Source organism: Lactuca sativa, chromosome 8 (assembly GCF_002870075.4).
Source record: "Lactuca sativa cultivar Salinas chromosome 8, Lsat_Salinas_v11, whole genome shotgun sequence".
In the NCBI taxonomy this organism is placed as follows: Eukaryota; Viridiplantae; Streptophyta; class Magnoliopsida; order Asterales; family Asteraceae; genus Lactuca; species Lactuca sativa.
This window is the reverse complement of record NC_056630.2, coordinates 217793157-217863345: the sequence shown is the minus strand read 5'-3', so window position 1 is coordinate 217863345 and position 70189 is coordinate 217793157. Positions and strand designations below refer to the sequence as shown.

The following is a 70189-nucleotide window of genomic DNA, read 5'->3' as shown; positions in this document are numbered from 1 at the left end:
TTAGGTCAAATATAGATAATTATGAAATTAATCGTTTAATTTGAACTATTTGTTGTTTGATCCCTAATGTTTTGAAATGTTTCAAAACTTGCCCTCAAGTTTTGAAATTTAAAAGTTGATTAAAAGTTTAATTTTGAAATGTTAAATTCTAAAACCCTAGTAATTTGAAAAGTTCAAATCACACCCTTATGGTTTTATTAATTAATTAAAGTGTATAATTAAAAGTGATTTAATAAACCCATAAAGTTTTGGTTTACATTTAATTAAATTAAAAGTATAATTTACTAAGTTAAACCAACTAGTATTTTAAAAGTATAAAATACACCCTATACTATATATATATATATATATATATATATATAACATTAAAAGTCTAATATTATATATGTATGAGTAAACAGTCAATCTTACCGTTAGTAGGCCTCATTCACGAAGATGGTCTATAAGGGGTGTTTAAGGAAATTGCCTATAAAATGGCGATTGAATGGGTATCCACTCTTACCCACCGCACGCTTGACTAGTGGAGGGTCGTTAGCCGAACGGGTAGGATAGGACAGAAACCTTCCATTATAAGTATAATGAAGTACAAAGTAACTAAATGCTTTTTCAAATTCCCAAATCATAGTTACTTTAGGAAAAATGTGAAATTGTATGCTAATCCATAGAATTACACTTCGTACCCCTGTCAAACGTTAGTGGAGCGTGTGTGGTTAACCGGCACACTATTTTGGGGATGACATTGGTAGCGAAGGGTGACTTGATGTTTGTCATAGATCAACGGAGCGTGTGTGGCTAACCGGCACATTGATTAGGTGATAGTAGCATTGGGTGCACCACGTGATTCGTATGGTTATTCACACCTTGTTTGTGATCCTCGGCATCCCTGTCACAAATAGTAGGGCATAATCGAGATTAAACATGCCATTGAAAAGTTCAATGAATCTCAAAAGATCTAGGAGTTTCAATTCATTTAAAACTTAATCTTCCTTTTCGTTTTTCATGGTGGAATTTGGTAAATCGTCATTTACCTACCTTCAAATATTTTGCAACTAGATTACGACATCCCTCTTCTAGGTTGTAGAGTATTGTGTTGGATCCTAGCTTGATGTTTCATTTGGGTGTTGCATCAAGAGTTCTAATCAACTTAACTTGAATTTTCTCCCGTTTTGTAGATGTCTACATCTTACAATGGTCTTCCCAAATCCTTTGGAACAAGCTTTCCAAATGAAGATGACGTTCCGAGATACGATCAAGGAAATGAGAGTCATGCTTCACTTCCTCCACCTCCTCCAATTATTCTCCCTGACCCACAAGTTCAAAGTCTTGAAAACTTCAAGCTCACTCAAGCCCTTTTGGCAAATAAACACGAAGATGGGAAACCTATGTGTGCGCACGTCTTAGAGATGAAGTCACACATTGATAGGTTAAACATGTTGGGTGTCGAGATTTCAAGTGAGTTAGCTGTTGACTGGGTTCTTCAGTCACTTCCTGAATCATATAGTGAGTTCGTTAGAAAGTACTGTATGATGGACCACGACGTGACCCTAATTGATCTCACTTATTTGCTTATAGCTGCTGAATTAGCAATGATTTGGCGTGCTGGTCAAGCAAATTTGTCTGGTGAATCAAACTCCCAAACTTCAATGGACACTGGCAACATTGGAAGTGCAGAAAGAACTAAGTATGTGATTGTCCGATGTGCTGTGCCAAAGGAGTCCATTTGCTTTTATTGCCAAGAGAAGGGGCATTGGAGACGAAGCTGCCCTATTTACCTGAGAGATCTAAGAGATGGGAGAGTCAAGACGTATGGCTCCACTTCAGGTAAAATCCATTATCTAACTCTTTTAAGTTCCTATTCTAGATTCTTAATACATGATGTAATAAGATTACATTTTGATGTTTTGTAGGATCAAAGAAAAGCGAGGAAGCTTAAGGGAAGAAGTGAGCTGAATCTAATCGTGATGAAATGGATTTCGATCTCATTACTTGAAGAATGGATTCTTGAGCTACTACTTGGAGTTAGAATAGATTGTTAAGAAATATGTAATAACATAGTTTTTCAATTGAATTGCATTGTAAGGACAAAATTTTTCCGCAATAAAATGAATTTTGATTTTATCTTATTTATTTATCCTTGCAATGGCATGTATGAAAAATTGATGTTTGAATGTTTCTATTATTAGCAATAATGGATTTGATTCTTAATTATGTTATTTGTGGACATATCAAAAGTTTAGCAAATAGGGAGAGTTTCTCATCTCCCAAGTTTCAATTGGACAGAAACTTGGAATCATGCAATGTGTATTGTATTATGAATGAAAAACTTTCACATTTGGGAAACTTAGACTAATTCTTTGACAAAGTGTCAATTGAAAGACAAGGAGATCGAGTACACTAGGTCGTACATTGATCAAGTCTACCATAAGAGTGACAAAGATATTCGTCATGATTTACTAAAGTTTAGTAAATATGATTATACTTATAAGATTGAGTATAATTCTGAGTTAACTGAAATAGTTTCAATCAATAGCAGAACGAATAAGAAGAATCAAGAAGGCAGAAAGATAAAAGTTTCTCCATTATAAGAAGAAGGGAGAGTACCTTTTATTGTGTTTTATGATGAAGTCTTAATGATTAAGAACCATATCTCAATTGATCCTCTAAGTGAGTCTTAGTGCATTTGCATGTCTAAGAAGAGGAATCGAGAATTGTAGAAATGGTTAAATCAAAGAGTCAATCATACTTCGTTCCAATATCACGTCTTAGAGTCATACTCCAAGATTGTGACATTGAGTGACAAGTCTTAGGTAGGTTTATAACACTCATCAAATGTGGAATTTGGAAAAGTTTTCTTATTCTTGCACATTAGAAATTGGTAAGTTGTGATGTCTTGGATAAGACAAAGAACAACTAGGACCAATTTGTGAAGTGTTTTGTCTTGATAAGAACTACACTAACTCTTGAATATTTGCTTTGTCAAGAAATGTTTCTTGACAAGAGAATCTTATATATCAAGGAGTCAGTGGGAGTCTTAATGGTCTTGAAGGGTTTCAAGAACAAATCAAGAATAAACCTTATAGATCATCACTAGCACACAACTTGAGGTTTGCAACCTATCGTGCTGACATTATTTTGTTTTTGTGCCATTCCAATTGAGTTAATTGCGTATGTGAGTTCTACGAGTTCTCATTTGAATGCATACTAGAGCCCTAGTCGATGGAAAGTACATTGATATGTAAGGACAAGTTACTAAACTACTTGGAAGACATGATGGGCACTCGTGTTACCATAAGGCAAGAAATCAAGATTAAGAAAGTTCAGTCCATATGAGTTTGGATTTGTCGCAAACCTTGGTTTTGGCAAATTCACATGGATAGGAACTCATACACCATAAAATCTAAGTGTCATAAGATTCCCTCCTTCATGAAAATGACTGTGAGAAAATGCTTTCACTAAAAGAGATTTTAAGAAGATAGCGATTGTGAAAATTGTATTCTCAAAATTCGATTATGGTTACGGCATCCCTTTCCATAGTTCGAATTATGAGAGTTGGCAATTAGTTTCAACATTTGGAACTTAGTAACATAAGTTCTGAATTGTTTAAACACACATATGAGCTATCTAAGACAAAGGTGTATAAGGTTAAGAAGCCTAGATAAAGGCTTATCGAAGCATCTGGTATTATAAATATGAATTTCAGAAATTCAATAGGCATTGTTTTCTGAAAGTTCATTTGTTTTCTGAATACATGTCAAAGCTAGTGGGAGCATAAGTGTTATGCTTATATGATAATAATCGTCATGATAGTGGGAGCATAAGTGTTATGCTTGTATGATTATTATGGCGAGTATTGCAAGTTAGCAATATTAATTATAGAAAAACAAAGATTCAATTTGCAAAGTTGCATGGGTTGAAAAGTTGTTTTAATATAATTAAGGGAGAGAATATTATACTTCATTTCAAAATCTAAAGCTTAGATTGAGAAATTTTAACATTTTTAGTCAAAGGATACATTGTGTGTTCTTAAAATTCGATTATGATTACGGCATCCCTCTTCATAGTTCGAATTGTGAGAACATGACACATAAAATATTATGGCAAAAGATTGGTAAAGTATCATATCTTTATGTAAGACATTATGCATCGTGTCCCATACGCTTCAGGTATAGGATCGATTGCAAATGCTATAATATTTACCATTCTAAAATTTTTCAAATGTCTAGCACATTAAGAGGGAAAAAGGACTAGAATGGATTTTGACTAAAATTATTAAACAACTATCAAAGGATGATCCAAGGTTCGCTGAGGATTGGTCGCTTGTGAGTAGTTGGAAGTATGGTATAGGATGGACCATATCGACATTATTATGAATAGATAAGATTCTATTAAGAATGAGCTGTCATATGGCAAATGTAGAAATGTTTCCATATTGGGAGTTGGATATTGAGATTCTGTGTCTAGATTAGAAAACTTTATGCAAGAAGGATGTTCAAAGGAATGTACTTTGAATGTGAGACTTCACGTCTATGGAATTGTCTTGTAACAATTTCTAAGAAAGTACTTTCTAATTTCATTAGCCAAGTCTTGGTGACTTTTGTGCTATGACTTTACGAAAGGATCGTTGCGTAAAATGTTAGAATCTAGCATATTCTAGTAGTGGAAGAACCTTGTGTTCTTACACTAATAATGGGGATTGAGGAATTGTGAAATGAGAATCATTGGAAAAGTTTTCAATTGTTCTATTTCACAAAGCATGGACCATAGGAAACAAAGTGTGCATCCTTAGAGCATGGGACAATTGTTGTTGTAATTCAAGTAATGAGTTGATTATCCGAAACATTAAATGATAAATAATGAGTGATCAATATGGTGGATAAATAGAAGTGTTTTATTTACTCTCACAAGTTTGGGGCCATATAGGATTAAGTATTATTGTCATGTTTCAGTTTGCATGTTTTGACTTTCAGAATAACTAGGTTATTCAAACATCCACAGTCGGTCATACGTTGGGAGTAGGTATGAATAAAGATTGTCATGAATCTGTCTGTAGATTGTCTGAAGTGTTTAGACATGGCACAAGTTTGCTACAGAGTTCATGAGTGGTTTGATAAGATTAGAGTATTGGATTAAACCCACGCTCACTTGGATCACTTCATGGTTTTATCACGAGTGATTAGTGAGACGATAATATTGTATATTCTTGAAACCGAGACGTGTGAGTTGTTATTTGTTGGTCGGTTACACATTGATAATAAGTAAACACACCAGTAACTTGGTGTTATAAAACTTATTGTTGTGTGTGATTCGATCAGTAAATGTAAGCGAACATTTGAGCCAAAGTTTATCCATTCATTTTACCCAAATTGGGATAAAAGCGATATCATTGGGCCTCTCGATGATTTAGTGATGACACCTAAGCGCTTGGCCAATCCGGGACTAAGTTGATGTGTTCAAATTGTAGTCTATTATCAGTCGTCATAAATCGGAAGTCGGGAAACAATATAGAGAGAATGATTGAAATTCATGTCTTATACGATATCTTGAGAATGGAGGAATATATAATCCCTTATCTAAAGGACACGCTATCTGATAAGATTAGAGTTGACAGCGGCTTTTGAAAGCTACGATTGTTGATCAGGTTCTGAAGTCATACGGAAAATAGTTATTAGACTTATCCAAGTGGGAGACTGTTGGATTAGTGTCTAAGTCCATAACTATTTTGGTATGTACTTGACCCGATTATGAGCATGGTCCTTTTGGGTTGCCTTCACCATAGCAATATGTAGGATGAATTAAGAAGAGAGAGGTTTAAATATGATTTATTGATATATTATGAGAATAATATATTAAAGGAGAAATCATATTGTTTAATTAATATTAGTCAAGAATTAATTGATAATTAATTTTGTGGCTAAAAGAGATTAATTAAATTTAGGGGACTGGACTGCAATTATTGGATAATTGAGTTGTTGGGCTAAGAAATGCTAAAGGAATAAGGGGTGAACAAAATTATGATGGAAGCCCATCATATTTTCGTCCATGGCCTTATCCAGAAAGTTCCATGGGCTGCTTAGAGTTTAAGCTGTCCATTAGGGTTTTGACTGAAACCCTAGCAGCCCACACAAGTATATAAAGGACCCCTTAGGCTCTAAAAACGTGTACAACTGATTCTCTAGGGTTTCTAGTCGTTTTTGGGCAGCCTCTCTCTTCTCCTCTTCATCCAAGTTGTATATGGTGTTTGTGACTCCATTAGAGGTGCAGCACTTGAGGCACTAAGCTTTCTAAGGCCAATCCAAGCAAGGAATTGATTGTTATTGCTATATAACAATCAAAGGTAATTCTCTAAACCCTAATTCAGTTTATAATATGTTAGATCTAAGTTTATTAGTCTTGGATTCAAAGTATGTACAATAGAGAAACCTAGATCCAAGCATTAGGGTTTGTATGAGCACATAGGATTGTTCTTATGCATAAAACCCATCAGTTTTACCCCAACATTTTCGTAGATATAAAATACATTTACAGTTTAGATCATTGAAAACATGTATAAAAACGTTCATCCAGCATAGATAGCAAGTATTCAGATAATATGGACACATAGTACGTAATTTATATAAAATACTTCATATCTATGTGTAAGCTAAAAGTAACCATGCACTCACCCGAAAGGTGGTGACTCAGCACTTGGACAACGCTTCGATACTCTGAAAACAATTTTTCTTCGATAAAACCTAGTATCAATACCACTAGGGTTTAGTCTAACGATAACCTCGACAAATTAATAGTCTGACTATTATTACTATTATATAAGCGTTAAACGATACTTATATAACTCATAATAATAGCCCAAGTAGTTATTTTAAGGACCTAATAACATTACTATAATTATTTGAAAGCTATATTAAAAATTGCGTAAGCGTAGCTCACTTACAGCGGATTTTAAGGAAAACCGGGCTTCGTTCGGAGCAGCGTTTCCGAAACCGAAAGACCCTTTTTTTCTCGGGACTCCGGGAGCCTTGGGGCTTCCTTAGGGTGCTAGGGGATCACCTAGGCTTAGGGTAGGGTTAAAACCCTTAGAGAGATAGAAAGTTTAGAGAGAAATAGATATGAGAAAGGTGTGAGAAATTCAGATGAATTCGCACCCTTTATATAGGGATGAGCTTCAGACTTTACGCAGGGCGTAGTCCTCGGATAAGAATGCCAACCGAAGCCAGCTGTCTCGCACCTTCGGATGGATCAGACCGGAGCTACATGGGCATAACTTCTTCGAATGTGGGGCGTACTGCGAGGGTGACGTGTCGCGAATCCGGAGCGACCTCTAATCTGCGATGGACGGTCTAGATCACTGCCACGTCATCGATTCTTCATCAAGTCTCGCAATTTCATGCTTCAACTTTAAAAATTCATAACTTTCGAGTACGAGCTCCGTTTTTGACGTTCTTTATATCCACGTGAAGGTGGGAACGTACTCTAAAACTTTTGTTTAGACTCTGTCGGCTAATTTTGAATTTATTTTAAAAGTCATATTATTAACAGACCAGGACGCGATTGGTCCGTTAAAATTTCATAACTTCTTCATCCGACGTCCGTTTTCGTTTGTATTTTAATCGTTATGCTACTATTAACGAGATCTTCGATTCTCGTTTAGGTTGTGTCGGCTAAAAACCGCTCGATCTAATATTCGAATTTCGGGTTGTACACTGCTAAGCCGAAACTTCAAAAAATCATAACTTCCTCATATGAAGTCAGATTTGGGCGTTTTTTTTATCGACGCTCTTAGTTTAACATACTCTATGACTTTTGTTTAGACCGCTAAGGCTAAAACTCTCTCTATCGTAAATTCACTATTTACGTTTCCCGGTATTGTGTCTGTTCCATCGCGAAACTTCAACGGGTCATAACTTCTTCGTTATAACTCGGATTTCGGTGTTCTTTATATCCCAGAAACCCTTGTTTCGACCACTACAACTTTATGTAGAGATATCAAGCTTATCTCGCACTTCAATTTTGACGCTTATTTTTATTCTTTATTTATTAAACATTTATAAATACATAATAAGCATAAAAATTCACATAATACTCAAATATTTCATCCTTATTACTTCAAAATGAGTTACAATTGTTAACCTAGACTACTACATTATCAAAAATGCTTAGCCCCGGAACCCGGGCGTTACACTTCCTACCATACATAATAACATAGAGTGTGTCAGGAGCCGTCTCTTGGTCTTTCATACATAATGCCTAGGGCTAACCCCCGGGTCTTCCTACCATGCATCAAATAAATAGGATGAAATTGGTGCCTTCGACACATACAAACAGTGAAGAGACTCACCTCGCGTTGCTGAAGTCCCATGGATAAAACTATGGTTGCTGGATGACAGATCCCCAAACTGTCAACATAAAAACAACACCCAATTAAATAATTAGGTTCCAATGCATAACCATAAGTCCATACTTGGGGTAAAAAAGACCATTTTACCCCTAACCTGGTTTGGTCCAAGACCAAGGCCCAATCTCAAATTCTGGAGGCCCAAAAGCCAAATAATAACTCAAGGCCCAACATATGGCCCAATTTTCCAAAATTAGGCTCACACCTGTACATGGTCTTACCTTAAGGCCCAACCATTTATTTGTAACACCCAAAGTCAGAAAGGCCAAGAAAAGGAAAGGAAACCCTAAGTTCAAGGGACGACTCGACGAGTCCAAGGAGGAACTCGGCGAGTCGGAGCGGGATCCGGGTTGAGGAGTAAGTGACCGACTCGGCGAGTCGGCCAAGGAGACTCGGCGAGTCTGGTCTGTACAAGGAAAACCCTAAATTCAGGACTTGGAGCCTATTTAAACGTCTCATTCTCTCCCCTAGGGTTCCTTTGCTGCCTCTTTCACCCAGAACACCGAACCCTAAGCCTCCATTGCTGTGCATTCAAGTTTCCAAGCCATTTTTGGGTGATTGGAAGGAAGAAGAAAGAAGGGAATCATTGAAGCTGCAAGGATTGGCTTTAGATCTGGAATTGTTGAACCTTTATGAGATATTGAAGGTATTAAGTCGTTTCCCTTCCTTTAAATCTATTTTGGTTGTGAGATTTGGGGCTTTTAAGCCATGGTTAGCCACCCATTTGAGTTAGAAACCAAATCTGGAGTTGCTACTTTAGATCCAAGTGTGTTATGGACTAGAGAAGCACAAAGTATCAGCCCTTGAGTCGATTTTGGAGCCTCTTGGCCTTAAACCCTAGTCTATGGTGTATTTTGCCCAGTTTTCCATCTCTACACGTAAAGTTTGCAACTTTACGTGAGGAATAGGCATGGGAAGGTGGATCTACAGTTTGGAGTCCATGCATGACTCAAAAGTCCTCTGCATGTATGTAGATCTGAATGGACTCGGCGAGTCCTTCGAGTGGACTCGGCGAGTAGCATGAAGATGAGGAGGAACTCGACGAGTGGGATGAACAACTCGTCGAGTCAGATGAAGTTGGGCATGAACTCAGCGAGTTGGAAGAACAACTCGGCGAGTTGGATGAAGATTGCCTTGTACTCGACGAGTCTGTTCTTGGACTCGGCGAGTCATGTCGCGAAACCCCCAAACCCTTCGAGTTGAGACTCGAATCAGTGAGTCGGGTGGAGACTCAGCGAGTTAGGCAGGTCAGGACTTGGAAATCGGTGGACTCGGCGAGTCATGGACTGACTCGGCGAGTCGAGTCGCGATTGGAAGGACTTTGAGCATATGAACTCGGCGAGTCATTAGGTGGAATCGGCGAGTAGGGTTGACCTGTGAGGTTGACTTTGACCAGGACTTTGACTTAGACTAGAGTTGACTTGGTTGGCTGTCGGGGGTCAGTTAGACTAAGTGTTGCATTGATGTTGGCAGCTCGGGGAACTAGTGGAGCAAGAGTTCAGGGAATTTCCGAACAGCAGCTAGTGGGATCATCAGCGAGTTCAGCCAGTGCAGGTGAGTTTCCCTTTGTGTGAATGGGTCTACGGCCACAATGCTGACCTATGTAGTTATGTGTAGAAGACACGGGGGTTAGCCCTAGGCATAACATGCTAGTATGACATTCGGGACGAGGTACAATGATAGCGGGCGGGTGCCCCAGGAATGATTTATTGATAGTTTATACTTGTTGTCTGTTTGATACTTGTATGTGCCTGGTAGGGGGGTGAGTGTGGGCGAGGTCCCGTATCTCACCAATAGCAGAGTGTGGATGGTGTTCCACATCTCATTAGCAACAGATCAGGGGCGAGGCCCAAGTTAGGAAAGAGTGAGTGTGGGCTGGGCCCGTAACTCACTATCGGTAGGAGCATGGACGGGGTTCCATGACTCATCAGTAGCAGGATAAGGGCGAGGCCTTTGGACAGAATCCGTTAGCAGGTGTTTAGCTTATGTGTTGTGATATGTTTATGTGCTATTATGTGTTAGCGGGCGAGGCCCTTGACAGGCGGGGCCTAAGTGAAACAGATATGTATCTGAGCGGGGCTCGAAGCCAGGCGGGGCCTGGAGCGGCGGGGCCGTTGTAGCGGGCGAGGCCCGAGGTAGGGGGTGAGGCCCAGAATAGCGGGCATGGCCCAGTATGTGCAGTATGTAGTTACTCATGGTATGTGGTAGGGTGGGGAACTCACTAAGCTTCGTGCTTACGGTTTTCAGTTTTGGTTTCAGGTACTTCCGGTAGCGGATGATGGAGCTCGGGATGATCGCATGGCACACACCATAGATTAGTCAGTCTGGGAATGTTTTACTCTGATAACGAACATGTGTTTTAGAAACTATTACTCTGATTATGTTTTGAATCAATGATTTTGCTATAAGTGATGTTTTATTAAAAGAAATTTTTAGTCTTGAATTTTGGGACGTTACAAGTTGGTATCAGAGCCTTGGTTTGAGGGATTCGGACATGCTCTCGAGTGTGTCTGAACTCAAACTGAGGAATTGGTATAAAAGTTTTCAAAATGGAAAGATAGTTTTGTAAAAAGAGAGTTTTGAGAAAGGAAAACGATTTTAGAAAAGCAAAAAAGAATTCAGAAAGAAAAGAACTTTGAAAAGAGAAAAAGGGTGTGGTGCATGCAATCAGCCGAGCTCAAGTAAGTACCCCAAAATACCCATACAAGTTTATGATTTGATTATCAGTAGTAAAACAGCATGCTAGAATATGACTAAGGATCTAGGGAGGATGCCTTATGTGCCTGATTATGTGCTTTGAGCTGCATGATAATGCTGATTAGACAGTAGTAGGATAGTCTGTTTAGGTTATGCATGAGTTTATGAGTTGTGTTGCATGCTAGTTCAGATTCTTGCTATGTGGATATGATTGCTTGAGTATGTTATGGTTAGATTTCCCCTTGTTCGAATGTTGCTTGCTTTGTGCATTGTGGGATTTTGAGTGATGGGAGTTAGCTATTAGGTGGATACGCCACGTCACATGTGATCAGGGTTGAATAATCTCAGAGTGCTGGATTTGACCCTATTTCGCAGCTCTTGTTTGAGTCCAACCGTTGTAGGGACGAGTCTTTTACTCGAAGAATTATCTGAGCCTCATCACATGTGATGGTATCCAGGTGATGGCTAATTGGCATCGCGAGGAGGCCTTCAGCAGCTGAGGACTGGTTTGAGTTGAGTCAGAGGTTTCCTTAGGGTAAGCCTAGGATGAGGTAGTGCTGGGAGCAGAAGTAGTAGAAAAGGGACCTGGTGGAGTCAAGGCAGTTCTTGAGGAAAGTACGGATATATGTGGAAGGTAGTATGGGCCCGTACTACTAAAAGCAGAGGATCCGTACTCGATTCGGGAAAGGCCGAGACAAGACTGGGAACCTGGTAGTGTGTGTGTTTGGTCTCGCAGCAGTGATAAGTATTCTGATAGTGATTGTGTTATATGTGCAGCATGGTGACGTTGCGAGAGAGACCAGTGGGCGGATAAGGCGCCAGAGAGGGATCAGGCTCGGGTTTAGGAACTGAGCCGCTTGAGGAGCGGATGAGGGAGCTGATATCAGCTGAGGTTATGCGCAACATACTAGACCAGACTCTTGTTATCTTTGGCACGGTCAACGATGGTATACTGGAGATCTTGGATGAGAGGCTGGGAGCCTTCCGTACCGAGGTGATGGCTTTGATGGGAGCTCGCACTTTGACATTCCGAGAGTTCAGGGCCTGCGGGGCACCAGATTATCATGGGGCTAGGGACCCCATTGCTAGCAGTAGATGGTTGGCTGATGTTGCCAACGCGTTCCGTACGAGCCGATGTCCCAAGGGGGACAAAGTCAGACTCGCCTCCTGTCTTCTAAAGGACAGAGCTAGGGATTGGTAGGAGGAGATTGGCCATGCCATTGGTGATGATGCCACGTTGGACGCGATGTCTTGGAGCGATTTCTCGGCCAGGTTCAGGGCGGAGTTTTCGCCAACTATTGAGGTGCAACAGTTGGCTCGGGAGTTTCAGGATTTGACGCAGACTACTGAGACTGTGGCGGAGATCACCGCTAAGTTCAAGGAGAGGGCTCTTCTTGTACCGCAGTACATCGCGGATGAGGAGATGAAGAAGGCCCGATACCACGAGATGTTGAGGGCTGACATCAAGGAGTTCGTGAGCAAGTCCGGCTGCAAAACGTTGGAAGATATGATTTCTCGGGCCAGAGAAAGGGAAATTGATTTGGAGCAGATCCGGAAGAGGAAGCCGGATGAGGTTCAGGTAGCCACGGGTTCGGGCAAAAGGCCCAAGGGATCGGATTCGAGATCGAGGGATTATCAAGACCGCAGTCGGTGCGGGAAGTGTGGCAGGGCGCACGGGGGCACGTGCAGGAGTAGTAGCGGTGGTGAGTCTGGCTGCTTCAAGTGCAGTCGGACTGGTCATTTTAGTAGGGATTGTACTGTTACCACCACATAGGGACCCGACTTGATATGTTTTCACTGCAGCCAGCGGGGCCACAAGAAGGCCCAGTGTCCCAATTTGCTTTCGGCAGGACGAGTGATGGCACCTGCCCCTGCAACCTTGAGGATCACGGATGGCCGTCAGGGCCGGGCAGAGGTGCCTGCAGCAGGAAGCAGGGCTTTTCAGATGACTACCTTGGAGGCGCGAGTAGCGCCGGACGTTGCAGGCATGTGACTTCCGTTTTTCAGTTCTTTTATTTGTGCATGATTATATTGTTATGGTTCTGCATCAATTTTGGTATGAGTATTGTATTATGGTGTGGCTTGCTTGTGATTATGTTATATGCCATCTGCATACCTTGGATATTTGTATGGTAGTTAGGGGATGTGCTCTATAGAAGAAGGTTACAAAGGATGCAGTAACTGTAGCATGCTTGGAAGGGATTTGGTACGTCTCGCTAGTTCGGAGTGGCATAGTGTTAGAGATGGAATGGTTAGATCCCTAGCCATGGCAAGCTTGGGTTCCTTAGTAGATTGATTATGGAATGGTAGCAAAGATCAGGATTTCTTTTGAGTATTGAGCAGCAAGGGGTAAGAAGGATCGAAGTGGGGGAGAATCCTCCGAGTGTGCCCAGGTAGGAGCACGCAGACCCATAATGAGTACGTGACCTCTGAGAAGGAAAAGAAGTAGTTCAGCGGTTGATGGATTGAGGATTCAGGGTTGGGAGTTTGAGAAACTCCCCATCAGTTAGTGCGTGTGATGGTAATGGTTAGTACGTGGTTGGGAATTCAGGTTATGGATCGCCCGAAGGACTCGAGGGAGTCGGAATGAGGATCTTGAGAGCTAATGGCACATGGATGCCTTTGTATTAGCAGTCAGTGGTAGGAAGTGATGTAAGACTATGGGGCAGCCGTAGAATTCGCTAGCAGTCAGTGGTGGAAGTGTTGTAAGACTACGGGTAAGCCGTAGCATTCCTTAGTAGCTTCGTTAGCGGAGTTGGGGCGAGGCCCTTATCTCCTAGTAATCAGATAGGGATTAGGAATGGATAGTGGATGAGAATGGTAGGGAGTTTGCCTGTATGGCCCTAGAGAGGTGAGACCTTGGGAGAGGCCGCTCCAGGATATAGTTGGGTGAGACCCGTGGGCGAGGCCCGTATGAGATTAGCAGTTTAGGTGAGAACTGATAGCAGGGTTGCTCAGTAGTATGGTTGGGTGAGACCCGTGGGCGAGGCCCGAGCGAGAGTGGTTAGACTAGTGGGACTAGAAGGTTAGAGGCGGGTGGGACCCGTGGGCGAGGCCCGTGAGTTTTAGAAGCACAGGTGGGACCTGGTAAGGACCTTAGTGTTGAGTTAGGGGATCGGGGATCCCACATTTGTAGTGCCTGAATGGCAGATTAGGTCGAGCAGTTATAGGTAGTCGAAGTTTCTTTGGAAGTCGCTGGGAGCGACTAGTAGTGGTGTTGGGACTACATACCGATGGGAGTCGGTAATCCAGACATTGATAGGTTGGTAGGGACCAGGGTGGTCTCAGTTCATCCGGAAGGCAGATAAGGAATTGCAGAAATTTTCGGTCAGTAGTAGTGCGGGTAAGCAGTCTATGGTGGATTTCAGTTAGTTGAATCGAGGGGTGCTTGGCACCAAGTTATGACAGAGAGGAGTGCCAGTGGTTACTAACGGTGATGACCCGTATTGGAAATAGTGGGGGTGATGGAGTTGGTGAAGGATAGGACCTTCACAACGACAGAAGAAATAGTTGGTTATGGAGATTTGCCTTGGGAAGGCAAGGAATTTGCGCAAGGAAAGAAGGGGTGAAACCCTATAGGTTCAGTGCAGTACTCGGTGAGTACCGGAAGGACCGGGCAGAAGACCAGCGAGATAGGAAGCTGGTGTCGGAATGATTAGTTGGGTATTGGAAGCAGATCACAGGCGGTGGGCCATAGCAAACTTCGAGAACGAAGTTTAGTTTAAGTGGGGGAGAGTTGTAACACCCAAAGTCAAAAAGGCCAAGAAAAGGAAAGGAAACCCTAAGTTCAAGGGACGACTCGGCGAGTCCAAGGAGGAACTTGGAGAGTCGGAGCGGGATCCGGGTCGAGGAGTAAGTGACCGACTCCGCGAGTCGGCCAAGGAGACTCGGCGAGTCTGGTCTGTACAAGGAAAACCCTAAATTCAGGACTTGGAGCCTATTTAAACGTCTCATTCTCTCCCCTAGGGTTCCTTTGCTGCCTCTTTCACCCAGAACACCGAACCCTAAGCCTCCATTGCTGTGCATTCAAGTTTCCAAGCCATTTTTGGGTGATTGGAAGGAAGAAGAAAGAGGGGAATCATTGAAGCTGCAAGGATTGGCTTTAGATATGGAATTGTGGAACCTTTCTGAGATATTGAAGGTATTAAGTCGTTTCCCTTCCTTTAAATCTATTTTGGTTGTGAGATTTGGGGCTTTTAAGTCATGGTTAGCCACCCATTTGAGTTAGAAACCAGATCTGGAGTTGCTACTTCAGATCCAAGTGTGTTATGGACTAGAGAAGCACAAAGTATCAGCCCTTGAGTCGATTTTGGAGCCTCTTGGCCTTAAACCCTAGTCTATAGTGTATTTTGCCTAGTTCTCCATCTCTACACGTAAAGTTTGCAACTTTACGTGAGGAATAGGCATGTGAAGGGTGGATCTACAGTTTGGAGTCCATGCATGACTCAGAAGTCCTCTGCATGTATGTAGATCTGAATGGAATCAGCGAGTCCTTCGAGTGGACTCGGCGAGTAGCATGAAGATGAGGAGGAACTCAACGAGTGGGATGAACAACTCGTTGAGTCAGATGAAGTTGGGCATGAACTCGACGAGTTGGAAGAACAACTCGGCGAGTTGGATGAAGATTGCCTTGTACTTAGCGAGTCTGTTCTTGGACTCGACGAGTCATGTCGCGAAACCCCCAAACCCTTCGAGTTGAGACTCGAATCAGTGAGTCGGGTGGAGACTCAGCGAGTTAGGCAGGTCAGGACTCGGAAATCGGTGGACTCGGCGAGTCATGGACTGACTCGGCGAGTCGAGTTGCGATTGGAAGGACTTTGAGCATATGAACTAAGCGAGTCAGTAGGTGGACTCGGCGAGTGGGGTTGACCTGAGAGGTAGACTTTGACCAGGACTTTGACTTAGACTAGAGTTGACTTGGTTGGCTGTCAGGGGTCAGTTAGACTAAGTGTTGCATTGATGTTGGCAGCTCGGGGAACTAGTGGAGCAGGAGTTCAGGGAATTTCCGGACAACAGCTAGTGGGATCATCAGCGAGTTTAGCCAGTGCAGGTGAGTTTCCCTTTGTGTGAATGGGTCTATGGCCACAATGTCGTCCCATGTAGTTATGTGTAGAAGACCCGGGGGTTAGCCCTAGGCATAGAATGCTAGTATGACATTCGGGACGAGGTCCAATGATAGCGGGCGGGTGCCCCAGGAATGATTTATTGATAGTTTATACTTGTTGTCTGTGTGATACTTGTATGTGCCTGGTAGGGGGTGAGTGTGGGGGAGGTCCCATATCTCACCAATAGCAGAGTGTGGATGGTGTTCCACATCTCATTAGCAACAGATCAGGGGCGAGGCCCAAGTTAGGAAAGAGTGAGTGTGGGTTGGGCCCGTAACTCACTATCGGTAGGAGCATGGACGGGGTTCCATGACTCATCAGTAGCAGGATAAGGGCGAGGCCCAAGATAGGCGAGGCCTTTGGACAGAATCCATTAGCAGGTGTTTAGCTTATGTGTTGTGATATGTTTATGTGCTATTATGTGTTAGTGGGCGAGGCCCTTGACAGGCGGGGCCTAAGTGAAACAGATTTGTATCCGAGCGGGGCTCGAAGCCAGGCGGGACTTGGAGCGGCGGGGCCGTTGTAGCGGGCGAGGCCCAAGGTAGGGGACGAGGCCCAGAATAGCGAGCGTGGCCCAGTATGTGCAATATGTGGTTACTCATGGTATGTGGTAGGGTGTGGAACTCACTAAGCTTCGTGCTTACGGTTTTCAGTTTTGGTTTCAGGTACTTCCAGTAGCGGATGATAGAGCTCGGGATGATCGCATGGCACACACCATAGATTAGTCAGCCTGGGAATGTTTTACTCTGATAACGAACATGTGTTTTGGAAACTATTACTCTGATTATGTTTTGAATTGATGATTTTGCTATAAGTGATGTTTTATTAAAAGAAATTTTTAGTCTTGAATTTTGGGACGTTACATTATTCTAGTCCCAACACTTGGCATTCCGATGGTCTAATGTCTCATAATCATGAAGGCCCGGTTATGGCCCAATTTTCCAAATTAGGCCCAACCTTTTCTAATGGGCATTATCCTAAAGCCCATCCAAATATTCTAGTCCATATACTTGTTCTTAGATGTCCCATCAATTGTCTGATCACCAAAACCCAACAAAAAGTTCCAACTAAAGGTTGAAACAATAATTAGGGCTTCCACATAAAATGATGATTAGGGTTAAGTGTTCTTACTTAAACCATTAAGGACTTAATCCATTAAGTCCATCTCTCTACTAGGTCAAACATACAAAGTGGTCGGGATTAATTCATAATTCCAATCCAATGGTCCAAACATGTAGGTCCCGACAACTCCAAATTAACACATCTAAAATTAGGGTTTTCTAAACCCTAATTAGGGTTTCCAACCCAATTGAGTTCTCATTAGTCCATTGGTTATGTTTTTAGGTTTATTAATGTTAATTGTGGGTTGACCTGACCAATGGTTCCACTGTAGTTCCCCTCCTTAGTCTGCCCTTTGTTCGACTCGGGCCGTTCGATCTGTATAGTCGCTTCCTCTAGATTTTGCTGGAGCAAATGTCTGGTTTCCTCCATTTGACGATCCAACATCGCCTGGATCATCGCTTGCACTCCGACCATCGTTATTGGCTCAGCAGCGGCTTCCACAACCGGTATTTGCTCAATCACTGGGGGTTGGTTTCTGTTTCCATTTGCTTTCACGTTTCCGCTACGGGTCCTTGCCATCTTGATCTATACACTGAATAAGGTGAATTTAGATCTTTATTTAGGACTGATGTTCAAATCATCCTTATCTCTCCGAAACGTTTATATGCTAGTTCTAATATCGTAGTCGTACGTTTAGAATCCTAAACACATAAGGTTTCCATGTCCGGTTGGCAACAGACCATAGATCGAATAAATAAGAGCATATAAGGCTCAAAGCATTTAGCACATAAAGGCATTTTAGGCATAATTCCTAAAATAAGCTAGTGCTCACACCTCACAATCATCGCTTAGCATTCTAAGTTTAAGTCTATAAATCCTACAAATTCCTAGTTCGCTTAAACTAATGTTTTGATACCAACTGTGACATCCCCATTTTCACGGCCAGAAAAGACCGATTTTGTTTATGCTTTGTTTAAAAATCAGAGTAACATTTTAAATAAAAGTGTTGCGTAATTTGTCCCAAAACAAAATATGATAGAGATTTATCAAAAGCATTTCCGTAGAAATGTATTTCATTAAAAAGACTCGGGATGTCATGTTCGATACAAATCATAAGCATAAACAATACAACATAGACCTTACTACATTATTCCGTATTTACAGGCCTAAAATCCATTAATCTCTCATCCTAAGACATCACATCTATGCTCATGCGCCACTACCTGTAATACAAGAAACTGAGTGGGTCAGGCTTGGGAGCCTGGTGAGCACATAGGGTTTTCAACCCACAATAAATAAGTTTATTAATTTCCTCAACCAACAATAACCCGATTACCCATTCCCGTTATCCTCATATTACGTCCCTAAGCATCTATCATATGGGACCTATCCTAAGGATTATCATTGGGACGGACACTACTGCTAAGGGGATTCCTCAGCAATAAATGTCCTTAAGGCAACCATGTGGGGGATGGAGTACATCTGGTGAGCATACAGTTCAAATAAACACACAGTTCAAATAAACACCTACAGGTTGCGAGCCTGCTAGTGTTCAACTGGACTGTCTAGAATAGTCTGTGGTCGTCATCTATACTCCGCTAAATGACTGGATCATCAATAACATCTATAACGAGGCCTCTCATTATTTCATTTTATCACACAGCAACTAATACATCTACCCATGTTTTACCGCAACATTTTCGTAGATATAACATAAATATACAGTTTAAATCATTGAAAACATGTATAAAAATGTTCATCCAGCATAGATAGCAAGTATTTAGGTAATATGCACACATAGCACGTAATTTATATAAAATACTTCATATTTATGTGTAAGCTGAAAGTAACTATGCACTCACTTGAAAATGTGGTGAATCCGAACTCAGACAGCGCTTCGCTTCTTAAAAATAATTTCCTTCGACGAAACCTAGTATTATTACCACTAGAGTTTAGTCTATTATTCGCCGAGACTAATTAATAGTGTAGCTATTATTACTATTATATAAGCGTCAAACAATACTTATATAGCCCATAATAATAGCCCAAGTACTTATTATAAGTTCCTAATAACGTTACTATAATTAAATAAACGATATATTAAAATAGCGTAGACGTAGCTCACTTACAACGGGTTTTATAGAAACCGGGCTTTGCTTGGAGCAGCGTTCCCGAGCCGAAAAGCTCTTCTTCTCGGAGCCTTTGAGCACTCCGGGGCTTCCGCCTCGTGCTAGGGAGGTTCCCTAGGCTTTTCGGGGGGTTTCGGGGCTAGAGAGAGGTTTTAGAGAGAGAGAGTAAAGAGAAGAAAGAATGAGAAAGGTGTGAAGAAAATGAGGGTGAGAGAGGTTCTATTTATAGGGTGAAAATTGACTGAAGTTGGTGCCACATGTCACCATCTAGTGGCAAGACTTGGGGAGAAAGCAATGACCAAGATTATGCCACATCACCCATTTTCGCACAGCACACTTCCGACTTCTAAAATCCGTAACTTTCACATACAACCTTCGTTTTTGACATTCTTTATATCCACGCGCAGGTAAAAATAATATCTACAACTTTCATTTTTACTCCGTCGGCTAATTCTCGACCGATCTTAAATTTAACAGTACAAACGTCCGCGTAAAATTCATAACTTCTACATACGGACTCTGTTTTCTTCTGTCTTTTTTACCGTTGAGTTCCTATTAATGAGATATTCAACTCTCATTTAGGTTGCGTGTAACGACCCAAAAATCACGACTAAAAATTTCTTTTAAAACATTACTAAAACCATATTTACAAAACTGTATCATAAGTCATAACATAATTTTTAGAGTATTAATTCAAAACATAATCTCATTATCAGAGTCAAACATCCCCAGGTTAACTGACTATGGTGTGTGCACTGCAATCTTCCCGAGCTCCTCTTTTGAAAACCGAGTACCTGAAACCAAAACTGGAAACCGTAAGCACAAAGCTTAGTGAGTTCCCCCAAACTACCACATACCACGCAATAACATATAAACACATATTGGGCCTTGTCCACTGCATCGGACCGAAGTCCGGGCTAACTGGGGCCTTGCCCCCTACATCGGACCGAAGTCCGAAGCTGACTGGGACCTTCGTCCCCTACATCGGACCGAAGTCCGAAGCTGACTGGGACCTCCGTCCCCTACATCGGACCGAAGTCCGAAGCTGATTGGGACCTCTGTCCCCTACATCGGACCGAAGTCCAAAGCTGACTGGGACCTCTGTCCCCTACATCAGACCGAAGTCCGAAGCTGACTAAACATAGCATAAACATATCAACTAGCATAAACACATAAATCCTGTCTGAGCCACGGAGGCGTCAAACATACTAGCTACTGCATTAGACCAAAGTCCAGAAACTACGGCTAACTGAACGGGCCGGCATTGTGGCCTTAGACCCGTTCCTACTGAAGGGAAACTCACCTGAGACTGCTGAACTGATGCTGCTAATCCTTTGATTGCTACTTGACCTCTGACTCCAAATTGTTGCTCCACTAGCTCCTCGAGCTACCAATGCCAAAATAACACTTAGTCCAACTGATCTCCAAAGGTCAACTAGGTCAACTCCAGTCAAGGTCAAAATCCTGGTCAAAGTCAACCTTGCAGGTCAACCCTACTCGCCGAGTCCACCTAATGACTCGCCGAGTTCATATGCTCAGGGTCCTTCTATTCGCGACTCGACTCGCCGAGTCAGTCCATGACTCGCCGAGTCAACTATTCCCGAGTCCTGACCTGTCCAACTCGCTGAGTCTTCACCCGACTCGCTGATTCGAGTTTCAACTCGAAGGGTTTGGGGTTTTGCGACCTGCCTCGCCGAGTCCAAGAATAGACTCGCCGAGCCCAAGGCAATCTTCAACCAACTCGTCGAGTTCATGCCTAACTTCATCCGACTCGACGAGCTGTTCATCCCACTCGTCGAGTTCCTCCTCATCTTCAAGCTACTCGCCGAGTCCACTCGAAGGACTCACCGAGTCTATTCAGTCCTTAATCCATGCAGTGGCTTTTCGAGCCAAACAGGGCTTCCAACTCATAGATCCATACTTCTAAGGCCTATTCCCCACGTAAAGTGACAAACTTTATGTGTAGATCAAGAGATCTAGGCTTAAAACAATCCAAACTATGGTTTAAGACAAAGAGGCTTCACTATCAACCCAAGAACAGATGCTTTATGACTTTCTAGGCCAAGATACACTCAGATCTGAAGTAGCAACTTCAGATCTAGGCTTCTAACTCGAAATAGTTCTTAAGCATGGCATAAAATCCCCAAATCATATAGCCAAGGTTGATCTATTAAACAAAAGAGGGAAGGTAACGATTTATTACCTTTAAATGCTCAGAAATGTTCCACCAACTCTGGATCCAAGGCCCCCTTCTTGCTCCACAAAGACTAACTTCTCTCTCAAGCTCCAAAAGCTTCACTAAGGGTAGATCTTGCTCCAAAACGATTATGGCGGCTAGGGTTAGTGATATGTGCTAGAGAGGCAGTAAAGGAACCCTAGGGGAGAGAATGAGACGTTTAAATAAGCTCCAAATCCCGGATTTAGGGTTTTCCTTGCTCAGACCAGACTCGCCGAGTCACCTTGGCCGACTCGCCGAGTCGGTCGCTTATACCTCAACCCGGATCCCGCTCGGACTCGCCGAGTCCCTCCTTGGACTCGCCGAGTCTCCCCTTAAAATTGGGGTTTTCTTTCATTTCTTGGCTTTTCAAAACTTTGGGTGTTACATCGCGTAAGTCAAAAACCGCTCGAACTAAAATTCGAGTTTCGGGTCGTGCACTGCTAAGCCGAATCTTAGAAAAATCATAACTTCTTCATACGAAGTTGGATTTGGGCGTTCTTTTTATGGATGTTCTCGATTTAACATATACTACAACTTTAGTTTAGATCACTAAGGCTAAAAAGTCCTCCATCGTAAATTCACTATTTACGTCTCCCGGTGCCGTGCCAGTTTTGCCGTAAAACTTCGGCGGGTCATAACTTCCTCGTTATAACTCAGATTTCAGCGTTCTTTATATCTTCAGAATCCTTGTTTCGACCACTAAGACTTTATGTAGAGATATCGGACTTATCTCACACTTTAATTTTGACGCTTATTTTATCTTTTATTTATTAAATATTTATAAATACATAATAAGCATAAAAAATCACATAATTCACATAATACTCAAATATTTCATCTTTATTAAAAAAAGTTACAATAGTTAACCTAGACTATTACATCGTCAAAAATGCTTAGCCCTGAAAACCGAGCGTTACACCACCTTACAGTGGTGGTGGTGGCTTTTGTCGTGAAGTCCGACCAAGAAACACCCAAACACCACTTCAACTGAAATAAACATGCACATAACACCATTTCACACACAAACAACCACCTCTCATGGTGGCAACCACCATGGTTGGCTGCCATGGTGGTTATTTACATATCTCGACCATCTACACCCACCCATCGACTGAAACACGCTTCTTTACGTCAGAAAATACACACACAATAGCGAAATATGATTATCCATAACCGAATACGCACCCAATCTCGAGCACGCCCCTATGATGGCGTGTGGCAGTCGAACGGAAGGGTGGCGGCGGAATAGTCATCGGAACCGCAACAACAACGTAGCACCAGAACAGAAATGGAGAAGGAGATGGGAGAGGTTCGTTTTTCGTTAGCCACGAACGACAGCAGCGATAACCAAGGTCCGTCGGTGGCGGCGGTGTCGGCAATGGGACAACAACAGAGAATGTTTTCGCCGGCAACAATGGTTCGCGAAGGTGGCTTCGGTGGTCGGAGCCAATAGCTGCGGCTGGAGGTAGAGAAAAAAGGTGGCAACTGACTCTTAATGTTAGGGTTAGGATTACCGGGAGGGTGACGGGTTTATATATCCCGTCTATAATCAGCTTTTGGCAATAATACATTTACAACCCCTCCCCCCTCAATTTCCTTCAACTTAGATCCATAATTTACCCAAACAACCCTCCGCTTTGAGAATCTTTTGCAAAACTAATCCGGAAATACCCTTGTAAATCCCGAAATTACACTTATTCCCCAAAAAATCTAACTTATGACATATTCAACCCTTCCTTCTCTAAATATTACAATTTAAGTCCCCATTTTACTCTTTAGCCATTGCTTCTCAAACTTTATTACAATAAAGACCCCAATTTCTAGGAATTATGTCATTTAGCTCCTTATGACACACACTGGTAACTTATTACATATTTAGGGCCACTATTTGTTTATTAATTTCTATCCATTTATTTATTTAATAAACGAGATTAGGGGTGTTGATCGGGTAATTATTTCGGGTTTCGGGTAATTTGGGTCGGGTGATTCGGATTTTTCATGTTAGAAAAAATACTCGTTACCCTACCCAAACTAAATTCGGGTAATTCGGGTATCGGGTTGGGTTTGGGTAATTCGGGTATAACCCGAAATATATATATTTTTTTGAATTTCACCTGAAAATAAATTTAATGAAATAAATACGTCGTGCTTTATTAGTCTTGTTTATATAAACAAACGAGACAAACGAAGTTATTCAAGCTTTGAACATTGAGATTTTTTAGTCAATAATACCTGAGATATCAAGTAATTTTTTAATAACTTACTCTAATCTAATAAGATGTTAAAAAAATAAATACTTAAAGATCTTAATTTAAAAGTTTAAAATGTTTAAGATAATTGTAGCCATAAGTTTTGTCATGTTATGAAGTTTCGTCAAGATAATAAGTTTGTTAGTTGTAATAAAAACTATAATGTTGAATATAGTTAAGTTTTAAAGAACATGATGATATATAAAACAATTACTTTTAATATTGTTAGTGTCATATTGTTATAATAAATAGATTCATGTTTTACAATAATGATAGTTAGTTTAAGCGTGATCAAATATTTCTTAATAAATAAAGGTTTTTTTTGTCACGTGTCAATCTCTCGTGAGTTTTGACACTTGTTATTTTGTAGTAATTTTGAAATAAATATTATCCACTTATCAATTTTTGGTTTGTTTCAATTTTTAAATTAAAGTCATATACTTATATATGTAAAGTATTAAATATCATATATATATATATATATATATGATATTAAATTACAATAAATACATTTATTCCTTTCTTATTTTAAAGTTATACATTAAAAAATATTTTATGTTTACATTTTAATGTTTAATTTTTTTTAAATCAACCCGTATAATATACGGGTGTAACGACCCGTCCCCGGTATGATGATTCCATAGTATTTAATTAGAAGTTTGCAAGAGGGACTCGGGGAGTTCATAGCCTGACTCGCCGAGTAGGGACGGGATTTCGAGCACGTGTTAGTCGGCGACTCGGCGAGTCCATATTCGGGACTTGGCGAGTCTGCCTGCCTGGGAGAAACCCTAAATCCCCGGGTTGCTCACTATTTAATCCACCTTATAGCCCCCAATCTCGCCTCCTTCACCCTCAGAAAGTTGTGAGAAAACCCTAATCCATCCTTGAGTGATCTAAGTGTTCTTGTGTTAAATTCTGAAGGCTTGAAAAAGGAGAAGAAGAAAGGAGCAAGGAGAAGAGGTGTAGAGTAAAGATCCAAGGGCAAATCAGAGTTCTTTGAGGTATTCTTCGGATTCCCTCCTGTTTTATGCTTTTAACCTCCATTAGAACTCTTATAGATCTAGTTTGATGCTTCTCTCAAGCCTTATGATTGTATGGATGCCCTATTATGTCGAGATATCCTTAGATCTGTTCATTTAGGAGTTGTAGAGCCCAGATCTATTGCCTTTTTGAAGTTATCTTGTATGAAAACCCTAGATCTAGCCTTTATTATGCTTTTTGAGCCATTTTAGCTTCATGGATGCATATGGGCACATAAAGATAGAATCTTTACGTGCTAATCGAGTTAAGGGAGTCCAGATCTATTAGTTTTATACACTGGATTCAAGCAGAATCGAGTTTTGAGTTGCTGCATGCAAGCGACTCGGCGAGTCGGAAGAACAACTCGGCGAGTCGAGTCGCGAGTCCCCGTTTTTCCCCTTTTGAGTGATGACGAGTGGAAGCCTGTGAGTAGTAGAGTGGACTCAGTGAGTCGGAGAGTAGACTCAGTAATGGAGGGACTCGGCGAGTTGTTCATACAACTCGGCGAGTCCAAGGCAATCTTCTTAAGCTCAAGAACAACTCGTCGAGTTGTTCATATGACTCGGCGAGTCGGATGAAGATTGTCTGAGTTTTGGGATAGAGAGAGTACTCATCGAGTCGATGCCATACTCGACGAGTAGCCACGAGTGGGGTTGTGAAATGAGATTAGAGACTCGGCGAGTTGGTGGCCCAACTCGGCGAGTCAGGTCAACTGTGGGTTGACTTTGACCGGGAGAGTTGACTTTGACCAAGGGTAAAAGAGTCATTTTACCCCAGTGCAGTGTTTAGTATTTGATTGAGTGTGTTTATGGCCTTGTAGCCGAGGAGATACCGGAGCAGCAGCAGTTAGCTTCCAGAGCCATTCACACAGCAGCCAGTTCACGAGGTGAGTTTCCTTCCAGTAGTAACGGGTCTAAGGCCACCATGCCGGCCCGTTTAGCTAGCAGTCAGCTTCGGACCCCGATCCGATGTAGTAGTTAGTATGTTTGATGCCTTCGTGGTTCAGACAGGATATGTGTTTATGCCAGTTGATATGGTTATGCTATGTTCAGTCAGCTTCGGACTTCGGTCCGATGTAGGGGACAGAGGTCCAGTCAGCTTCGGACTCCGGTCCGATGTAGGGGACGTAGGTCCCAGTCAGCTTCGGACTTCAGTCCGATGTCTCAGTCAGCTTCGGACTTCGGTCCGATGTCCTAGTCAGCTTCGGACTCGGTTCGATGTAGGGGACGAAGATCCCAGTCAGCTTCGGACTTCGGTCCGATGTTCCAGTCAGCTTCGGACTTCGGTCCGATGTAGGGGGCAAGGCCCCGGTTAGCCGGACTTCGGTCCGATGCAGTGGGCAAGGCCCGGTATGTGCTTTATATGTTTGTGTGGTATGTGGTAGTTTGGGGGAGCTCACTAAGCTTCGTGCTTACAGTTTCAGTTTTGGTTTCAGGTACTTCCGCAAACAGAGGGAAGGGCTCGGGATGATGGCATCGCACACACCACAGCCACAGTTTTTATCCTGGGAGTTGATCAGTTATCTTATATATGTTTTGATACAGTCATGACACCGTTTTCTCATTTGTATTTTAGTATGGTTTTGAGATTTGCAACGCATGGTTTTATTATGATATACTCCGTTTTATGATTATGGTTATATTAAAAATGAAATTTTCGGGCCGTATTTTTGGGTCGTTTCAACGGGTCTCACACCTAGTACCTACTATATAGTATAAGCTCTACAAAAAAAGGAATTTTAAAATAACTCAGGTAATTCGGGTATACCCGAAACCCAAAAAATGTACCCTTTACCCGACTCGAAAAAGAATCGGGTTACCCGATTACCCGAAAAAATTTGCCCGATACCCAAAAAATTCGGACGGGTAATTCAGGTATCAAGTATTTTCAACAGGGCTAAACGAGATGTTCCATTGGGGCTGCGACTGACCATCCCTCCTTACTCACCTAGAGGAGTTGTCCTGGCTGTGGTTTATGGTTCTATTGTCATCAAATAAAAAGTCATGATATAATAACAAGATTAGTTATGACCATGTTGACTAATTGTGACCAGGTTCTACGATTTTATATTTTTTTCTTAGGATAGTTCATCCCAAGTTCATTTTAGTCTTGTCTTACTTAAGGACAAGTAAGGTTTAAGCTTTGGTGATTTGATAGTTTCATTTTATTTACTTATTTTTATAGTTTATTTTAACATATTTCATTCATAATTTAGATAATTTCAATGCATATTTTCGTTTTTGTTATTTTATGATTATTTCGGGTATTTTATAGTTTCGTGAGCTTTATTGCAGATTTCATGAAGACTAGTAGAGCGGAATGTTCAGGATGTATGGAGGGCGATTGGACTTAGAGGATGTCAAGGATCTTGGGCTTTATAACAATGGAGTTGATGCTTGGAGTGAGCTTGCTTATTAATTGAAGGCTTGGAAGAAAATGAACTTTAAATTTGTAAAGGCCGGAAGAATATTTGAGCGTATGGAGATTATTAATCGAGCGATTTCACGAGCTATGGGTGATTTGGAGAAGCCAAATTGGGCTTAAAATGAAGAAAACTTGAAGAAAAATGGGCTAGAAGTTAATCGGACTTGAATTGGGCCAAATGGGCTAAAATGTGGATGCCCAATACTCAAAGAACCCACAATTTGATGCCACCCGCGCAAGGCTGCTCGGCCGCACACGACACTGCAGGGGTAATTTGCTGAATTTCATTTGGAAGGCTATTTGAGGAAGGTTGGCGTGCATCTTTTGCACACTCTTGCACATTTGAAAATACAACATCTCTTTGGAGATTTTGGAGCATTTTGAAGACCAAGAACACTTGAAGAACATCATTTTTTCACCTCTTAATCTTGTTGAATGTTTGGTACAATCTTTTCTTATCTTGTTTTCTTGAGTTTAGCCATGCTAGGCTAAACTAAACTTGGTTGACTTTTGTGGAATCTTTTTGAACTTTTGTTGAATGTTGAAGACTTCATGAACTTGTTCTTGAATCCTTATCGAAATGTTTTGTGTTTTAACATATTACCACTACTTGTATGTTTTTATTCATGAGTTTAAATGTATTTGTAGTGATTAGTTGGCTAATTTTCTTGATTAAGTAAATGATCCTCAAATTAGCAAACAACAAATGATTTTTGTGTTAGTTTTGCTTCACACAATTATAAAAACATTTTTCTCCAACATGGTAGTGACAACATTTGACTCCTCTTGGATTTGGTGACTTTTTGGTTCTTAATGCTAGTTGACTTTCACTAATTACATGCTCAATGGAAATTGTGACTTTGACTAAGGAAATTGTTATGAGCTTCTCTAACTATTTTTGACAACTAAGAAAAAGTCTAGGTAATCACAAGCTTCTTGGATTACTAGAACCAAATTAAGGATTTAAAACAAGTATTGTACCATTGGATTTTAATGATATGTTCATCAAAAAGATCAAAACCCAAATTTTTGTTTTAATTCTAGTTTTAATTTAAGTATGTCAAAAAGATCAAAACCCAAATTTTTATTTTTTATTGTCATTTTACAAGCACTTTTGCAAATAGATTTTCCATAGAGTTATAAAATTGAAGCAATCTCTGCGGATTCGACCACTTTACCACTATACACTATTTTAGTGTAAAAGATTTAGGGATATTAATTTTGTTGGATTCGACAACCACCAATAAATCATAATCTTTAAACAACTTTTTCTCTCAACACATTCAAGAAATGGGGAAAGAGAAAAATCGATATACAGTCCCTTTAGTTTCAATAAAAAATTACATGATGTAAGCGAATATTTTTTTTCTATGAATTCCTCCAAAATCTCGTTGATAATGACTTAGTCCCTAAAGTCATAATGACTACTATAGCCTTGCAATGTTTATTGAAAACAAGAGATTTCGGTATCGAGAGAGCAATTAACACGTGTAGAATTGTTAAATCGGCTAAACAAATATTTGACGGATATCATATTGGATGATTACGAATTTGAAGAACTTAAAGATTACACAAGTTGTAATGTGGGTTGGACTTTATAACATTGATCATAAAAAAAATCAACAATGCTTTAGGTGGTGTGGTGATGGGGTTAACGAAAGGGAGAATGGATTACATAGTGAAATGCCAGAAGAAGAGAATATGGATGAAACAATTGGCCGATGTGGGTACGGAAAAGGAAAAAGAATGGGATAGGATAAGACTGACCAATTTCTTTCTTTTCATCACAAATTAATTAAAGAAAAAGTAAAAAGAAGTATGAAATGATATTTTAGTAAGTTCACATGGAGTTAGTCAAACCACAAGGACCATTACCATGACAAATCTCATATCTAAGGGCTCAAAAGTTAAAAGTTTTTTTCAAATACCAAAAGTGCATTATTTTACAACAAAAGGACCATTTCTACAATTTATCTAACTTTTATGATGTTTGCAAATCTTTTACTCAAAGACCCCTCCTTTTCTTTCCCCTTAATGGCTTAATTCCTACATTTCCCCAAAGCCCTCGTCTCTCTCATCCCCTCCACACGAGATCCAGAGGGAGATCCCGCAAACCAAGAATTGGGGTTCGCATCTAATACTGCATCTATTATTAACATCAAATCGCGTAAACGAAACCCTAAACTTCAATATCTGTAAGTTGATCTCACGGCATTGCGATCTCATTTTATGTCAACTGTTTCCCTAATTTCTACTATTGTTGCAATATCATCTGGTATATGCTCCATCAGTACGTGTGTAAATCTGCTCCGTTATTGATAGTATTTCTGCAATCTAAACATCTATATGTCAAAAAACTCGTCGATTTTAGTTTAAAAGAGCAGTAAGCTGTGGTGATCTGTGTTTGGAGGTGTAGTCTATCAATGTCGATGTCGATCGATTACTGTTAATTTCCGCATGTATTCTAATTGCAGATTTCGATTTTTGGAACGGGATTGGTAATCTAATAGTTTCTTGCTCCTGCTGTTGTCATCTATGTTTGGAGGTCATGTGACTGCTCCTGTTAACAGTCCTCATCTACGGAAGTCTGGAAGTAGACAACTGTTTTCGGACCTTGGTGAGAGGAATTAGAGTTGATCTGAGCATACCAAATTGATTTCCATCTAGCTTCTTTCCTTTTTATCAAATCATGTTGCTCTGTTTTCTAAATTTTGTATTATTTCATTCGATAGAGTCAAGTGAAATGAAGGGTGCAGGCAGCACACCATTGTCAACTGCTGCTATGTTACCATCTCCTGTTTTGCTCTGGAGGCTTAAGGTAGTTCTTTCATCTTTTTTTGTTGTTTTTTGGTTATATGTTTGTGTGATCTATATCTAATCAGACAAATCATAAACAAATTCTGATAGTTTAAGGAAGCAATAGATCATATAAGCTTATATAAGTAACTTTATCTCACCCTTTGATGATCTGTTTTGTTGCAACTAAGTATGATGATGAAATTTGAATCAATGTGTTATTTTCAGGTGATGCTGTTCTTTTTATGGGGATTCAGCTGTTGCAAGGTTAGTTCCACTTCCACCCTCATTTCTAAATACAAAGCAATCTTCAGTACTATAAATTGGGTAGATTTTTCTAAGTGCAATGCTTTAATTGGTTATATTTTCCATAGTAAATAGGAAAAGAAGTTACAATGGTTTAATAGAAAGAAATATATGTTCTTTAAAAAGCCTACATTGCTGTTTCTTTTATGACATGTTAGATTGGATGGGATTCTGTCATGAGGATGAGTTTGGACCTTCGAGATCTTTTTCTTTATGAGGCATTTCTGTATTATAATCCTCTTCTTCTTGTGGTGAGTCAAACTTCTGTGTTGACTTTGTTTCTAAGGGATAATTATTCAGTCAATAATATTAATATATCATTTGTTGTATTTGTATATAAACATTTGTAGACAGCTGCTGTTTGGTTTTGGGGTGCAAACTTATGGGTTTTTGCCCAGTCTAATGTTAATTATTCCAAGATTTTTGACCTTGATCAGAATCATCTCACTTATAAAGAAATATGGAAGGTAAATTAGTTTATTATTATTATTATGGTTATTTTATTATATCGTTATATGTATGTCATCACTATATTAAATGGACAAATCTTGATTTTTGAAGTAATGTGATTTCTTCTGTCTTGTTAATTTTCATAGCTTATTCAAGGGGTGTTTTTTTTTTATTTCATTATTGAATGGAATGAATTAATGAAAGTTTTCTGTACACCCCATTTTTTGTTTATGTAATTTCTAGTTACACGAGTATTTTTTACAAGTTTCACGATTTTAATTACATTACAATTCTATTTTCCAAAAATATATTTTATTAAATCTTATTTGGGTCTTATGAGTGTCTATTATGTTTTATTTGTTATTTTTGTAAAAAAAAGAAATTCATTAGTTATAATTAAATAATTGGGTTAATCTCAAAAAAGACCTTATATTTTGTGTTTTTTTCCGGATTAAACCTCAAATTTATTTTTTACCTTGTATTTTTTCCGAAAAAGCCCTCAACTTTGTATTTTTTTTTCCAAAAAAACCCTCAACCTTTTTACTTTTTCTCGAAAAAACCCTCACAAAATATAAGGTCTTTTTCGAAATCAAACCCTAAATATTTATAGAATAAAGTTAAAACTATGCATTGTATCCACATATATTATAAAAAGTTGATATGAAAATTCTTTTCCTTTCTCTAAAGTAATTATCTAATATTTGATTATTCTTTATATTTAAATTTAAATTTTCAATATTTACAGTGTGCCACATGGATGACAATCATTGTTCCAACAAGCATGACTTCATATCTTTATTTATATTCTCATGGAGAAGTCTCATGGGCTGCATCTCAACCAGTGTAATAGATGCTTCCTTTCACATTCTTTCTATTTTTCTTTTATATAAAAATATAATATAATAAATAAATTAGTATAAACTATAAGGCATAACAATATAATATTAATAAGCTCAGGAAATGACCTTTATACATGTGGAAAACATATATATTTTAAGTATTTTTCTGGGAAATTGTCAGAAAACTCCTAATATTTTTGGAAAAGTTTCTCACTTTAGTCCCAATTTTTCTTTTGAACAGAAAAGTCCCGATTATTTGATTTTAAAAGAAAAAAAAGGACTTTTTTTGTTAATTTGAGCCAAAATGAAATAATTGGGACTTTTATGTTCAAAATTTCTTTTGGGACTAAAGTGAAACTTTTCCGAAAATATTGAGACTTTTCTGACAATTTCCTTATTTTTCTCCATAAATTAACTTCAATAATATTTACACATGATCTGTTTCAGGTACTTTTGTATACAGCTGTTGCAATTATCCTCATATTCCCTTTCGATATATTTTATTTGTCATCACGTTTCTTTTTATTAAAGACACTTTGGAGAATAGTCTTCCCATATCAGGTAAAGTCCATATCAAACAAGGGCAAATTTGGAAAAAAAATGTAATTTTTGCATACACATGAAGTGTTGTTTTATTTTTTTGATGAATACAGGCAATAGCATTTGCTGATTTTTTCGTGGCTGATATATTGACATCTATGTCAAAGGTATGTATCTAAAGAATTTTTTTTTAATATAATAAATGTGTCAGATTGTTTAAAGTGATTTATTAAATATTAATTATTTAGTAAATAAGATTAATTTTTTTTGATGTTCAGGTTGCTTCAGATTTGGAACGTTCTGTTTGTAGAATGGTTCACAAGCAGGTTAGTTTTCACATTTCTTTGGGAAATTGTCAGAAAAGACCTAATATTTTCGGAAAAGTTACACTTTAGTCCTAAATTTTATTTTTTGAACATAAAAATCCCGATTATTTGATTTTACACGATAATATGTCTGTCTTTTCCTGTTAAAAGGAAAAAAAGGACTTTTTTTGTTAATTTGAGCCAAAATGAAATAATTGGGACTTTTATGTTCAAAAAATAAAATTTGGGACTAAAGTGTAACTTTTTCGAAAATATTGGGACTTTTCTGACAATTTCCCTATTTATTTCCATTTTTAGATATGAATTTGATAGTTGGATCTTGTAAAAAATAATAATTTGAAAAGGTTATGTTTTTTCAGAATCGTAAGTGAAGAATACAAAAAAAAAAAAGCATAACTTACTTTCACCATGTTGTCAAATTTAGCCACTTAATCATATTCTTTAATCTTTATTGATTAAAAATTTAAAGCAACATACTTTTTTTTAGCCATTTAAGATTACCATTTTTCCTAACTTGTTTGAAAAAAAAAAGTATAATGGTTTAATCAGTAAATACAATGTATAGTTTAACTCTTCTATATGTGTTAATTAATTACAAATTATAAATATAAATTCCTTATTTACAAAAATAAAAATGAAAATTACTTCAGTCTCCTTAAAAAACCCAAATAAGATTATAGTAAAAAAATAATTTTCTAGTTTTATTTTGGTTAATCTCATAAAAGACCTTATATTTTGTGTGTGTGTGTGTGTGTATTTTCCGGATTAAATCTTAAATTTATTTTTTGCCTGAAAAAGACTTTGTATTTTTTTTCATTTTTTCCGAAAAGGCCCCCAGCTTTGTATTTGTTCCCGAAAAAAACCCTCAACCTTCTAAATGCTTCCAAATAAACCCTCAACTTTTTTAGTTTTTCTCGAAAAAAACCCTCACATTTTACAGTTTTTTTGGCAAAAAATGATGAAAAGGGCCAAATCGGAAAAAATGAAAAAAATACAAGGTCTTTTTCAAGCGAAAAATAAATTTGAGGTTTAATTCGGGAAAAACACAAATTATAAGGTCTTTTTTTAGATAAAGCCCAAAAAAATTGTAAAATGTGAGGGTTTTTTTTTTTTTGAAAAAAACTAAAAAAGCTGAGAGTTTTTTTTGGAAGCAATTAGAAGGTTGAGGATTTTTTTCAGAAAAAATGAAAAAAATACAAGGTCTTTTTCAGGCGAAAAATAAAGTTGAAGTTTAATCTGGAAAAAACACAAAATATAAGGTCTTTTACTCTTTTATGAGATTAATTAATTTAACCCCTTTTTTTAAAAAAAAAAAATTAGTAATTCCTTTTGAAAAGAATTATGTGATAAAAAGTTATGTGTTTTGTTATAATATATCATTCCATTCCATGATTGGAATAAGAAAAACCACCCTCTCTAACTATGAAAAGAATTATAAAAATATTGATAGAAATTAGAATTACATTTAAAGAAAAAAAAAAGCTTATCTATTATTATTATTATTTATTGGTTGGGGGGTTTTGAAGGTTGCAACAATTGCATGGTTTGAAGCTGATTCAGTTTGTGGGAGTCATGCTATTGCTATCCCAATTGTTCTTGTATTGCCTTACATTTTTCGTCTCTTTCAATGCCTACGCCAATACAAGGATAACAGAGAAAAAACTTCTCTACTAAATGGTAAAACCTTTATCTTTATAATTCATAATAATCTATCTATCCCCACTTTATCTTTTAAATCTCTGTCAAAACTCTAAATTTTCGACCAAATTTGTAATCCAAAAATTTCAAATCTGGGCCAAAAGTTTAAATCTTGAAACCTGTATGATCTGTTGAAAAGGCTCAAAATGAATACAATTGCAATGTACTTATAAATATGATTATGATTTTTTTTTTTAAATAGCATTGAAGTATTCGACAGCTGTCCCTGTGATTTTTCTTTCTGCATTGAAGTATCACGTGTTCCCCGACAGCTGGACCAACTTCTACCGCCCTCTCTGGCTACTCTCTGGCGTTGTGAATTCCTTGTACTCTTTTTACTGGGACGTCACTCGAGATTGGGATTTAAGGTACTACTTAAAAAAAATTTAAATGCAAGAAATAGCAACCTACTTTATTTACTTTTTTTTTTTTTTAATTGGATTATAACTCTTATAATAATAAGCATTTTCTTATTCTCTACTAGCTGCTTTACTCGGATCTTCAAGTTCACCAAACCTCATATTGTCTCACAAATTATTTATGGACAAAAATGGGTAAGAATTAAGAAATAAGAATCGTCTAATTTTACTTCCTTCTTCAATGCCGACACGGTAAATGACTATTTTACCCTTGTCTTGGTGAAGGTGTATTTTTGGGTGATTGGAAGCAATTTGATCCTACGGTGTACGTGGACTTACAAGCTATCCGCGCATCTTCGCCATAATCACCTCACGGTTTTTGCAATCACAACATTGGAGATTTTCAGAAGATTCCAATGGGCTTTTTTTCGTGTAGAAAACGAATGGAATAAAATGAATTCTTCCAAACAAAGCATTCAAATGGGTGATGTTTCGGGTGAAGAAGAAAAACTACTTAGCTTAAACAATCACAATGTATAGACATATTTGCCATCATATGATTATGATCCAACATTTGAGTTGTCTTTTTTCTTTATTTTTACACTAATTGGTAAACTTTTGTTTGTATTTTTGATTTTGTTGTGTTGTTAGCGAGGGTAGATCACTTGATATAGTCTTAATGATTTTTATAGCTTTTATAGTGAATGTTTTTTGAATATTCTAGCTTTCGTTTACTATTGTTTTCGTGGTAATCTTTGAATTGGGAGTGGCTAGCCTTTTTGAATTGGATTTGCATAAGGGCAAGTTGCAGAAAAATAATTTGGTTAGGTTTTTTTTTTTTAATCTATAATAACAATGTCGCTAATTGTATTTATGATGGTAGCACATTATGTCTTAAAATCGGTTAAATGCTTTACAAGGTTTATGTGTAAAAAGTTTTAAGTACCTCGCTATTATGGATAAAGAAAGTAAGCATGCTGATTTTATGTGTAAAAAATATGAGTCTGTCATTATGGGTAAGCAAGTATGTACCAAAAGTTCTAGACAATATTGCCATTTTTGTACCAACAAAGTAAGTATAATTTTATTGTGGATAAGGAAATGTAAGTACATTTATATTATTGGTAAAACATTGCGGATATTAAGGCTAAGGGAAATTGTCACCACGAGACCACTAGAAAAGTGTTGCCACCTATGCACCACGTCATATCTACTTAGGGCTGTTAATCGGGTCAACCTGATCGGGTTTCGGGTTAGTCGGATCGGGTTAGTCGGGTTTTCACAAAAAAATAATTTAACCCGGCACCGACCCTATTAAGGTATGGGTTGGTCGGGTTCGGGTTAATAGGGTCGGGTTAGCCGGGTTAAACTCAAACCATTTTTTTACTCTTTTCTTAACATCAAGAATGCATATAAACTGAAATAAATTAAAAAAAGATCATGGACATCATGGTTATTACAACATATGAGAAAACATGCATACCATAATAGCTAAAAGAGTTCTTCCATTATATATATATATATATATATATATATATATATATATATATATATATATATATATATATATATATATATATATATATTAAATAGATGAACTTTCAATCTCTAGTTAACGATTAACACCATGTAGTTTATTAATGTTTATAGTTAGTTTAAAGTAGGAATAACTATCAAAATAAATTCTTTACTTTCTCAGCCGCTCCAGTACTTTTGAGATTTTATATCTTTTTGGATTCCAACTTCACCGATGGGAGTTACTTGACCCTCGTATGCTTCTAAAGTCACAAAAATTTTATATTTTCAAAAGGTTTGTAGTCTTTTTGTACTGTTTAAGTAGAGAGCGGTGGAATATGTAAAGGTTGTGAATTCCTAACCGGGTTATTCGGGTTGACCCGAAACCCGATTTTTTTGTAAAAATCAACCCTAAACTCGACCCTAACTACAAATCGGGTTTGTCGGGTTAACCCGATTTGGAATTTTAACCCTATTGAACTCGACCCTAATTACCTTATTCAGGTTAGGGTCGGGTCGGGTTAATCGGGTTCGGGTTTTTTTGACACCCCTATATCTACTACCTCTTCATAACCAAACCACTAGCCTTTGGAAATGATCACAACTCCACAAACATTCTCTTTTATTCATGTAACCAATGAAAATAAAGATTTTTTTAGTTCTAACATTTAAAAAAAAGACGGTCAAAAAATGTTAGTCAATCAAATCTCTCGTCTTCGTCCGTCACCGGTACTACTCCACAGCCTCTGGGACGGTGTTCATTAGTGGGTTAATGTGCCATATAGGAACTCACACATGGCTTACCCATGCATACCGGTTGGCCTAATAAAAAAAAATTACTTTGCTATTTTAAGTAATATATGTTTGTGAAACTCTCTCTCTCTCTCTCTCTCTCTCTCTCTCTCTCTCTCTCTCTCTCTCTCTCTCTCTCTCTCTCTCTCTCTCTCTCTTATTTTTTTCTTTTGTTGAAAATGAAATTTTGGTGGATGTAAATCAAGAGTCAGGTTTGACAAAACCAAACTCTTACTCAATTGTTTTGTACTTTTGGCTAAACTAAGCCTAGTCTTGTACCTAAGAAGCAAGAGGGTCATCATACATGTATCAAATTGTCCTTTGATTAGAAGCTCCTATTTAATGTAATCCTTACTTTAACAAAGTTGTTTTTTTTGGCACAGCTGAATTATATTAAAACACTACTAGCAAGAAGCTAGCAACAAAGAACAATTAGAGAGAGTTGTTTAAAAGAGGTTTTTGTAACCACATAGTCAAAGTGGTGTTACTTTTACTATATCTATTCTCAACCAAATTGAAAGAGTGAATAACAACACTTTCAAATATATGACCTCTTCTCATGGCATGCGTCAAAGACTTTACTGTTCATGTATTGCAAAATGACCCAAATCGTAGTCATAACGACGATTTCAAGAACATTTCTCCTCACTGGACTCAAGGTGATAGAGTCCACCCAACTCATAAGGTCGTCAACGTTCCCGAACAGAAGGAAAGGAAATTTCACCCATTTGAAGACCTTCTCCCAGATCTGATTTGCCACCTCACAATTAACGAACACATGGTTTCAATCCCGAACCTGAAGAGAGCACGAGGGACAAAGGACAGAGGGAAACAATGTTTTGTATGTAGTAAATTAATTTCTATTGCTCCCATGATGTACACCATTTCCCCGAAGGTGAAACAATGTTTTCCTTTTACAATTGTTTTATCGTTTTATATGTTGCTCGCATTATTATTTTCCATTCTAGTTTGTTATCAAATTCGTTATTAGGTTTTACACTTGTTTACAAGACCAAGTGTTTTAATATTTCTTTCAAGTTTGTTTTGCACAAGTTGCGATGTATTTGGAATAATTGTTTGTCTCTGCCCGGGGATCCCCCAACAAGTGGAGTCATAACATCCATTTTTTATTGGTGTGCATTTTGAAATTTCCTTGTTTCTAAGTTTTTCTAATTTGCATTGCACTTTAAGTGCTCAATAAAATAAATTGACTTATCTGAATGTAATATTTATGCTACCTGATCGTATCATCATCATCTTATGATATAGTCACGGATTGTAACTATTAATATTGAATAATGGAAGATGAGAGTGTCATACCAGTGTTTTTCTCCCGAGGAGCTTGAACCTGGTATGTCTCCACGAGAGCTTAATGAAATGACACAATGGGAATTTGATTATACTAAACAACACCTAACAATCTAACTATGAACTTATAAAGTCAAAAAAATGGTAATTTCTACAAAATTATAGCTAGAAAAATGTGTGAGGCGTTTCCAAGATATAATGGCATTGAATGACCATTTATCAGGATCACCACAATATTCATCTGGCGTCCAAGCCATTACACCGTGAGGAACAAATTAATCCTCCAGAATTGGTAAACGGACGCAATTACAACACAATTCAATACCTACGCACATTCACAAGTGTTTGAAAAACTTCATGTAAATAGAATGAATTTGCCTTAAAAATGTAAAAATTGAAATATCCATATTGAAACATAAGATGGATAGAATAGCTCAGTGGAAGGAGAAGTCGTTAAAAATTGGGATCACGGCAAGACAACGTTAATCGCCTTGTCCACTGCCCTAGTTACACCGATGGTGTTTTGCCTCATCATCGCCATTAACATTCCACCAAAAAAAAAAAACATATTAAAGAAAAAAAACAAATGAGATTTCAATTACAATAATGAGCCTCAGTGTGTGTAACAATCAGATCATTGATTCAATCTCACTGAAATCCGCTAAGATAATTAAAAGTATCATCATAAGCTCGATCAAATTTGATAAAAAATCGTTGGATTTTTTTTTGTGCTCAGACAGCCAAGGGTTTGTCGTCAAACTGAATGGGAAGAAGAGCCCAAGATCAGAAACTCTAGTCCACAAATTGATTCATCAACGCACAAAACACAGATTATACATACAAACTATGTAATGCTAAACGTAAATGAAACATGGTTAAGCAATCAAAGGTTCATACGAAAGCACAGTGGTTAATTAAAGAAGAAGAAGAACTTATTGATGAAAGGACGATAGCGGTGCTGATTTATAGGGTTGAGTTTGTGACGGATAGAATCTGATTTAGGGTTTGGAAACTAGGGTTTTAGAAGCCGCTACATGGTCCATCCTAGTTTCACCCACTAATACCAATCAAATTAACTTAACCTTTTTTTTTTAGTTCAAATGTAATGTACTCCCATTTATTGCTTGTAGCATCTAAACCCGGTAATTTGGTATAACACACAAGTTTTCTGGGTTTGGGTTTTGCAAATTTATTTTTTTGGGTTTAATCGGATAGATTTGAATTTGTAATTTGTGTTTTGTGTCTTAGACACAAAGTTGCATGTATAAACATATATAAGAGAAGGATAATGAATTTGTAATTTGTGTTTTGTGTCTTAGACACAAATTTGCATGTATAAACATATATGAGAGAAGGATAATTCTCACATGTCATCTTGATAGGAACGATAAGATTCTAAACCAATGAAATTATAAGGGTAAGGGGAGTAATAACACTCCTGACACCTTGCCACGTCAGATTTAGAGTGTCACATCATTTTTGACAATTTAGCACATAACCTTAGCATTTGGTACGGAGTGATAACACTCATAGCACTCTAGTTCTTTTTTTTTTATAATTTAATTAAGTTATTTTATCTTAATCTAGAAACATTTTTTATGCATGAATATTAAACAAGTTTTTTTAAACCACAAACAATTAATAAGATAAAATAATAAAATAATCATTTTCTTCATTTAATCAATTCATAACAATTTACAAAATGTAGAAATCCAACAAGTATAAATAAGATAAAATAATAAAAATAAAACTAAGATACAATGTGTAGGTTCCTCTCTCCCAATACATAGTTTAGAAAATATCAGTTTTTTATAACCGACTAAATTACAATTCGATAACAATTCTGTCAACATCATACTTTGAGATAATTAAAATGGATATAAAAATATGGAAATAAAAACAACCAAAGGACTGATGCCTTCAAAAGAATACTTTCCACATTAGACTTTTGACATATCAATAATGATATGATATGGATGACAATTGGCAATTTTGTATTCGACATATCATTTCACTATTCCGAGGACATGCCAGTTGTATCCCTCTGTATAATAAACATGTTTACAAAATCAGGTTATATAATTTGATAATATTCATGGTCTGTGTCTGTGTGTGTTTATATAAACAATCACCTGAAAGAGAATCAATTGTGCTGAAAGGGTGGTTGCTTCTGTTTGCAGTGTTTGAACTTTTCTCTAAAGTTCAGACATATATCGTGCCTTCCTCTCTTTCGAACGAGCAACATATTGTCGATTTGCCAAAATCATGTAATTGTATTTGTAAGATGATCGGAAACTTCTAAAGGATGTAGCAACTAGCAAATCATGGTGAGGCTCTTTATCTTAATACAAAATTTCTCCACAAAATGGTCTTTTGTTTTATCAACAAGGAGATATATGTTAAATTGCTAATTAGTAATTGGATTTATGTTCTCACCAGCAGAACTTAGCATGAAAACGTTTTGCCTATGGCTTCCAATAATAAACCAAAATTTGCTACCGATGAATTTGCGTAGTTATAAGAAAGGAGGGCTAACATTAAACATTTGAAGAGAAAATTTAACAGTAATATACATGGAGGTGACCGGTGAACTTGGAGTTTGTTGAAAATTAGTCTTTTTGAGTAATTCAGGACTAACTTCATGCCATTGTTCAACTGACCATCAGACTTGTAAAAGTTTACAAAAATCAAAACTTTGATAATCACCACAAGTTTCTGCTTACATTTGAATAAAAAAATATTACAAGCCTTTTTTATTATTACTAATTTGTTACTTATTTAACAATTATTTCTAATGACTTGTTCATATGAATGATAACCTATTGATGCGGCAGCCAACAAAAGTCAGAAATCCATTTGTAATCTATCCTGATGGATAGAAATCCAAATCCAAATATGTAACAATTATGTATCGAAACCAAGGGTTGGCCATCTGTCTCTGCATAAACCGACCCATATATGATCAGACCCCCAAAGCTCACGCCAGAACCGAGAGCAACTACCCTACGTACACAAATCCAATTCCTTCAGAACCCCAAGTTGAGAATGATTTTGTCAATTAGGCATTTTACCAGACACTTGGTGGGCGTATTGACATAAATATACTTTTAAGCAGTTTCATCTCATTGAAAACCATTTAATCATAGAACATCAAGGATGCATTATGTAAAATACAATGTAAATTTCGTTATCAGTCATTTCCATATTTTCCATACTATGTGCATCATAACAAAGTAAGGCTGCACTATGGCTATTCTATATAGTAGTGAGGTTCCAATCATCATTATAGTCAAAACTTGAATTTTGTAAAACCAACAACAATTCATACATGTTTAAAGTTCATATTAGAAGGTTGCTTTACGTGCTCAATGAACAATCAATCATCCTTGCCTTTAAACATTCCGATCACAAATCACAAAGGTAAGGTATTTAGGGCTCCAATTGATCAATGTTGAAACTGGAGGCGGGCGTCTGAGAAAATGGCGAATCAAGGGCTCCAAGCTCAGTTTAAGTTGAAATAATGTTGAAGGTAAGGTATTTACAGAAAACAAAACCTTCAACAACCTCCTAAAGAAAATCACGTCGGCACCTTTCTCCAATCACAGCCAAGCTCCCGCTTCTCTCTCTCCTCCCGCTACCTCTGTAGCGTCTTCTCCTTGGCGAGTCCCCTAGAGAGTGTTAGGGGGCGGTGTTCAGTGTCCATAACGAGCCTTAGCGAGGGTGTATGGCGAGTCCACTCCTCTTAGTCTAATTGAAAAGATTAAATCAAATGAACACGTCAAGGTAAATAAGATCGTCATTTTAATAAGAGAGTAAAAAGAAAAGTTATATATAAATGATGACAGAACCAATCTAGCAAAGATTACCTTTTCTATCTAACTAACTTTCTTATATATACTACGTGAAAAAGAGTCGGTTAGGCTCTGACCTATGAGGTTAGGACATCTAGCTAACAACAACTGTCATTCTGTCACTTAACTAACAAATTGTGAAGCCCGAGTAAACAAAAAATACGAACACTAACAAGTCGTACACATATACAAGTGAAGACCTATAACATATAGTTACGAACACCCTTTTGCATCATAAATCAAACACATTAAATCTACGAACTCCAACAACCTCCCCCTTTATGTTGAGTTGCGAAAGCGATCTTCACTTGGCTCCATAAAAAACTTCATATATCATTCCAAGAATTACAATACGAAATGTTGGTTGGATTAATGTGTCTAAGCTCATAACTAAATTGATATATATTTGTAATTGAAAGCAAAATCCTTTTTGGGTTGCCCTCATAACTAGAACTTGGTTAGAATAATATTTATATAGAGAGGATAATTTATTAGATTATTATATAATTAATAAACTAAATGAGAATTATGAGGAAATTGTTTGTTAATATATTATATGATTAATATATGGAAATAGATAGTTGATCTGTAGACTTATTATGTGATTAATACATTAATACGGGATCAGTTGTTAAATAATTGATTTGTTAATTTATATGATTAATAGATTAATAACTGATTAAGTATTAATCAAAATTAATCTGGAATTAATTCAAGATTAACTAGAATTACTTAAAGGTGTAATGAGTGAATTATAATTGTTCATGATTGAGCAATGACAGACAATTCTAGAACGTAACATCATATTGCTCTTTTAGGGTTTCTAGAAGTTTCTTGGTAGTAGATAAGAAAAGAATTTTGTAATGCCTTTTTTCTGGTATGATGATATTTCAAGTATTCCATCTTTCCTGGAGAACTCGTTGAGTTGGAAGCCCCAAATCGACATGTTGAAGTTGTTTTGGCCGCGAAATTTTATGAGCCAACTCAACGAGTTGGGATGCCTCAATTCGACGAGTTGGAGGCAAGTGAAAAGAACCGTAATTTCAGGGTTTTGCACCCTATTTAAACACCTTAAGTCCTAGGTGTTGCCCTTATTTCCAGCCTCCAAAGTCCCTGAAGGGTTTTGAGCATCCTAACAACCTTAAGGTGTACATACAACCCTAAATACTATGGATCTATGTTTTCTCTAATTATACATGCAAAATGTTTTTCCAAAGCATTAACCTAACTAGCAAACAATCATGGGTACTTGTACAACAAAAATCTAGTTAGAATACATACCTTTTCTTGTAGCTTGATTCCTCGGACCTTTAAGAGCTTAGCACCCCAAATGTGATGCCTTAAATGCTTCACATAGCACCACCAACAATGGAAGGACTTGAGAAGGATTGTCTTGCACCAGATTCAGCTATAACTCTCCAAGAACACTTAGGTTCCGAGTTTTGGTAGCCTAGGGGCTTCTTATATAGTGTGACAAAACTAAGGTTACACCATGTAAACCTTAATGGGCATGACCTTCCATATTCCTTAGGCTCCATGGGTTTAAACCTCCATGGATCGTCCATGGGTTTAGCCCAACTTAAGGAATCATGGATCATTGGCCCACACCATAAGAATGAATGATTTACCAAATCACCCTCTTATATTTAATTAGTCTCTTTTGATCACAAAATTAATTCCAAATTAATTCTTTATCAATACTAATTAAATAATATGATTTCATATTAATATATTAGAACTTATAATATATTAATAAATCATGAATATCCTCTTCTCAAAAGTCCATCCTTACAAATTGTTCTGGTGTCAAGCAACCCAAATGGACCATGCTACTCTCGGATCAAGTACATACCAATTATAGTTATGAGCTTAGACACTAAATCCAACAGTCTCCCACTTGGATAAGTCTAATAACTATAACTACAAGTATGTCTTAAAACACCAACTAGCAATCGTAGCTCTTAAAAGCCTCTGTCGAACCAAGACGCTCCATTTTAGATAAGTGATCATATAATCCTCTGTTCTCAAGATATCAACCGGACAAATACATGGAACAACGTCATACTTATTGTCCAACAGTTAGTTTCCCGATTTTCGATTTGTTTGACATATAACTTAATTGAACACATCAATTTAGCTTTGACCGGGCCCGACACATAAGTCAAAACAAAATCATCGAGGGGCCTAAGATATCTTTTTTAATCCTCCAAGGACTAAAAGGAACAGATAAACTTCGACTCATATGTTTGTACTAACTACTCATCAAATTGTACACAACAACACGTTTTATAGCATCAAGTTACTGAAGCGGTTTCGTACTATATATATATATATATATATATATATATATATATATATATATATATATATATATATAGTAGGATCAAATGAGAACACCCAAAAGGTTGAGAATGTGAGAACATATGTAAACCATTTAAATATTCAAATCTAAGGCTATTATCAAAACAGACTATTTATGTAAATTCTGAAATTGTTGGTATTAAAGTGTAACTTTCATAAGTGATAAGGGTATAATGGTAATTGTAACTTTAGTCTATTCCTATAATCTATCACTCACTCTCGTATTTCCTTTCAAATTTCTTGTATCATTACCGCCTCCTATACACCACGATCTCTTCTTCTCTCAAACTCTAAACCCTAATCTAACCATTTTTGGAATGTCGCCCCCCCCCCTCACCCCACTTTCTTCATGTCTAGTACCATTCATCCCCTTCACCGTGTCATGACACCTCCTTCACCATGTCACGGCCGCCTGCCTTCATCATCTTTCTATGCCTTCATTATCGATCGGAGGAGATAAGGTTTTGAAACATAGAAGCAACATCAAAACCACCACCACTATTGTGTGCTCCTTGCTCTTGGTGTCACACACCCATTGTTAATGAATGTCTAAGCCTCTGCAATGATGGCCCTCAACCCAATTTGTCGGTAATGGTGTAGATGGACTCCGGTTGATGTGGTGAAAAGAGGCTTAAGGAGACAACCCGATGTTCGTCATGATTTACAGATCGGTACGTAACTTCTCCCCTAATCTGGAGTTTATTCATCTAGATCCGGTGGTGGTGATTTGCTCGTTATTGACAGATTAGTGAAATCTAGTAAATTTTTTATTTCTTTCAAAATAGTGTTTTGATTTCTTTAATATAGCTCATTATTGACAAATATGTGAGGAATGAATTTCATATTCCAATTTGCCATATATTATGTTAGCCTACTAATGCTTAAATAACCCCCACCTTAAAAAAGTAAGTTTATGGACTGATAAATTGAATTTGGTACCTTCATTTTGTAAGTACTTGTACACATTTATGCATCTGAATCCGTAAAGGGTAAACAAGATTCAAAGGCAAGACGTGAACTTTTATTAATGAAGTGTTATGGATACATTGATTTTTGTTAAGTTCATATATTTGTTTTTAATATTTAATCATGAACTAGTATAAAGTCGCTTGAAATTGCATATTATGTTTTTACTTTTGATTAATGTTATTAATGTACTCATTCATTATTAAAATTACTAGGTGTGAGACCCGTATGTTATACGAGTTTGATAAATCAAAAAATTAAATATAAAAGTTTAAACAAAAATTTATTTACATTTGAAATTTAAAATTTAAAATTTAAATTTAAAAAGAAACATATTAAATATTATATGAGTACTAATATTGTAATTTATTAGTTATTTCAATTAAGACAATTATTAATTGAGGTTCAAATATGATATGTTAATTAAGAAAAGATACACAAAAAGAGAAAATGACAAATGGAAAAACATTTAATCAAAATACCAAAAAATGACATGTGTCCAAGTTAATGAGAGAGTGACATGTGGCAAAATTATTTTCATTTATTACGGAAGATTATACTTAGTTTTATTGATTGGTTGCAGGTTCTATTCATACATGAATATAACTCTAATCACACATGAATATAACTTTATTTATATATATTTTATGTATTTTATATTTTGTTCATGTTTATTCGTTTATAATTTGATGTAATACATGTTTTTCTAAATCTTTTTCATTTAGTTAATTGTTAATTATATTTATTGCTTCTATTGACGGTATGCAGAAGAAATCAAGATGCGTTTACAATGGAATGTCAGAGTGTTAATATACAAACAAACACAAGAAAATGGAAAAGATCTTGCCTTATTCATTTATGATTATAGAATAATAGTTAAATATTTTTATTATAATTTTTGTTTATGTTCTATTCATATGTGAGTATAGGAAAATAGATATTTATTACATTGTAATTTTTTAGGTAAATAGCATAAAAAACACTCCGTTTACACCAAAATTCTAATTTGACACCGTGTTTTTTTTTGTCTCAAATTTGACACTGTGTTTTTCAGGTTGTTATAATTCTGACCACTTGACCGGTCAACCAGGTTACATGCTGACGTGACATGATGACGTGTCAGTTTTGATGACGTGACATGCTGACATGATATGCTGACGTGTTAAAATTTAATTTTTTTCCCAAAAAAAACACTAAGTTTTCACTTTTTTTTTTATTTCGACACTAAGTTTAATATTTTCTTTTAATTTTGACACTATGTTTTTTGTTCCAAATCGAACATCATTTTTTCTAATTTTGTTCAATTTTGACCATTTTTAATTTAAAACCGTATAAATATATTTTTTTATTACATTTTAAACCGTATATATATATATATATATATATATATATATATATATATATATTTGTTTAAAAACCACATTTTTATTTAAATATAAGGTGTTTTTTATGTTTTGTTTTGTTTTTTTACATTCAAATCATAATGTATATATGCATTAGTCATATCATGAGAATCAAACTAACCATAAACTTTTAATAAGATGTAAAATTTTCAGAGGTTGTAAACTTGACATCCGGGTTTTGATCGACTACACGCCTCCAAACCTCTAAACTCATTTTAAAGTTGCATATTTAATATAAAATACGGTTTTTGTATAAATAATACTTATTTATACATAAAGTTATGGTTTTAATGTAATATATATATATATAACTTTGGTTTTAATTTAAAAAAATGTATTTATACGATTTAAAATGTAATAAAAAAAATATATTTATACGGTTTCAAATGGAATATAGTCAAAATTGAACAAAATTTGATAAATGATGTTCAATTTGGAACAAAAAACATAGTGTCAAAATTGAAAGAAAAAATTAAACTTAGTGTTAAAATCGAAAAAACATGAAAACTTAGTGCTTTTTGTGAAAAAAAAATCAATTTTGACACGTCAGCATGTTACGTCATCAAAACTGACACGTCATCATGTCACGCCAGCATATAACCTGGTTGACCAGTCAAGTGGTCAGAATTGTAACAAACTGAAAAACACAGTGTCAAATTTGAGACAAAAAAAAACACGGTGTCAAATTAGAATTTTGGTGTAAACGGAGTGTTTTTTTATACTATTTACCCTAACTTTTTGTGTTATTATTTATATATATATATATATATATATATATATATATATATATATATATATATATATATATATATATAATGTGTTTTATTTGTTTATGTTTATAGTTGTGTTGTAATTTTTTCTCTGTAAATTGTGTTATATTAGTTTATTATTATAACTTAATTCATCTATTTATTTAATATTACAATCAGATTCATATATAATTACAAGTATGTTTTATTCTTATATGTTTACACATTTATATGAAATGATGAATTCATCAATATTTTTGATAAAGAAATAAATAAAAAAAATAAAAAAATGTTTTTTAGTCATGGTAAAAACACTTTTTAAAGAATATTATTGATTAAAAAACATTAAATACATTTCTAGTATTTAGGTAAAAAAATCAATTAATTAGATAACATCCCATAATTATTGGAATTATTAATTATCCATATTTAATTACATCATAAAATTCCTTTTATATCCTTATGAAATTATTGGTCTACAATTGTTCGCGTGTTCTCAACCTTTTAGGTGTTCTAATTTGAATATATATATATATATATATATATATATATATATATATATATATTCAACCAAACCAAGCTCATATATCATACATGTATGTTTAACACAATAATCTATAATTTAAAAGACGATAAAACTAATATAACTAAGGCCTAGTTTAAGGCACCAACTAAAAAGCTTAGGGGAAAATGACTTATAAGAGTAAGTAAGTTTTGAAATCATTCAAAAAATACCATTCAAGTTTGATCTTTTCAAAAATCACCATCTAAGTAAGGGTTATGTACAAAAAATACCCTCAAAGTTTAAGTTTTGTTGAAATATCACCTACTGGTGACCGACATCTGTAGGTAAGGTGAAAATGTTGCCTGCAAAAATTTAATTAACGGAAAATAAAAGATTACATGGCATTAGGAACATCTTAAGTGGATTAAGAGATACAAATCAATCGTCTTTTGACTTGATTGGATGGAGGGAAGCACAGAAGCGCACAAAGCTGTCTAGGGTTCGATCAATCAACCATCCTCTAGTGAAATCAATTTTTACAGCTGACCGATTTATGTTGCATTTATGACCAAATTTCCATTGTTTGTGGGTTTTGTTGCAATTATGACCAAATTGCCCTTGTTGTTACTTCCCATGTCCCTATATTGATTTGAGAGGTTTGATGCAATAAATTAAAATACAATTCTGTTTCTTGTATATTACTTTTCACATTGTCAAATGTTTCAAATTAGAGGTCTATGGTTTTTGTATATTACTTTTCATTTGTCAAATGTTTCAAAGTAGAGGTCTATGGTTTTTGTATATTACTTTTCATTTGTCAAATGTTTCAAAGTAGAGGTCTATGGTTTTTGAGATTTTGAGATGCCTGTATACAGTTCTACAGTTCTGAATGGCTTAATATAAAGTTCTGAATAAAAATTTAAAGCAACAACAATTCAAAGTGCAATTATGCCATTTTGTCCATTTATTGAATGGTTTAGTATAAAAAGTTTTATGAGGTCCCTTGATAAAAAGTTTTGAGTTTAGAGTATAATTATGCCCTTTTATCATGGACTAACAATGGTGCTGCCAAGGATATGGTTGTTGTTGTTTAACAGCTTCTTACTTCTTTATGTATAGGAAGAAACATGACAGGTAAAAAGCTATAATTGAATATATTGTGCAATGTAAATTGAGAATTTGAGAGTACAATGCTACAACGGAATATATTGATCAAAGTACAATAAGTTCATATAAAAATGACAATTATGCCCTTTTGTCCCTTTTATTGTATTTGATCTACTAATATGATTGTATCACGCTAATTTGATTGTATCACCAAGCTCATCTAACTATACTAAAAGTTGTTTCTAATCTTTCATGATCCCCATAAAGAGTCCTAAATGCTTTTGTTAATGACTTTTTTAACACATGAATACCCTCTACATCTTCCTTCCATTTCTTGTTATCACTTCAATGTAATTTTAGAATTCGAGGAGTATAATGCTAATAATTAAATATATATTGTTCATAGTAAAATAGCTTAATATAAAAAAGAAACAAAAATGTTATTCAATTATAGCATTTTCTCCGCTATGTGACCATTTTACCCCTAAATGTTAAAGGGAATGTACATTACGGTTAAGGCAATGTACTTTATAGTTTTGTCCCTTTATTTAAAATACATCACAACAAGTACTTTACAATTATAAACTAATTGATCCTACAACAAGGACTTTAAATTTATAAAGCAAATTATGCCATTTTCTCGTCATAGTAATCAATGTGACATTGTCAAAACAATCCATGTAAACTGAATTTTGATTCTGACTCATCATGTCATATTTTGTAGGTAAGGCTGATAAAACAAAACTTTGATGATGTTTTTTGAACGCTTTTTAAACATTCTTACCCTATAAGTCATTTTTCCAAAGCTTATTTATCAATAAACTATTCCAAACTATCTTATCAAAAACAATAAGTTAAGCAAAAACTATATCACATTAAACTTAGTTTATTTATGCCAAACTAAGGGGTTGTTTGTTAGCCTCTTAATCTGTAAATTAAGAGGCAAACTCTTAAAAATCCAGATTTAGACCGTTTGTTTGGGTATTAATTTTTGCCTCTTAATTTTGTTAATACCTCTTAAAGTTTCAGATGTAGAGCCATGTCTGAACTTAAAAAAAAAAAAACGCGCTTTCCCCTTCCTGCCCTAAAATTTCAACACTCTTTTTCGTCACTCCAAATTTCACGAGACCAACGTCCGTTTCTCCCACTCAACCCCTATCCGAGCTGCCTCCCTTCACCATCGACTTCGCCGCCGACAACCCCTCTAACGAGGCCGCCTCTTCCATCGCCGTCGGTAGTGCCGACTCCCTTCGTCGAAGTAGCCAAATTTTCCGATTCCAGGTGAAATTTTATTCCTTTGCCCTAAAACTCGATAATAAGATCTCTAGTTAATCGATCTCTGTTTTGGGTGAGGATCTAAGACGAAGTGGTTGATCTCATGGGAGTTAATCAGTGAGTTGCTATGAAATTTGTGACAAGTTCTATATATTGGGTGCAATGACTTGTGGCTTTCCTGGAAATCCATGAAATTCGACATGCTACTGTGAGGCTTCCTATTCAATACATATTCATTATGTATTATACAATAATCAAATAATTTATTATGGTGGCATCAATATGTTACATCAGATGGTTAAACTTGTTCATATACAAAATTTAGAGGGCTCATTTTCTGGTTATAAACTTCTTCTATTCATGTATTCCATTTGAAATTCAAATCAATGAGTTTGATTTATGCATTTGGCAACAAAATCTATAATGTATATGCTTTGGTGTTTGTATGTTATTCATTTGTGATATGCAGGTGGAAGCTAAGTGGGCTTTGTGGAGGGAAGAACAACAAATGTCTAGACCTGAAGCAATGTTGGGAGGAGCTCCAGGGGTACATGGACATAAAATTCTATCAATACTTTGAAAGTTATGGCTATATAACTGATGTAGTAATCACGTTTGACCTTCCATGAACCCAACAAGAATTTTGTTGAGGTGAAACGAGCACTTCCTAAAGACGTTATCCTTGGCAGCAATTTTGGCTATTATGATATTCAAATGGATGTTAATAGATTTCTGCAACAAACCTCTGGTTTGGGGAAAGAGGTGGTGGTGACAATATGGGCGTCAGACAAACAGGTTACTAATAGTTTGTATGTCATTTTTAAAAGTGTGGTTGGTAGGTGGAAATGTGTAGCTCATGTTTGCAATAGTTGTATCTGATTCCATTTATCAATTGTGTACATCTTTTTCATTTTTAATGTTTGCAGTAGTTTGTCTATTTCTATTTATCAATTGTTTACATCTTTTTCATTTTTAATGTTATTTTGGATTTCGTTATTGTGGATTTCTTATGGTGTCGGTGTTTATATTTGGATTTTGTATGATGCTTATATTTTTTTATAACTATTCAAGAGGTTGGTTAAATAATTATATAACGCAGAAACATTGAATTTAGCTGAAAATAATATAGAAGGGTAAAATGATCATTTTCCTTATTTAGCACATTAATTCAGAGGTTCCAACCAAACAACATGTTAAAAATCAGATCTTAAAAATTCAGAGCCTCTTAGAAATTCAGAGCTTAAAAATTAAGATCCTGCAAAACAGCCTCTCCCACCTAAAAACCTAAAAATAATTGGTAATTTCTACAAAATAATATAACTAGAAAGATGTTCGAGGCGTTTCCAGGATGAAATGGCATTGAGGGACCATTTATCAGGATCACCACGTATATCTATTTGGCGTCCGAGCCATTACACCGTGAGGAACAATTATCAATCCTCCGGAATTGGTAAATGGAGGCAATTGGAACACAATTCAATAACTACGCATACGCAAATTCACAACTGTTTAGAGCAACTTCAGGTCAATAGAATGAATTTGTTTTCAAACTGTATGAAACGAAGTATTTGTGTTCAAACATAAAATGGATAGAATAGCTCAGTGGAAGGAGAAGTCGTTAGTAATGGGATCACGGCAAGACAACGTTAATCGCCTTGTCCACTGCCCTAATTACACCGTATGGTGTTTTGCCTCATCATCGCCATTAACATTCCACCAAACATTACAATGTAAAGAGAGAAAAAAACATAAGGGTTTTCAATTACAATAATGAGCCTCAGTGTGTGTAACAATCAGATCATTGATTCAATCTCACTGAAATCCGCTAAGATAATTAAAAGTATCATCATAAGCTCGATCAAATTTGATAAAAAATTATTGGATTTTTTTTGTGTGCTCAGACAGCCAAGGGTTTGTCGTCAAACTGAATGGGAAGAAGAGCCCAAGATCAGAAACTCTAGTCCACAAATTGTTTCATCAACGCACAAAACACAGATTATACATACAAACTATGTAATACTAAACGTAAATGAAACATAGTTAAGCAATCAAAGGAGTATTTGAAAGCAGAGTGTTTAATTAGAGATGAAGGAAGAACTAATTGACGAAGGGACGATACCGGTGCTGATTTATAGGGTTGAGTTTGTGACCGATAGAATCTGATTTTGGAAACTAGGGTTTTAGAAGGCGCTACATGGTCCATCCTAGTTCACCCACTAATACCAATCAAATTAATTTTTTTTTTTTTTTTTTTTTTTCGTATGTACTCCCATTTATTATTTTATCCTCTAAACCTGGTAATTTGGTGTACGACAAGTTTTTTATTGTGTTTGGATTTTGCAAATTTATTTTTTGGGTTTAATCGTATGGATTCAAATTTATAATTTGTGTTTTTGTTTACATGTATAAACATATACTAGATGGGTATTCCTTGACAGAATGTGTTTGTGAACTATTTGTGTTGTGCATGTGGAATAAGTTCTCTTTAGAAATAGACAGGTTACATATGCATTTCATTATATTAATCAAGTCTTGAGGGGTTAGAGTAGGATACTCAAAAGAATTCATTATATTAGGTTATGAAAGAAAGAAACCAAAATGCTGACCATTAATCACACATTTTTTAAAATATATTTAAAAAAGAACTCGATTTCACAAATATTCATCTCAGTTTGATTGGTTTTAAAAGGCAGCAGCTAAGCAACCTGATGTACCACCAATGGACACCTGATGGCTACAATAGCTACAACATATAAGGCAAAATAAATGAATCAGCCATAAGACGGAAATAGCTAACTGTGAGTGCAAATTTTACGTTGTTATAGCAAAAAACTTTTGAAAATAGCTAACTACAAGTACAAGAAATATAGATTGTACATTTATTTAAATATTAATTATAGCATTATGTTTTCCTTTTCTAGGTTAACAACTTTGTAGTAAAAAAAAATTTACCAAATTATATAAGTGCAAATTGCCTTGTATTTGGGTTATATTGATTTTTACCTTCAAACATACTTTTAAGAGGCAAATGCAATTAATATAATGTCAAAAAATTAAATAACTAAAAAAAATAAGAAAAAAAAACAATCAAAGTCAGTAGTAAACATTGTAAGTTTTCAACTCCTATTTCTTTGGAAAAATATCCATTTTTAACATTAAAATAGAAAAGAATAAAAAGATTGTTTTCATATTTTTATATAAAACAAATACTATTCCAACAGTTCAATTTTAAATTTTTGGTCATCTGAGTTGTTGGGAGCATAAGAAAAGTTGTCATTACAAAAATTACTCTATGTAGAAGATTTAGGCATAGTCGTTTTTTGTTGTCATTTAAAAAAATAGACTTTTTTTACCCTAAGCTTTCATCTCTGCAACATAAAAACTCATATTCCCACCTTGACAACATCCTCCATTGTTTTTTCTCCTTGGTGATGTCATCATCTTTCCTAGCATATTCAAAACAGTATTTATAATTTCAGAAAGATTTCAAGAACTGAAATTGGAAGTGAATTTGCACATATTTTGATAAAAAAAAAGTAGTACGTCATGTGCTTGAAATAAGCCTACGGTAAAGCAAGAACCCTAGGTTTAGGCATCCGACCATTGCCCATTTTTTCCTTCTTACCCCAAATAAGACGACTTTTGGCCCGCACTTTCTACTCTTCCCCTGTAAAGCAGCTGAACATGATATATAATCTGACAGAAAATGTTCAACTAATGCTTACAAATTAAGTTCAAAATTGTATACACAGATCATGTTAAAAATAATTCAGAATTACATATTCGCCCAAATAATAAATATAAGTAATTAGATTTTTTTATAAATTATAATTTTGAAGGAGGATTTAGGTTACCTAACACCAACAATTAGAGCTACTTCTCCTGTTGTCATTGTTAGTTGGAAGTCACTTTCATAAAATATGTGTGATCTTCGTGTTGGTGGTCTTGTCTTAAAAGATTTCCAGGTTTGAACTTCATACTTATCAGTTCAAAAAACTGACAAAAATAACACCTTTAATCAGTTAATATACACGAAAAACTTAGAGTAAAGAAATATTAATGTAACAGGTCTAAAATGTCTATTTGGCATTTTAACAAACTGTTGGTGGGCATACTTCAGTTAAGGTTTACCTCCTAATTTTTCCAACATCATTGAATGACTCCTCCAGATGAAATTTTAGGTCAAATTAACAGTTCATTTCCTATAATTTACTCTAAACAACAACAAAAAAAAACACAAAACTGCATACATAAGTTAACCGAAAAGATTGACTGTCGGTTTGAGAAAGTGTATGGCAAATTGGAAATGAAAATGTACAATTTTAGTGTAAAAAGTTGTTTCTCTGAATTCATGTCGGGGTATTGCCTGCATCAAACACCTACAGTTCAAGCTAATAAGAAATTATTTGAATAGAACCAACAATATTCTCCAAATGATTCAATAGGTAGTAAACAATATCATACCTTTAATGGACTGCAAGTGTCCTCATAACAAAGAACAAAAGAAGAAGACAGAAGGCTAGCCATAGCTTCCAAAATCACTCCAATCAGTGGAATCCATTACAGGAAAATAATACGTTGCCAAATTCCAAAATTATAAAAAGAAATTGTCGAATACCTAGAGTATATCTTCTTCATACCAAAGGAAAAAAAACTGCAAATACATTGACCAGAAACAGAAAGAAAATAAAGAAGAGAAAGATATTTGCACTCGACTTCGATTTCACTTCTTGGTGGTGGCGACTTCATTGAAGGCGATGAACAGACATCGAAGGTTTGGGAGGAGTTCAATCGCTACTCCTCCCGCCTCCCTAACGGAAAATCAAGTGTCGACATCCGTATATGGAGAATGGGAAGTGGTGTGTCGTGGGTGTCTCTGTGGTGGTGGTAAGACACGGTGGAGACGAAGGGTATATAAAAAGAGATAGCAGGGAAGATCATGAAACCCATATCCTTTTCACATGATATAACCATTCCTTACATGAAAGCCTTTCATTTACCTTCACCATACTTGTTGAACCCAGACCTACAACATATTGTAAAATTTCATATTTATCATAACCTGATAAAAATTATCTGAAATGAACAGTATGAATGTAGTGATAATCATGATGAGATTGGAAAAAATCAACAAAAACATAAGTTATCAACTTAAATAAAGCAACAACCGTTGTACATAAAGAAAATAACTGAAAAAGATGTTGGATTAGGTGAATGTGGGAATCGACAACAAACCCAAATCAAACTGAAGAACCCAAAACTTTTGTATTCTACGCCTCCAAAATGGAGCCTTAAAAACAGAAACCCATCGCCGTAGTGTACCCCCAACCTCCCTCATGGGGTGGTGACTATTTATTGGAAAATTGCCACGAAAAAATTAAAAATAAAAATAAAATTTTGAACATCAAACCCAAAAATGGAAACAGGGAAATATCTAAAAACCTCTTTAAGAATACGTGAATTTGGAAATATCTAAAACCTTGATAAGAAGATGTGAATTTGAAAATAGCTTATGTTCTCCAGGCCAAACATGTTAACTTCAGCCATTGACAGCTCTGGTTCCTTTTGATGGGTTTTATGTATAAGAAACATCCCTATGTGCTCATACAAACCCTAATGCTTGGATCTAGGTTTCTCTATTGAACATGCTTTGATTCCAAGACTTACAAACCTTAATCTAGCATATAAACAACAAAAATAACATATAGAATCAGATCTAGATGTTTACCTTTTCACTTGTTGGCTTAGATCTTCTCTTTCTTTTTCTCTTGAGCTTAGAGTCACAAATGCAACTCCTCTAATGGTTCACAATCCCCACAAGCAAGAAGGCAATATGAGAGAGGGAGAGAGAGAGAGGCTAGAAATAAGCCTAGGGATCTCTTGGAATCAAGTGGTAGCCGAATTCAATGCCCTAGGGGTCATATTTATACTTACAGGTTACTAGGGTTTCAGTCTAAACCCTAATGGACAGCTTAGCCACCAAGCAGCCCAAGGAACCTTCTGGAATAAGGCCTTGGATGAAAATATGATGAATACCCATCATAATTTCGTTCCCCCTTAAGCCCATTAGGTTTCCTTAACCTAAAACTCAACTATCATACATTTGACAGTTTATACCCCTTTATTCAATTAGTCTCTTTTGACCACCAAATTAATTCCTAATTAATTTATGATCAATACTAATTAAACAAATATGATTTCTCCTTTAATATATTATTCTTATAATATATTAATAAATCATAATACTCTCTCTTTCTCCTTAAATTACCTTGTCAAGTTGCTTTGGAGAAGGCAACCCAAAAGGACCATGCACAACCGGGTCAAGTACATACCAAATATAGTTACGGGCTTAGACACTATTCCAACAGTCTCCCACTTGGATAAGTCTAGTAACTATATCTCACATATGACTTCAGAATCCGATTAGCAATTGTAGCTCTTATACTTCGCTGTCAACTATGATCAACTTCTCCTTTAGATAAGGGATCGTATAATCCTCTGTTCTGGATATCACGCTGACAATGCTTATTGTCCAGCAATAGTTCCTTGATCTCCGATTTGTTTGACATAGAATTTAGTTGAACACATCAACTTCATTCTGATCGGGCCCGGCACATAAGTCAAACCAAATCATCAAGTGACCGATATATCACTTTTATTCTCATAAAATAAAAGGAATATATCAACTTCGACTCATATGCATCTATTATTTACTAATGGATCACACACAATAATGTGTTTTATAACATCAAGTTACTGATGCGTTTACACATTATCAATGTATAACCAACCAGCAAACAACAACCATATCTCTAAGTTTTAAGACTATACAATGTTATCGCTTTGCGATCACTTAAGGTAAAACACCACGAAGTGATACAACAAACTCGGGTTTAATCCAATGCTCAACTCATATTCATAAGCACTCACGACCTTTGCAGCAAACCTTTGCTATGTCTAAAACCTTTTAGACAATCTACAAACAATTCATGACAATCTTCATTCATATCTACTTCCAAAATATGACCGACTACGGACCTTTTTGAATAATCCTATTATTCAGGAAGTCAAAACATGCAAAATGGAAACAATAGATAAATAACCAACACAAGATAATAGCTTTACTCATAAATAACACATTTTATTTATTCATCGAATGTCAAGTACAAACTATCTATTACACATTTCCTATCTAATCCAAACTTATATCATCCTTCAGCCTAATGCTCCTAGCGTGCTGCAAGTGTTTGACCCTACTCAGTCCCTTCGTAAGGGGATCTGCTGGGTTTTCTTCTGATGATACCTTCTTCACAACGAGGAGTCCCTCTTCTACCTGATGTCTGATAAAATGGTATTTTCTGTCAATATGTCAAGATCTACCATGATCTCTCGGTTCCTTGGTCAAGGCAACCGCTCCTTCATTATCACAGAAAATCTCCATCGGCTCTTTTATGGATGGCACAACTCCAAGGTCTCCAATGAAGTTCTTCAACCATATAGCCTCCTTTGACGCTTCTCTCGCCGCAATATACTCTGATTCGCATGTTGAATCAGCTACGGTCTCTTGCTTGGAACTTTTCCAAGTCACTACTCCTCCATTAAGGGAAAAGACCCAGCCCGACTGCGATTGGAAGTTATCCCGATCCGTCTGAAAACTAGCATCACTTTACCTTCGTACCCTTAAGTCATCACTCCCACCGAGGACTAGAAACCATTCCTTCGTCCTCCGAAGGTACTTAAGAATATTCTTAACTGCAATCCAATGAGCTCTACCAGGATTCCCTTGATATCTGGTGACCATGCTCAAAGCGAAGGCCACATCAGGGCGAGTACAAGTCATAGCGTACATGATAGAGCCTACTGCGGAAGCGTAAGGTACTCGGCTCATATCAGCTATCTCTGCCTTTGTACTCGGGCTCTAAGTCTTACTCAGCTTGGTATTGCTTTGGATTGGCAACTCCCATTTCTTGGAATTTTCCATACTAAAACGCTTTAGTACCTTTTCCAAGTATGTATCCTGACTGAGTCCTATCAGTCTCTTTTCCCTGTTTCTTACTATTCTTATCCCCAGAATATAAGCAGCCTCTCTGAGGTCCTTCATAGCGAAACATTTCCCAAGCCATGATTTGACCTCCTGCAAGGTTGGGACATCGTTTCCTATGAGTAGTATGTCGTCGACATACAATACGAGAAAGCTCACTATACTCCCACTGGATTTGACATACACACAAGATTCATCTTCGCTTCGCAGAAAGCCAAACTCTTTAACCTTCTCGTCAAAACAAAGATTCCATCTGCGAGACGCTTGTTTCAATCCATAAATGGATTTCTCAAGCTTGCATACTCTATTTGGATGCTTTGCATCGACAAAACCCTCTGGCTGATTCATGTAGACATCCTCATCCAACTTTCCATTAAGGAAAGCAGTTTTCACGTCCATCTGCCATATTTCATAATCATGAAACGCAGCTATTGCGAGCATCACCCTAATAGACTTTATCTTCGCAACTGGTGAGAAGGTCTCATCATAGTCAACTCCGGGAGTTTGATTAAAGCCCTTCGCAACCAATCGCGCTTTATAAGTATGCACTTTCCCATCCATGTCTGTCTTCTTCTTGAAGATCCACTTGCACCCGACTGTCTTACGACCTGGTATATTATCAACCAAATTCTAAACTTGGTTGTCGTACATGGACTGAATCTCGCTGTCCATCGCCTCTTTCCATTTCGCAGACTCTGGGCCTGCCATGGCTTCCTTATAGCTGCTAGGTTCATCCAAATTTACTAGTGTACTATCACTAATAAATGTATCCCCTTCAGTAGTAATATGAAAACCATAAAACTGGGGTGGAACACTAGCCCTAGTGGAACGTCGAAGAGGTAAGGACTCGTCAACAGGTTCAACAGGAGTTTCCTCCTCAAGTTGAGTGCCAGTGTCAGAGGTTCCTTCATCATTTTGATCTTGAATCTCTTCAAGTTCAATTTGCCTCCTACTGTCTTCTTGGCTTATCAATTCCCTTTCTCGAAAAAATCCTCTTCTAGCAACGAAGACAACATTGTCACTCGGTCTATAGAAAAGGTAGCCAAAAGACTTCTGCGGATAGCCGATGAAATAACACTTCTCACTACGAGGTTCTAGCTTGTCGTGAGTCTCTCGTCTTACGAAAGCCTCGTAACCCCAAACCTTGATATGTGCCAACGAGGGAGCCTTCCCTGTCCACATCTCGTGAGGAGTCTTGGAAACCTTCTTGGTGGGAACTAAGTTAAGTATATGGGCGGCAGTCTCTAAGGCATACCCCCAGAAAGCTATTGGTAACGAAGTCCGACTCATCATAGAACGAACCATGTCCAACAAGGTCCGATTACGTCTCTCAGCCACACCATTCAATTGTGGCGTCCTCGGAGGCGTCAATTGCGAAACGATTCCGCATTCTTTTAGATAGTCGTGAAACTCAAGACTTAGGTACTCTCCTCCTCGGTCTGACCGAAGCATCTTGATTTTCCTGCCTAACTGATTCTCCACTTCATTCTTAAACTATTTGAACTTCTCAAAGGTTTCCGACTTTTGCTTGACTAAGTAGATATATCCATATCTGCTATAATCATCTGTAAAAGTCACGTAGAAGCGGCAAGCATCCCTTGTGGTGGATCTAAAGGGCCCACATACATCGGTGTGTATGAGATCCAATAAACCCTCACCCCTTTCACAAGTTCCAGTAAAGGGTGACTTGGTCATCTTCCCAAGTAAACAAGATTCACACGTGTCATCGTCCCTAAGGTCGAATGACTCCAACACTCCATCCTTTTGGAGTTGGGCTATGCGTTTCTTGTTGACATGGCCAAGGCGACAATGCCACAAGCATGCTTTGTCTAGACTAGTAGACGAATCAATATTCAAAACATTATTTCCTAAATTATCAACAATCATCACAGATTCATAAATCCCATTACAAGGTAATGCATTGAAATAAAAGACACCATTCAAATAAACGTTAATAGAACCATTACTATTATCAAAAGAATATCTGAAACCTTGTCTAAACAGCCCGTGAAAAGAAATAATGTTTCTTGCCATATCTGGCGCATAACAGCAATTCTCTAAATCTATCCCTAACCCATTATTTAACATTAAAGAATAAACACCAACTCTGGTCACAGGCGACGATCTTCTGTTTCCCATAATCAGGTTCATCTTCCCATGTTCCATCTCCCTACTTCTTTTTAGGCCCTGCATGTCAGAACAAATGTGGTAACCATACCCTGTATCAAGAACCCATGAAGTAGCAAATGATGAGTTATTAGATTTAATAGAATACATACCTGCAAAGGTGGGCTTAATCTTCCCATCTCTTATGTCCTGCAGATATTGCGGGCAGCTTCGCTTCCAGTGGCCCTTTTGGTGGCAATAGAAGCACTCTGCTTCTTTAGGATCGGAAGAGGGCTTAGCAGGGCCAACTTTGGTCCCACTTGAGGACGAACCATCACGGGGTTTCCCCTTATGGTGGCTCTTACATGGAGCCTTTCTCTTTTTGCCCTTTCCTTGACCTATCGCCATCACAGGAGCGGCCACAGCAGGGGACGGTGCAACGGATTTGTCTTTGAGGTTGCTCTCAGCAGTCCTCAAGAGTCCTTGGAGCTTGCTCAAGGAGACCTCTTATTTGTTCATATGGTAGGTCATCCTGAACTGATTGTAGCAGGAGGGCAAGGAGTGGAGGATTATGTCGATAGCCAAATCCTCATCAAACTTAACATTAAGTTTGAGAAGACGATCAACATACGTCTGCATTTTCTGCAAATGAGAGGTTAGGGATTCTCCACTCCCCATCTTAGTGGTGATCATGTTAGTAATGATATCATAGCGCTCTTGCCTCGCGCTCTGGTGATACCTGTCCAGCAAATACTGATGCATTTCATATGGATACATGTCCTCATAGGACTTTTGGAGTTCGAGGTTCATGGTGGCCAACATGATGCAGTCAACTTTCGTGGCATAACGCTCATAGGCCTCAAAGGCGGCCAATTCTTCAAGAGTAGCAACATCTGGGATGATCTTCTCAAGCTTTTCATCGAGGACATATTCTTTGTCCTCGTAGCGTGTGATCATGCGAATATACCTCATCCACTCGTTGAAATTTGAACCATCGAATGTCACTTTCTGACACAAGTTCATCAACGAGAATGACCCAGAAGCGTTGTTGTTGTTGTTGTTTGCAGACATCTGAAAAAGAAGGGGAACAAAGTTTGATTAGAAATGAATCCCTAATTAAACACCCAAATGAGAAATTATGGCTAAGATCCAACAAAATTATTTACAACTTAGAAAGGGATGCCGTACTCTAAAAGTAAATAATTTGAAGGTAAGTGAATGACGATTCACTAATTCTCACCGAGAAAAACGAAAAAGCAATTTAGGTTTTAAATGTATTGAAAACTCCTAGATCTTTGAGATTCATTGAACTTTTCAATGACATGTTTAAATCTCGATATGCATTTCAAATTTGCGACTGGGATGCCGAGGATCGTAAACAAATTTGTGAATAACCATGCGAATCAACGTGGTGCACTCAATGTCTCTATCACCTAATCAATGTGTCGGTAAACCACACACGCTCCATTGATCTATGACAAACATCGAGTCACCCTTCGCTACCAATGTCATCCCCAAATTGATGTGCCGGTTAACCACACACGCTCCATCAACGTTTGACAAGGGTACGAAGTGTAATTCCATGGATTAGCATCATTTTCACATTTTACCCTAAAGTAACTAGGAATGGGAATTTATAAAACATGTAGTTACTTTATATTTAACATTATACTTTTAATGAGGAGAGGGTTGCCCTATCCTACCCGTTCGGCTAACGACCCTCCACCAGTCAAGCAAGCGGTAGGTGTGAGTGTACACCCATTAAGCGCCATTTTATAAGCAACAACCTTATACCCACCTTATAGACCGGCTTCGTGAATGACGCCTACTAACGGTAAAACTAGCATTTTAAGTTATATATATATATATATATATATATATATATATATATATATATATATATTAAACTTGTAATAATATATAATAGTATAGGGTTGAATTTTAAACTTGTAAAATTCTAAGGGTTTGAAATTTAAATTACTCAAAATTAAACTTTTAATCATAAATTCAAATTTCAAAACTTGAGGGCAAGTTTTTTTGAACTTTTCAAAACACAAGGGATCAAATAGAAAATAATTTAAATTAACCAATTAATTTCATAATTATCTATATTTGACCTAATCTTAATTTTAGTCATTAGATAATTACCAAATAATTTTAAATAATCCATATTTATCACATAAACAACTAATATTAAAAGATTTGAAATTATCTATTATTTGGCAAGGATAAACACTTAATTAAGATAAAATTCGGATTTTAACTTCATAAAACAATTTAAGCATTAAATCCAAGTCAAAACAGCAGCTAAAACCCGAAATACCCTCTGCCTGACGAACTGACTCACCGAGTCAGACCTGGACTCGCCGAGTAGGGGCCAACTCGCCGAGTTGAGTCGGGCAGAGGCCAAAAACTCGATTTTCAACAAATAAAGCAGTCAAGCATCATATACAACTGAAACCAATCAAAGCTCTGATACCACTGATGGGTTTTATGCATAAGAAACATCCCTATGTGCTCATACAAACCCTAATGCTTGGATCTAGGTTTCTCTATTGAACATGCTTTGATTCCAAGACTTACAAACCCTAATCTAGCATATAAACAACAAAAATAACATATAGAATCAGATCTAGATGTTTAACTCTTCACTTGGTAGCTTAGATCTTCTCTTTCTTCTTCTCTTGAGCTTAGAGTCACAAATGCAACTCCTCTAATGGTTCACAAACCCTACAGGCAAGAAGGTGTCACACCCCCAAACCAAGGATGGCGGAAACGTCCGGGGGTGGAGGACTTCATGTGTAGTATCATAACAATGGCAATAGTGATGAAAGTAAACACAACCAACATATATATAATTGAAAGAGTTACATCATTGTATGAATTACATGTTTCAAAATCAATTACAATATGTTGACAAAACGTGATAAGTTTGACGCCTCAACGTCCCATCCTCAAAAGTACTTTGTTACCTGTTTAGCGATTTCCTGAGAATACAAGTTGTTTGAAAAAGTGTCAACACAATGGTTGGTGAGTTCATAAGCTTTTGACAGTAAGAGTTGGAAAATCGATCTTTATAATGAGTTGTATGCTACCAAGAAAATCCAATATTTTCCTTATAAAAGTTATGTGATCCTAAATACCAGGACCGAGAATGAACAAGTGATTTCCAGAGTTAATGATATGAACGTGGTTTTAAATCAGCATAAAAACCCCTTTTTGACATGAAAGCGCACAAGTATTATTCCATACTTAAAGTAATTTCTAAGAGCTAAATCGACATAACTCACTAATTTAAAGTTAGAACCCGTAAATCTTATGATTGTTAATACCACATGTGAGCTATCATAACCATACTTGACATAGGCGGCCTCGTAATACGACGTTCTTCAGGCGTCGCTGTTAAATGACACTTGTCACCACAGACCTGCCGGTCTAGCTGTTGCAAGCAGCTCTGGTGTGGGTTTGTCAAACCCAATATAGATCTATACACAACTATCACGTTCTCCCTACAAGAGACTCTGGTTACAATTTACAGGACTTTTTGACTTTGTTACTTTGGAAGTAACCCGAAGGGAATGACTCACAAATTTATTTATTAACAGATTTACGTGAACTAAACTGAAAACCTTTGGTAAATAAGTTTGAGAAGTAAATGATACATAAACTATACCTATTATAGTTTATCCAAAACGTTTGTAATGTATAAGAATTCTTTTATGAAAATGCCTTAATGCTATGAATCCATAAACTATGCTCATTATAGCTTAATATACGTGTTCTAAATGAATGATTAATCTTATCATGAATGACTATGTTTCAGTTTATGATGATAAACTAACAAGGAAAACACATTCAATATTTAGAACTTGTCGTTATACACTTTGCTCAACATAATACAAAGTGTTATGAAAAATATAAGTTGTTAACTAATTTTCAACCTTTCTACACTGTTTTTGAAAAGTCATAGAAAAATCATACGAAGTTGAAAACTAAATCCGTAAATTCTGAGAGTTCCCAAAATGTGTCTAGTTTACTCATAATTTTTATCATGATTTTTAATGACCTCCAACTTGGGTGAAAAGGTCCATAATCACAGACTGGTCCGGATTGGTGTTTGAAATGATATGCAGTTTTGTAAAAATCACCATAAATTGTAGAAAAATCGTATGGAGATGTGCAAGTAGTCATTTTAAAGCTAAGAACTGTAACTACTTACACCTAAAACAGTTTTTCAAACAAAAATGTTTAAGTTGTCCAAAACAGTCCGTGAATGGAGTCCAACTTTTCTGATGAAAGCTGTTAGAAAAATTTAGTTATGTTCTTGGTGTTTTGACTTGTATTCCCCCCCTAAAAACTTAAGAAAACATAAAAATATAGGGGTATGAACTCACCTTGAGTGATTTCAGTAGGTAAGTGTTGAAGAAGAGAAGTGTTCAACCCAAGAACACTTGAAGAATCACTTGAAGATTCGAAGATCTAACAAGAATGTGATGATGTTTGTGTAAGCAATCTATGATTTTGAGTAGGAGGATGTGTAATAATCATAAGAAAGATGATGATACTTACTAATTGTAGGAGAAGAGTCTTGGAGTATGCCTTGAAATTCTCGAATTAGAGAGAAAAAGATGAGAGAGTTTGGAGTGTGATTCTTGGTAAAAATGAGAGAATGGTTAAAGTGTGAGGAGAGATGATGGATGTTCCAGCCCTAAGAACGTGGGAATAGTTGAAAATAGTGAGAAAGGACCTATGAAGTGACTACGGATGGGCTGGTGGTGAATAGTGACATGGAGTGGGTATGGGAGTGGTTGCTTGTGTCATAGAAATAAGTAAAGTCAACACTCTACCTTTGTACTTCACCCACTCTCTTTTGGATAAGGTTTTATCCTTAAAAATGTGATTAATTAATAGTTAAGGGTCCTTATATGTTAAAATAAAGTTTTGGGTGAAAATCCCATGTTAAAACAATTAAAAACGGGCCTAACATGCGAATTTAGTCGAAAACCGGGAGAAAAAGCATTCCCAGCGAGACCTCTCGGTCCTAGGCCGAGGTTCGGTCCCTAGGCCGAGGTTCGGTCCTTGCTGGTGCCGAGTCGGAAGTGGGTTGCGAACCAGAGGCGAGATGCGAAGGGTCCTAGGCCGAGGGTTCGGTCCGAAGCTCAGAAGCGAGGGTCAGAAGCGAAGGTGGTCAGAAGGGAAGGTTCGGTAGCCATTAGAAGAGAAGAGGTCAGATCCGAAAGGTGCCGAACGTTCGGGTTCGGTTGAGGCATGCGAGGTTCGGGCCCGAGAGGACCTTTCGGGTTCGGTTCAGCAGCCTTCGACTCAGAAGGGTTCGGTTCCTAAGAGGGGTTTCGGTTCCTAAGAGGGGTTTCAGCTCCTTAAGTCCGTTTTTCGCGTAGACTTCCGTTTTTGGGCTGTTTTCGCCAAATTCGATGGTCGGGATACCCCGAGTGATTATAGAGAGTTGGGAGAGATTTCGAGAGAGATTTGAGAGAGATTCCACATACTCAGAGAGATTTGACATACTTGGAGAGATTTCACATACAAAGAGATATTTGGGAGAGATTTCACATTCTTAGAGAGATTTGGGAGAGATTTGACATTCTTGGAGAGATTTCTCATTCAGAGAGAGATTTGGGAGAGGTTTCACATTCTTAGAGAGATTTGGGAGAGATTTGACATACTTGGAGAGATTTCACATACAAAGAGATATTTGGGAGAGATTTCACATTCTTAGAGAGATTTGGGAGAGATTTGACATTCTTGGAGAGATTTCTCATTCAGAGAGAGATTTGGGAGAGGTTTCACATTCTTAGAGAGATTTGGGAGAGATTTGACATACTTGGAGAGATTTCACATACAAAGAGATATTTGGGAGAGATTTCACATTCTTAGAGAGATTTGGGAGAGATTTGACATTCTTGGAGAGATTTCTCATTCAGAGAGAGATTTGGGAGAGGTTTCACATTCTTAGAGAGAATTGGGAGAGATTTGACATACTTGGAGAGATTTCACATACAAAGAGATATTTGGGAGAGATTTCACATTCTTAGAGAGATTTGGGAGAGATTTCACATTCTTAGAGAGATTTGGGAGAGATTTGACATTCTTGGAGAGATTTCTCATTCAGAGAGAGATTTGGGAGAGATTTGACATTCTTGGAGAGATTTCTCATTTAGAGAGAGATTTGGGAGAAAAAATTAAACAGACAATTTTTCCAAGTGCTGTTTTCTCATTAAGATAGTGTGTTATACAGAAATTACATAATGCAAACCCTAATATACAAGTTTTAATAGAGTTGACCGGTTTGACTCGTTAACTTTGCCCGGCTTTGACTTGACCCGAATTTGACTATTGTCACAGAAGGCAATATGAGAGAGGGAGAGAGAGGCTAGAAATCGGCCTAGGGATCTCTTGGAATCAAGTGGTAGCCGAATTCAATGCCCTAGGGGTCATATTTATACTTACAGGTTACTAGGGTTTCAGTCTAAACCCTAATGGACAGCTTAGCCACCAAGCAGCCCAAGGAACCTTCTGGAATAAGGCCTTGGACGAAAATATGATGAATACCCATCATAATTTCGTTCCCCCTTAAGCCCATTAGGTTTCCTTAACCTAAAACTCAACTATCATACATTTGACAGTTTATACCCCTTTATTCAATTAGTCTCTTTTGACCACCAAATTAATTCCTAATTAATTTATGACCAATACTAATTAAACAAATATAATTTCTCCTTTAATATATTATTCTTATAATATATTAATAAATCATAATACTCTCTCTTTCTCCTTAAATTACCTTGTCAAATTGCTTTGGAGAAGGCAACCCAAAAGGACCATGCACAACCGGGTCAAGTAGATACCAAATATAGTTACGGGCTTAGACACTATTCCAACACCTTTGTCTATCGCTCCATCGATAGTTCTGTAATCCTATGGTCAAAACATACAAACCGAATGGTCAGATGAAAATACAACTTCCTTTGTCCCAAATTTCCAAACAACTTGTGATATCAAAATAAACTTACTTGCTGATTATTTCACGATAGAGCTAAGAATAGTCTTTAATATTCCCTTGAGGATTGTTTAAGACAAATGTTGAACCCCCCCCCCCCCCCCAAATTAAGCCTTCAATAAAACCCCAAATTAGTTATATCCCTACACCGTAGAGGCGTCAGCTATCCCAGGAAAAAACAAAAGCGTACGTATTTCTTGTTCAAAAACAATCGACAAAAGGTTTCATAGAACGAATTTTGAAGAAACGGAAATACAGAGAAGAAGAATTGGAGACTAATGTGAAATTGTTGACTACCTGACTCGAAGTTCTTAAGTCTGTACCACATGGATATTGAAACAGAATTGGGGAAGAAAGCAAGAAACCCTAAGTCTCTTTGATTGAAATCTTCCTAGGTCCGTGGAATTAGCCGACTGTTCACACTCAACTCCTTCGTCGGTCATCACCAAAGCATATGAGAAGCATTGGATACCGATGGCGATGGAAAGAGTAAACCACTTGGATAGAGAATCCAGAGACATGGGAGGCCTCAATCTGTGTAGGAAACAAAGGGACCGGTGTGGTGAAGACGCTAAGCACAAATGTGGAGGAGATCGTTTGGTACCAACAAATGTCTTTATGAGTATTTCGATGAGAAGAAAGGGGAGCAGAACACTACCACTAATTGGAATCTTATTGGATCAGAAAGCGGTGAAGAAATGCAGAAAAACACGTGTCCACCAATATTATAGAAAATGACATAAAATGCCCTAATATAAAGATCAGCCACAACAGAGACAAAATTAAAGAAACAAACATAAACAGGGGACCATTTATGTCAAATCCTTAGGAACTTTATTGTTCCTAAGGAGAGACCTCTTTAATATATATATATATATATATATATATATATATATATATATATATATATATATAAAAGACACAGATGATTTTTTTGTGACACGCGAACATATAGACATGAATAATTTAGTGAAATATAGCATATTACTTATGATTTTAGCTTGTTGTGACACGTGTAATGAAATATAGCATATTACTTATGATTTGAGTTTGTTTTATCAATGTACTTTGATATGCATATTTTTTTATCCCATTGCGACATTGTGTATTTGCACCTACGTTAAGCCTAATCTTTTTATTGTGTATTTGCACCTACGTTAAGCCTAATCTTTTTTCCTCTTAAATTGATAGTTTATAAGTGTTTAGTATGAATTTAAGTTATTGAGATTTTTTGAAAATAAAAATAAAAATAAAAAATTATATGTTTAGTATTTAGAAATTAAGTATGTAATTTTTGTTGTATGAGTTGGGGGTGAGAACGAGCTAATAAATTATGAATGGTTGGTGAGAAGCATGTTTGTTTTTCATAGTCTTTTGATCATGTTACTATTCATCCTAAAACCAAAATTCACAAAAATTGAAGGGTAATTAATGTTGAAACCTATTTTATTCTTCATGATATCATGACAACTTTCATGTATGCCTTATGGTGAAAATCTATGATTTTGTGTACCTAATTGTACATAAATTAATAATGTAATCATTGATGTGTGTGGTTCTAGTATGTGTGGTTCTAGCGTGTGTTTATAGTTAAGGTCATCAGTGATGTAGTTAGGAGAGAGAGAGAGAGAGAGAGAGAGAGAGGTGGACCCATTTTGTTTTTATTCATTTCAAAAAGAACTTAAACAAGGGCATGTTAATCATTTGGGTTTAGGGAGGGATCAATATTACAATGAATGTAATGTGAATAATATGTCCTATTTACTTTAAATGAAAAGGAGCTTTTGATTTATCAGTGCTTGAAACAATTCTTCCTTCTCCATATTACTATATGTCTAGTGTCAATAATTTTATATAAGGAACTACTAAAATCTCCCCTTTCATTATGGGTTAAAGAAGGGGTCATAGCACTCAACCCTTTTTCTCATGCTTTCTCCAGGGGGTATGGAGAAATATGAAATCAAGAGGATTTCCCTATTACCCCCTTATCAAAAGGAAGATCACTAAGGCCATCTCCAATAAGAATTTCATGGGGGGGGGGGGGGTAATGGGGAAGTTCAATCCCCATTGAACTCTATACTCTCTCTCCTCACACACACATACAAACACACACACACACACACACACATATATATATATATATATATATATATATATATATATATATTAAAATTATTTTTTATTTGAAATTTTTAATTTTTAATTTTTAGTTAATGTTAAATTTTAATTGTAGTTTTTAATTTTTAATTTCATGCTAATTTTTTTTAAATAACAATAAATAAAGAAAATGATAAATGATGTGACAATCCATTAAATTGTATAGAGTTTAATGGTGTGTAGAGTTTAATGGGTAAAGTTGTATAATGAGCGGAATGTACATATGTCAATCCATTGAACTCATATGAGTTCAGTGCATTGGAGATGGCCTAAATTCTTTTCTTTTACATAGAAGCCATATCACATGCTTCACAACCATCAATTGTGATATTTAGACTTCGATATTGACTTAGGGAACTGAGAAAAGGAAATAGAAGCATGTTGTATTGCATTAACTTTGATCTTTTTGAATTGAGATTTGTTAT

General features: G+C 36.7%; 1 protein-coding gene, 1 long non-coding RNA gene and 8 other non-coding genes across 21 annotated transcripts; 1 reads left to right on the top strand and 9 right to left on the bottom strand.

Moving 5' to 3' along the window:
• Window positions 1-29319: 29319 nt before the first annotated feature.
• LOC111903693 (uncharacterized) lies at window positions 29320-35328 on the top strand. The gene is made up of 14 exons (XM_023899442.2): window positions 29320-29491; window positions 29771-29913; window positions 30029-30114; window positions 30321-30359; window positions 30557-30649; window positions 30749-30865; window positions 31594-31689; window positions 32135-32248; window positions 32341-32394; window positions 32506-32553; window positions 34080-34230; window positions 34454-34619; window positions 34736-34805; window positions 34896-35328. The coding sequence occupies exons 2-14, from the start codon at window positions 29832-29834 to the stop codon at window positions 35148-35150; spliced, it is 1371 nt and encodes a 456-aa protein (XP_023755210.1). The 5' UTR covers window positions 29320-29491; window positions 29771-29831; the 3' UTR covers window positions 35151-35328.
• A 3068-nt stretch (window positions 35329-38396) lies between these two features.
• LOC111903817 (small nucleolar RNA snoR80) lies at window positions 38397-38519 on the bottom strand. The gene has a single exon (XR_002854301.1). It is a non-coding gene; the product is annotated as a small nucleolar RNA snoR80 (small nucleolar RNA).
• A 135-nt stretch (window positions 38520-38654) lies between these two features.
• On the bottom strand, window positions 38655-38766 carry LOC111903815 (small nucleolar RNA Z152/R70/R12). The gene has a single exon (XR_002854299.1). It is a non-coding gene; the product is annotated as a small nucleolar RNA Z152/R70/R12 (small nucleolar RNA).
• Window positions 38767-38833: 67 nt separating this feature from the next.
• Window positions 38834-38917, bottom strand: LOC111903811 (small nucleolar RNA R11/Z151). The gene has a single exon (XR_002854295.1). It is a non-coding gene; the product is annotated as a small nucleolar RNA R11/Z151 (small nucleolar RNA).
• Window positions 38918-38949: 32 nt separating this feature from the next.
• LOC111903808 (small nucleolar RNA Z157/R69/R10) lies at window positions 38950-39050 on the bottom strand. The gene has a single exon (XR_002854292.1). It is a non-coding gene; the product is annotated as a small nucleolar RNA Z157/R69/R10 (small nucleolar RNA).
• Window positions 39051-51768: 12718 nt separating this feature from the next.
• Window positions 51769-51894, bottom strand: LOC111903820 (small nucleolar RNA snoR80). Its single transcript, XR_002854303.1, has one exon. It is a non-coding gene; the product is annotated as a small nucleolar RNA snoR80 (small nucleolar RNA).
• Window positions 51895-52036: 142 nt separating this feature from the next.
• On the bottom strand, window positions 52037-52148 carry LOC111903816 (small nucleolar RNA Z152/R70/R12). The gene has a single exon (XR_002854300.1). It is a non-coding gene; the product is annotated as a small nucleolar RNA Z152/R70/R12 (small nucleolar RNA).
• Window positions 52149-52173: 25 nt separating this feature from the next.
• Window positions 52174-56319, bottom strand: LOC111903694 (uncharacterized). 12 transcript variants are annotated; one of them, XR_006185444.2, is made up of 6 exons: window positions 56171-56319; window positions 54761-55468; window positions 54574-54656; window positions 54068-54438; window positions 53838-53888; window positions 52174-53185 (listed from the first exon to the last, which is right to left on the bottom strand). It is a non-coding gene; the product is annotated as an uncharacterized LOC111903694 (long non-coding RNA). The 12 variants fall into 12 exon arrangements; XR_008225797.1 differs by having other exon boundaries at window positions 54068-54656; window positions 54761-54821; window positions 54907-55468; XR_008225793.1 differs by having other exon boundaries at window positions 54068-54138; window positions 54297-55468.
• Window positions 52215-52298, bottom strand: LOC111903812 (small nucleolar RNA R11/Z151). The gene has a single exon (XR_002854296.1). It is a non-coding gene; the product is annotated as a small nucleolar RNA R11/Z151 (small nucleolar RNA).
• On the bottom strand, window positions 52332-52432 carry LOC111903809 (small nucleolar RNA Z157/R69/R10). The gene has a single exon (XR_002854293.1). It is a non-coding gene; the product is annotated as a small nucleolar RNA Z157/R69/R10 (small nucleolar RNA).
• Window positions 56320-70189: the final 13870 nt, after the last annotated feature.

Excerpts from the sequence above, each read along its gene's own strand:
- LOC111903693 (XM_023899442.2), top strand. The coding sequence starts at position 29,832 with ATGTTTGGAGGTCATGTGACTGCTCCTGTTAACAGTCCTCATCTACGG. Across the intron at positions 29,914-30,028 it reads ACAACTGTTTTCGGACCTTG|AGTCAAGTGAAATGAAGGGT; the intron begins GTGAGAGGAATT and ends TTCATTCGATAG. Across the intron at positions 31,690-32,134 it reads CATGGGCTGCATCTCAACCA|GTACTTTTGTATACAGCTGT; the intron begins GTGTAATAGATG and ends GATCTGTTTCAG.